Raw genomic sequence first — 72,089 nt, 5'->3', positions numbered from 1 at the left:
CTGGGAATTCAAAGAATATATTGGGGTTACGTGCACCCACAATTTTTACTACTGGTATACAGTGCCATTGTCTGACTGGGAATTCAAAGAATATATTGGGGTTATAAATACCCTCATTTCTTGCTACTGCCATATAGTGCCAGTGTCTGACTGGGAATTCAAAGAATATATTGGGGTTACGTGCACCCACAATTTTTACTACTGGTATACAGTGCCATTGTCTGACTGGGAATTCAAAGAATATATTGGGAATACAAATACCCTCATTTCTTGCTACTGCCATATAGTGCCAGTGTCTGACTGGGAATTCAAAGAATATATTGGGAATACAAATACCCTCATTTCTTGCTACTGCCATATAGTGCCAGTTTCTGACTGGTAATTCAAAGAATATATTGGGGTTACGTGCACCCACAATTTTTACTACTGGTATACAGTGCCATTGTCTGACTGGGAATTCAAAGAATATATTGGGGTTATAAATACCCTCATTTCTTGCTACTGCCATATAGTGCCAGTGTCTGACTGGGAATTCAAAGAATATATTGGGGTTACGTGCACCCACAATTTTTACTACTGGTATACAGTGCCATTGTCTGACTGGGAATTCAAAGAATATATTGGGAATACAAATACCCTCATTTCTTGCTACTGCCATATAGTGCCAGTGTCTGACTGGGAATTCAAAGAATATATTGGGGTTACGTGCACCCACAATTTTTACTACTGGTATACAGTGCCATTGTCTGACTGGGAATTCAAAGAATATATTGGGAATACAAATACCCTCATTTCTTGCTACTGCCATGTAGTGCCAGTGTCTGACTGGGAATTCAAAGAATATATTGGGGTTACGTGCACCCACAATTTTTACTACTGGTATACAGTGCCATTGTCTGACTGGGAATTCAAAGAATATATTGGGGTTATAAATACCCTCATTTCTTGCTACTGCCATATAGTGCCAGTTTCTGACTGGTAATTCAAAGAATATATTGGGGTTACGTGCACCCACAATTTTTACTACTGGTATACAGTGCCATTGTCTGACTGGGAATTCAAAGAATACATTGGGAATACAAATACCCTCATTTCTTGCTACTGCCATATAGTGCCAGTGTCTGACTGGGAATTCAAAGAATATATTGGGAATACAAATACCCTCATTTCTTGCTACTGCCATATAGTGCCAGTTTCTGACTGGTAATTCAAAGAATATATTGGGGTTACGTGCACCCACAATTTTTACTACTGGTATACAATGCCATTGTCTGACTGGGAATTCAAAGAATATATTGGGGTTATAAATACCCTCATTTCTTGCTACTGCCATATAGTGCCAGTGTCTGACTGGGAATTCAAAGAATATATTGGGGTTATAAATACCCTCATTTCTTGCTACTGCCATATAGTGCCAGTGTCTGACTGGGAATTCAAAGAATATATTGGGGTTACGTGCACCCACAATTTTTACTACTGGTATACAGTGCCATTGTCTGACTGGGAATTCAAAGAATATATTGGGAATACAAATACCCTCATTTCTTGCTACTGCCATATAGTGCCAGTGTCTGACTGGGAATTCAAAGAATATATTGGGGTTACGTGCACCCACAATTTTTACTACTGGTATACAGTGCCATTGTCTGACTGGGAATTCAAAGAATATATTGGGGTTATAAATACCCTCATTTCTTGCTACTGCCATATAGTGCCAGTGTCTGACTGGGAATTCAAAGAATATATTGGGGTTACGTGCACCCACAATTTTTACTACTGGTATACAGTGCCATTGTCTGACTGGGAATTCAAAGAATATATTGGGAATACAAATACCCTCATTTCTTGCTACTGCCATATAGTGCCAGTGTCTGACTGGGAATTCAAAGAATATATTGGGAATACAAATACCCTCATTTCTTGCTACTGCCATATAGTGCCAGTTTCTGACTGGTAATTCAAAGAATATATTGGGGTTACGTGCACCCACAATTTTTACTACTGGTATACAGTGCCATTGTCTGACTGGGAATTCAAAGAATATATTGGGAATACAAATACCCTCATTTCTTGCTACTGCCATATAGTGCCAGTGTCTGACTGGGAATTCAAAGAATATATTGGGAATACAAATACCCTCATTTCTTGCTACTGCCATATAGTGCCAGTTTCTGACTGGTAATTCAAAGAATATATTGGGGTTACGTGCACCCACAATTTTTACTACTGGTATACAGTGCCATTGTCTGACTGGGAATTCAAAGAATATATTGGGGTTATAAATACCCTCATTTCTTGCTACTGCCATATAGTGCCAGTGTCTGACTGGGAATTCAAAGAATATATTGGGGTTACGTGCACCCACAATTTTTACTACTGGTATACAGTGCCATTGTCTGACTGGGAATTCAAAGAATATATTGGGAATACAAATACCCTCATTTCTTGCTACTGCCATATAGTGCCAGTGTCTGACTGGGAATTCAAAGAATATATTGGGGTTATAAATACCCTCATTTCTTGCTACTGCCATATAGTGCCAGTTTCTGACTGGTAATTCAAAGAATATATTGGGGTTACGTGCACCCACAATTTTTACTACTGGTATACAGTGCCATTGTCTGACTGGGAATTCAAAGAATATATTGGGAATACAAATACCCTCATTTCTTGCTACTGCCATATAGTGCCAGTGTCTGACTGGGAATTCAAAGAATATATTGGGAATACAAATACCCTCATTTCTTGCTACTGCCATATAGTGCCAGTTTCTGACTGGTAATTCAAAGAATATATTGGGGTTACGTGCACCCACAATTTTTACTACTGGTATACAGTGCCATTGTCTGACTGGGAATTCAAAGAATATATTGGGGTTATAAATACCCTCATTTCTTGCTACTGCCATATAGTGCCAGTTTCTGACTGGTAATTCAAAGAATATATTGTGGTTACGTGCACCCACAATTTTTACTACTGGTATACAGTGCCATTGTCTGACTGGGAATTCAAAGAATATATTGGGAATACAAATACCCTCATTTCTTGCTACTGCCATATAGTGCCATTGTCTGACTGGGAATTCAAAGAATATATTGGGGTTACGTGCACCCACAATTTTTACTACTGGTATACAGTGCCATTGTCTGACTGGGAATTCAAAGAATATATTGGGAATACAAATACCCTCATTTCTTGCTACTGCCATATAGTGCCAGTGTCTGACTGGGAATTCAAAGAATATATTGGGGTTACGTGCACCCACAATTTTTACTACTGGTATACAGTGCCATTGTCTGACTGGGAATTCAAAGAATATATTGGGAATACAAATACCCTCATTTCTTGCTACTGCCATATAGTGCCAGTGTCTGACTGGGAATTCAAAGAATATATTGGGGTTACGTGCACCCACAATTTTTACTACTGGTATACAGTGCCATTGTCTGACTGGGAATTCAAAGAATATATTGGGAATACAAATACCCTCATTTCTTGCTACTGCCATATAGTGCCAGTGTCTGACTGGGAATTCAAAGAATATATTGGGGTTACGTGCACCCACAATTTTTACTACTGGTATACAGTGCCATTGTCTGACTGGGAATTCAAAGAATATATTGGGAATACAAATACCCTCATTTCTTGCTACTGCCATATAGTGCCAGTGTCTGACTGGGAATTCAAAGAATATATTGGGGTTACGTGCACCCACAATTTTTACTACTGGTATACAGTGCCATTGTCTGACTGGGAATTCAAAGAATATATTGGGAATACAAATACCCTCATTTCTTGCTACTGCCATATAGTGCCAGTGTCTGACTGGGAATTCAAAGAATATATTGGGGTTACGTGCACCCACAATTTTTACTACTGGTATACAGTGCCATTGTCTGACTGGGAATTCAAAGAATATATTGGGAATACAAATACCCTCATTTCTTGCTACTGCCATATAGTGCCAGTTTCTGACTGGTAATTCAAAGAATATATTGGGGTTACGTGCACCCACAATTTTTACTACTGGTATACAGTGCCATTGTCTGACTGGGAATTCAAAGAATATATTGGGGTTATAAATACCCTCATTTCTTGCTACTGCCATATAGTGCCAGTGTCTGACTGGGAATTCAAAGAATATATTGGGGTTACGTGCACCCACAATTTTTACTACTGGTATACAGTGCCAAATTCTAACTAGGAATTCAAAATGCGCAAGGCTCCCGGAAAGGGACGTGGACGAGGCCGTGGGCGAGGTCGGGGGAATGGTTCTGGGGAGCAAGGTAGCAGTGAAGCCACAGGGCGTCCCGTGCCTACTTCTGTGGGGCAGCAAGCATTGCGCCACTCCACAGTGCCAGGGTTGCTTGCCACATTAACTAAACTGCAGGGTACAAACCTTAGTAGGCCCGAGAACCAGGAACAGGTCTTGCAATGGCTGTCAGAGAACGCTTACAGCACATTGTCCAGCAGCCAGTCAGACTCTGCCTCCTCTCCTCCTATTACCCAACAGTCTTGTCTTCCTTCCTCCCAAAATTCCGAAGCTTTACAGAACAATAACCCAAACTGTCCCTGCTCCCCAGAGCTGTTCTCCGCTCCTTTCATTGTCCCTCAACCTGCCTCTCCACGTCACGATTCCACGAACCTAACAGAGGAGCATCTGTGTCCAGATGCTCAAACACTAGAGTCTCCTCCATCTCCGTTCGATTTGGTGGTGGATGACCAGCAACCCACCCTCATCGACGATGATGTGACGCAGTTGCCGTCAGGGCATCCAGTTGACCGGCGCATTGTGCGGGAGGAGGAGATGAGACAGGAGTTGGAAGAGGAAGTGGTGGATGATGAGGACACTGACCCGACCTGGACAGGGGGGATGTCAAGCGGGGAAAGTAGTGTGGATGTTGAGGCAGGTGCAGCACCAAAAAGGGTAGCTAGAGGCAGAGGCAGAGGTCAGCAGCTTAGGCGAAGCCAGGCCACACCCGGAATCTCCCAAGATGTTTCAGTTCGTACCCAGCCCCGAAAAACTCCCACCTCGAGGGCACGTTTCTCGAAGGTGTGGAGTTTTTTCAAGGAATGCGCCGAGGACAGATATAGTGTTGTCTGCACAATTTGCCTCTCGAAATTGATTAGGGGCTCTGAGAAGAGCAACCTGTCCACCACTTCAATGCGCCGTCATTTGGAATCCAAGCACTGGAATCAGTGGCAGGCAGCAACGGCAGGACAAAGGCCGCCTGCCGTTCACGCCACTGCCACTGCCTCTGCCACTGCCTCTGCCTCTGCCACTGCCACTGCTGACTGTGCTGGCGATGCACTCCAGAGGACGAGCCAGGACACCACTTCATCTGCCTCCGCCACTTTGTTGACTTCTACCTCATCCTCCCCTGGTCCTGTCTTATCTCCTTCTCCTGCACCATCAAAGGCACCATCAGGCGTTTCTTTACAACAACCCACCATCTCTCAGACATTGGAGCGGCGGCAGAAATACACTGCTAACCACCCACACGCGCAAGCCTTGAACGCCAACATCGCTAAACTGCTGGCCCAGGAGATGTTGGCGTTCCGGCTTGTTGAAACTCCCGCCTTCCTGGACCTGATGGCAACTGCGGCACCTCGCTATGCCGTCCCTAGCCGTCACTACTTCTCCCGGTGTGCCGTCCCCGCCTTGCACCAGCACGTGTCACTCAACATCAGGCGGGCCCTTAGTTCCGCGCTTTGCACAAAGGTCCACTTGACCACCGACGCGTGGACAAGTGCATGCGGACAGGGACGCTACATTTCACTGACGGCACACTGGGTGAATGTAGTTGAGGCTGGGACTGCTTCCCAAACTGGCCCGGTGTACCTCGTCTCCCCGCCTAACATTCCTGGCAGGGACACGAGAAGAACACCCCCCTCCTCCTCCTCCTCTACCGCCTCCTCCTCCGCCACCGCCTCCTCCTCCGCCACCGCCTCCTCCTCCGCTGTTAGATTGACCCCAGCTACGAGTTGGAAACGTTGCAGCACTGGCGTTGGTAGACGTCAGCAGGCTGTGCTGAAGCTGATCAGCTTGGGGGACAGACAGCACACTGCCTCCGAGGTGAGGGATGCCCTCCTCGATGAGACGGCAATATGGTTTGAGCCGCTGCACCTGGGCCCAGGCATGGTCGTTTGTGATAACGGCCGGAACCTGGTAGCAGCTCTGGAGCTTGCCGGACTCCAACATGTTCCATGCCTGGCCCACGTCTTCAACCTAGTGGTGCAACGTTTCCTAAAGAGCTACCCCAATGTTCCAGAGCTACTGGTGAAAGTGCGGCGCATGTGCGCCCACTTTCGCAAGTCGACAGTAGCCGCTGCTAGCTTAAAATCTCTCCAGCAACGCCTGCATGTGCCACAACACCGGCTTTTGTGCGACGTCCCCACACGCTGGAACTCAACGTTTCAGATGTTGAATAGAGTGGTTGAGCAGCAGAGACCTTTGATGGAATACCAGCTACAAAACCCTAGGGTGCCACAAAGTCAGCTGCCTCAGTTTCACATCCATGAGTGGCCATGGATGAGAGACCTTTGTGACATCCTACGGGTCTTTGAGGAGTCCACAAGGAGGGTGAGCTCTGAGGATGCGATGGTGAGCCTTACAATCCCGCTCTTGTGTGTTCTGAGAGAATCCCTGATTGACATCAGGGATAACTCAGATCACACAGAGGAGTTAGGGATAGCATCCGATCCGTCACAGCTGGAGAGTAGGTCCACACATCTGTCCGCTTCACTGCGTTTAATGGAGGAGGAGGAGGAGGAGGAAGAAGAGTTGTCCGATGATGTGATGGTGATACAGGAGGCTTCCGGGCAACTTCGAATCGTCCCATTGTTGCAGCGCGGATGGGTAGACATGGAGGATGAGGAGGAAATGGAGATTGAACTTTCCGGTGGGGCCAGAGGAGTCATGCCAACTAACACTGTGGCAGACATGGCTGAGTTCATATTGGGGTGCTTTACAACCGACAAGCGTATTGTCAAAATCATGGAGGACAACCAGTACTGGATCTTTGCTATCCTTGACCCCCGGTATAAAAACAACATCTCGTCTTTTATTCCGGTAGAGGGGAGGGCCAATCGCATCAATGCTTGCCACAGGCAATTGGTGCAGAATATGATGGAGATGTTTCCAGCATGTGACGTTGGCGGCAGGGAGGGCAGTTCCTCCAGTAGGCAACCAAGTTCTCACCGGTCCACACAAACGAGGGGCACACTGTCTAAGGTCTGGGACACCTTGATGGCACCCCCTCGCCAAAGTGCCGCCACGGAGGGTCCTAGTGTCACCAGGCGTGAGAAGTATAGGCGCATGTTGCGGGAATACCTTTCCGACCACAGCCCTGTCCTCTCCGACCCCTCTGCGCCCTACACGTATTGGGTGTCGAAGTTGGACCTGTGGCTTGAACTTGCCCTATATGCCTTGGAGGTGCTGTCCTGTCCTGCCGCCAGCGTCCTATCTGAGAGGGTGTTCAGTGCAGCCGGTGGCATCATCACTGACAAGCGCACCCGTCTGTCAGCTGAGAGTGCCGACCGGCTCACTTTGATAAAAATGAACCACCACTGGATAGAGCCTTCATTTTTGGGCCCACCTGTGTAAAGCACCCCAACATGAAACTCCATGTCTGTACTCAACCTCTCCAATTCCTCCGCATCCTCATACTCATCCACCATAAGCGTTGCACAATTCTGCTAATACTAGGCTCCCTCCAACATGATTTCCCCCAACTCTGCTGGTTAGAGGCTCCCTCCACCCTGATTTCCACCAACTCTGCTGGTTAGAGGCTCCCTCCACCCTGCTTTCCCACAACTCTGCTGGTTAGAGGCTCCCTCCACCATGAATTTGCCCAAACTGGGCTGTTTAGAGGCTCCCTCCACCATGAATTGGTCCAAACTGGGTTTTTTAGAGGCTCCCTCCACCATGAATTGGTCCAAACTGGGCTGGTTAGAGGCTCCCTCCACCATGAATTTCCCAAAACTTGGCTGTTTAGAGGCTCCCTCCACCATTAATTGGTCCAAACTGGGCTGGTTAGAGGCTCCCTCCACCATGAATTTGCCCAAACTGGGCTGTTTAGAGGCTCCCTCCACCATGAATTGGTCCAAACTTGGCTGTTTAGAGGCTCCCTCCACCATTAATTGGTCCAAACTGGGCTGGTTAGAGGCTCCCTCCACCATGAATTGGTCCAAACTGGGTTTTTTAGAGGCTCCCTCCACCATGAATTGGTCCAAACTGGGGTTTTTAGAGGCTCCCTCCACCATGAATTGGTCCAAACTGGGCTGTTTAGCGGCTCCCTCCACCATTAATTGGTCCAAACTGGGCTGGTTAGAGGCTCCCTCCACCATGAATTTGCCCAAACTGGGCTGTTTAGAGGCTCCCTCCACCATGAATTTGCCCAAACTGGGCTGGTTAGAGGCTCCCTCCACCATGAATTGGTCCAAACTGGGGTTTTTAGAGGCTCCCTCCACCATGAATTGGTCCAAACTTGGCTGTTTAGAGGCTCTCTCCACCATTAATTGGTCCAAACTGGGCTGGTTAGAGGCTCCCTCCACCATGAATTGGTCAAAAATGGGTTTTTTAGAGGCTCCCTCCACCATGAATTTGCCCAAACTGGGCTGTTTAGAGGCTCCCTCCACCATGAATTGGTCCAAACTGGGCTGGTTAGAGGCTCCCTCCACCATGAATTTCCCAAAACTTGGCTGTTTAGAGGCTCCCTCCACCATTAATTGGTCCAAACTGGGCTGGTTAGAGGCTCCCTCCACCATGAATTTGCCCAAACTGGGCTGTTTAGAGGCTCCCTCCACCATGAATTTGCCCAAACTGGGCTGTTTAGAGGCTCCCTCCACCATGAATTGGTCCAAACTGGGTTTTTTAGAGGCTCCCTCCACCATGAATTGGTCCAAACTGGGCTGTTTAGAGGCTCCCTCCACCATGAATTTGCCCAAACTGGGCTGTTTAGCGGCTCCCTCCACCATTAATTGGTCCAAACTGGGCTGGTTAGAGGCTCCCTCCACCATGAATTTGCCCAAACTGGGCTGTTTAGAGGCTCCCTCCACCATGAATTTGCCCAAACTGGGCTGGTTAGAGGCTCCCTCCACCATGAATTGGTCCAAACTGGGGTTTTTAGAGGCTCCCTCCACCATGAATTGGTCCAAACTTGGCTGTTTAGAGGCTCCCTCCACCATGAATTGGTCCAAACTGGGGTGGTTAGAGGCTCCCTCCACCATTAATTGGTCCAAACTGGGCTGGTTAGAGGCTCCCTCCACCATTAATTGGTCCAAACTGGGCTGGTTAGAGGCTCCCTCCACCATGAATTTGCCCAAACTGGGCTGTTTAGAGGCTCCCTCCACCATGAATTTGCCCAAACTGGGCTGGTTAGAGGCTCCCTCCACCATGAATTGGTCCAAACTGGGGTTTTTAGAGGCTCCCTCCACCATGAATTGGTCCAAACTTGGCTGTTTAGAGGCTCCCTCCACCATTAATTGGTCCAAACTGGGCTGGTTAGAGGCTCCCTCCACCATGAATTGGTCCAAACTGGGTTTTTTAGAGGCTCCCTCCACCATGAATTTGCCCAAACTGGGCTGTTTAGAGGCTCCCTCCACCATGAATTGGTCCAAACTGGGCTGTTTAGAGGCTCCCTCCACCATTAATTGGTCCAAACTGGGCTGGTTAGAGGCTCCCTCCACCATGAATTGGTCCAAACTGGGTTTTTTAGAGGCTCCCTCCACCATGAATTGGTCCAAACTGGGGTTTTTAGAGGCTCCCTCCACCATGAATTGGTCCAAACTGGGCTGTTTAGCGGCTCCCTCCACCATTAATTGGTCCAAACTGGGCTGGTTAGAGGCTCCCTCCACCATGAATTGGTCCAAACTTGGCTGTTTAGAGGCTCCCTCCACCATTAATTGGTCCAAACTGGGCTGGTTAGAGGCTCCCTCCACCATGAATTGGTCCAAACTGGGTTTTTTAGAGGCTCCCTCCACCATGAATTGGTCCAAACTGGGGTTTTTAGAGGCTCCCTCCACCATGAATTGGTCCAAACTGGGCTGGTTAGAGGCTCCCTCCACCATGAATTGGTCCAAACTGGGGTTTTTAGAGGCTCCCTCCACCATGAATTGGTCCAAACTTGGCTGTTTAGAGGCTCCCTCCACCATGAATTGGTCCAAACTGGGGTGGTTAGAGGCTCCCTCCACCATTAATTGGTCCAAACTGGGCTGGTTAGAGGCTCCCTCCACCATTAATTGGTCCAAACTGGGCTGGTTAGAGGCTCCCTCCACCATTAATTGGTCCAAACTGGGATGGTTAGAGGCTCCCTCCACCATTAATTGGTCCAAACTGGGCTGGTTAGAGGCTCCCTCCACCATGAATTTGCCCAAACTGGGCTGTTTAGAGGCTCCCTCCACCATGAATTGGTCCAAACTGGGTTTTTTAGAGGCTCCCTCCACCATTAATTGGTCCAAACTGGGCTGGTTAGAGGCTCCCTCCACCATGAATTTGCCCAAACTGGGCTGTTTAGAGGCTCCCTCCACCATGAATTTGCCCAAACTGGGCTGGTTAGAGGCTCCCTCCACCATGAATTGGTCCAAACTGGGGTTTTTAGAGGCTCCCTCCACCATGAATTGGTCCAAACTTGGCTGTTTAGAGGCTCCCTCCACCATGAATTGGTCCAAACTGGGGTGGTTAGAGGCTCCCTCCACCATTAATTGGTCCAAACTGGGCTGGTTAGAGGCTCCCTCCACCATTAATTGGTCCAAACTGGGCTGGTTAGAGGCTCCCTCCACCATGAATTGGTCCAAACTGGGGTTTTTAGAGGCTCCCTCCACCATGAATTGGTCCAAACTTGGCTGTTTAGAGGCTCCCTCCACCATTAATTGGTCCAAACTGGGCTGGTTAGAGGCTCCCTCCACCATTAATTGGTCCAAACTGGGCTGGTTAGAGGCTCCCTCCACCATTAATTGGTCCAAACTGGGCTGGTTAGAGGCTCCCTCCACCATTAATTGGTCCAAACTGGGCTGGTTAGAGGCTCCCTCCACCATGAATTTGCCCAAACTGGGCTGGTTAGAGGCTCCCTCCACCATGAATTGGTCCAAACTGGGGTTTTTAGAGGCTCCCTCCACCATGAATTTGCCCAAACTGGGGTGTTTAGAGGCTCCCTCCACCATGAATTTGCCCAAACTCTGCTGGTTAGAGGCTCAATCCACCCTGATTTTCAAAACAAATGTTGGTGCCAACCTCAACTTACTACAAGGGCCAAATTCACTGCTGGTGACAAGCTCTCCTCACTGCAAGTGCCAAATACACATGTTTCAAGGTGTTTTCCTACTGTCAGAGAGGTGGTATTGAGTGTGTAAAGTGTGTAGTTGTTAGGCTGTGATGTTGGGGTAATAGAGGGTCTTTGGTGTGTTAGATGCCCCCAGACATGCTTCCCCTGCTGTCCCAGTGTCATTCCAGAGGTGTTGGCATCATTTCCTGGGGTGTCATAGTGGACTTGGTGACCCTCCAGACACGGATTTGGGTTTCCCCCTTAACGAGTATCTGTTCCCCATAGACTATAATGGGGTTCGAAACCCGTTCAAACACACGAACATTGAGCGGCTGTTCGAATCGAATTTCGAACCTCGAACATTTTAGTGTTCGCTCATCTCTAATCATCACAGATATAATATTGATGGCCTATCCTAAGGACAGCCCATCAATATTAGAAACATAGATATATCCTTTAAAGTGGTTGTCCAGGAATTGGAGCAACTCATGTGCCAGGCAGGAGGTGTAAAATAAAAAAACAAATAAAAAAGCATACTCACCTGTCTCTGTTGTCCGCCGCCAGTGTCCGTTCAGTCTCGTGCTGGCGCCTCCTTGCTGGGAGTCCTGTGATCGCTGATACTAATTAGGTACAGGATTTCCAGAAATGAGTTGCCGCCATGAGACTGAACAAATACAGGTGGGGGACAACGGGATGCTGGGGACAGGTCAGTATACTTTTTGTTTTTTTACACCTCTCTGGTGGCCGCTACAGTGATAACTCCAGTTTATAGACAACCTCTTTTAAGGCGTTGTCTGGGCCAAATCTTGTATGGCTTCTTCACTGCTCCCCATCATACAGTGGCCTCTTAACTGGTCCCCCATAACGTATGGGGAACAGTGATGGGGCCATTATACTGTGTGGGAGCAGTGATGGGGTAACATCCTGTGCAGAAAGGGGATGTTAAACTGTGTGGGACATATTAAAGGGAATGTCCAGGGTTAAACTTTTTTATGGCCTATGCTCAGTATAGGCCATAAATACCTGAAACCTCACATTGCAGAAACTCAACGTCTTTGGCTACTACAGAAAAAAAAACAATGTGTTTTACAGAATCAACAAAGTGAATGAAATTTACCTCATCCACACGTTGCAGGAAAAAAATAAGATGTGGAACAGCCTAAACCTCTACATTGTGATTCACCGCTATTATTTTCCACAGGGTTTTTAGCTGAGTCTCGCTGTTGGGGCTCATCCTGTTCATCTCAATATACTGTGTACTACACAGTAAGGCCTAACAATATACTGTTTACTACACTGTAAGGCCTAACAATATACTGTTTACTACACTGTAAGGCCTAACAATATACTGTTTACTACACTGTAAGGCCTAACAATATACTGTGTACTACACTGTAAGTCCTAACAATATACTGTGTACTACACTGTAACGCCTGACAATATACTGTGTACTACACTGTAAGGCCTAACAATATACTGTGTACTACACTGTAAGGCCTAACAATATACTGTTTACTACACTGTAAAGCCTAACAATATACTGTTTACTACACTGTAAGGCCTAACAATATACTGTGTACTACACTGTAAGGCCTAACAATATACTGTGTACTACACAGTAAGGCCTAACAATATACTGTTTACTACACTGTAAGGCCTAACAATATACTGTTTACTACACTGTAAGGTCTAACAATATACTGTTTACTACACTGTAAGGCCTAACAATATACTGTGTACTACACTGTAAGGCCTAACAATATACTGTGTACTACACAGTAAGGCCTAACAATATACTGTTTACTACACTGTAAGGCCTAACAATATACTGTTTACTACACTGTAAGGTCTAACAATATACTGTGTACTACACAGTAAGGCCTAACAATATACTGTTTACTACACTGTAAAGCCTAACAATATACTGTTTACTACACTGTAAGGCCTAACAATATACTGTGTACTACACTGTAAGGCCTGACAATATACTGTGTACTACACTGTAAGGCCTAACAATATACTGTGTACTACACTGTAAGGCCTAACAATATACTGTGTACTACACAGTAAGGCCTAACAATATACTGTTTACTACACTGTAAGGCCTAACAATATACTGTTTACTACACTGTAAGGTCTAACAATATACTGTGTACTACACAGTAAGGCCTAACAATATACTGTTTACTACACTGTAAAGCCTAACAATATACTGTTTACTACACTGTAAGGCCTAACAATATACTGTGTACTACACTGTAAGGCCTAACAATATACTGTGTACTACACTGTAAGGCCTAACAATATACTGTGTACTACACAGTAAGGCCTAACAATATACTGTTTACTACACTGTAAGGCCTAACAATATACTGTTTACTACACTGTAAGGTCTAACAATATACTGTGTACTACACAGTAAGGCCTAACAATATACTGTTTACTACACTGTAAAGCCTAACAATATACTGTTTACTACACTGTAAGGCCTAACAATATACTGTGTACTACACTGTAAGGCCTAACAATATACTGTGTACTACACAGTAAGGCCTAACAATATACTGTTTACTACACTGTAAAGCCTAACAATATACTGTTTACTACACTGTAAGGTCTAACAATATACTGTGTACTACACAGTAAGGCCTAACAATATACTGTTTACTACACTGTAAAGCCTAACAATATACTGTTTACTACACTGTAAGGCCTAACAATATACTGTGTACTACACTGTAAGGCCTAACAATATACTGTGTACTACACTGTAAGGCCTAACAATATACCGTGTACTACACTATAAGGCCTAACAATATACTGTGTACTACACTGTAAGGGTGCATTCACACAGAGGAAAATGGTGAGGAATTTTGGTGTGGAATTTCAGCGCTGAAAAAAAGCCTCCCATTGACTTCAATAGGTTCCTTTTTCTGCTAGCAGAAAAAGGCATTGAAGTTAATTAAAGGCTTTTTTTCAGCGCTGAAATTCAGCATCAAATTCACTGCCATTTTCCTCCATGTGAATGGACACTAAGGCAAAGGCCCCATGTAGGAAAAACCCCGGCAGCAATGCATGAGTTTTCCCACATACTCTGAGGACTTTCTGCTTCTTTTATACCCATAGGGACACTGCCGGTGTGTCTGTAGGTATGAGTCACATGCTGCGATTTCCAAAACCACAACAGTTTTAGAAATTGCAGTGTGTCCGCTGCGTGTATTTTACTGCAATGTGTGGATGGGACTGCACACACTACCTACACACTACCTTATACCTACACACTCAGGCCTGGTTCACATCTGCGTTCGGTAATCCATTCGGGGAGTTCGCATGGCCCCCCCCCCCTCAAACAGACTACCGAACGCATTAGCAAACGGTGTGCAGTGAAAGCACATGAAAGCACATAGACTATAATGGGAACCGTGTGCTTTCCGTGCGGTGTCTGCAGAGAACATGCGGACAGAAAAGTACTTCATGATCTACTTTCCTGTCCGCATGATTAGTGCGGACACCACACGGACCCCATTATAGTCTATGGGGTCGGTGTGCTATCACTGCACACCACTTACTAATGCTTTTGGTAATCCGTTCAGGGGGGTCCCCATGCGGACTCCCCGAAACGGATTACCAAACGCAGATGTGAACCAGGCCTTATACATATACTATATATACTTTCACATACACATTACAGCATATATGCTCACACATATACATTTGTATACATTCATATATCATATATACTTCTATGAATGTATGAATACTATATATACTCACATATATACATACACTCACCCATACACATTATTATAGCATACTGTATATACTCACACATACCTGTATACAAACACACAATACTCACACAGTATACAAGACACATATGTACTTTAAACAAATGTACACACATATATACATATTAAATATACATATTTTACCAAAAGAATATACTCACCTTTGTCAGAAGCGAAGTATCGGAGCAGACTGTCCCTGCCTTCCCCACACGCTCCAATGTGAGAGATGAGGCAATAGTTTATGAGGGGGGAGGGGAGAAGTTCAGGCAGCACGGACAGGGAAGAAAGGAGCGGACAGGGAAGAAAGGAGCGATAGCTACTGCAGATAAGTAAGAGGATTACAACCGGCCATTAGCTAATGCTGAAGCTTTATCTGGTGTCCTATATACAGTATATACTGTCCCTATATATCGGGACGGCACCATGTACAGCTTCTGAATCAGCTAATGGGGGCCCCTGTGTGTTGAGGCAAATGCATTGCTCAGGATCCCGTTCAGGCCCATGAACAATTCATCTGCCATAGGTAAATGAGGAATTAACAGTCGGGGCCCACCGGGGGATTCACCGGTTCCCCGATAGACCAGTCCGACCCTGATGTGTGGTGATGAGTTTTGCCAGAATAAGCAGCAGGGTTTTTCTGGTTGGGGACACTAGAGCATCAGGGACAAGTGAGTATATGCTTTTGGGGCTGTTTTTTTCTTTTTTTTTTTTTTGGGGGGGGGGGGGGAAGCAGTTAGCATAGAATTGGCATCCCATTGAGAACAGTTCTGATGCTAGGTCCACACTAGCATTTGGCCACTCCATAAAAGAGAAGTTCTCCAGGCAAATCCTTTGTGTATGGATACCCTGGACTTGGGTCTAGGGAGATTTGCTATTCCTCTGCAGTTGAGCCATCTCTATTTGCAACTCTATCTCTCTGATGTTCTGCTGCCTCTCCCTCTGCTGGCTTCCACAGATGTGACATCAGTTGTAAGGTGTAAGGGCCCCTTCACACAGCATAAGTGCGCCGCTCAGTTAGACACGTGTACACGTGTCCAAGTGCGGCGCTTCAAAACAGAGCCTATTGATTTCAATGGGAAGCGCGCGTATATGCCGATATACAGATATAAATAGTCTCATAAGGCTTGTTTTTAGCCACACATCCCTGCCAGGGTGTCCCCCTCCTCTTGACGTGTGGACGTGTTTCGGATTAACAATCCTTACTTGTCATGTGCAGGAAAGGGTGTGCTATGTTTAATAGAAACATAACTATGTTGTGATATGTAATGATATAATTTTATATATTGTACAATGTACTGGGAAGCTTGAACAATTCAGAATGAGGTGAAATTGAAGAAAAACTTTATATAGTTTTTTTTATGTTGTAGCTCCTTTAAAAAAAATTCCAGTCACCATACAATATACTGAAAGCAGTCTCTTCCAAACCATGGTAAGGTTCTGTCTGTTCCATACCTGGCATATTTACCAGTGCTCATATGCCACTGGTGATAACCACAATACTGGATAATGAAAACGGAGAGGTCAGTAGATGTGATAAATTTGTTAGATCTGCTTAATAGAAAGACATACTAAATAATAAGGGGATATCCCATAGGCAAGTGTATATGCACATAATATTGACCTCTAAACTGAAAGCCCAGCAAATTACAACTGGAATGGTGACTTGGCAATGGCCTAAAGACTTAACATCACCTTTTGCCATTAAAGCTCCTTTACCAAAACCTTTCACAATTTGAACTGCTTAGTCAAAAGGATCGTATTTAACTGAACCACATTCTTTTACAAAGCTATCATTTAAAGGTCAACCTCCTGGAAAGGAAAGATGATGCATCATTCTAAAAGAATTTGGTTCCTTTTTTGCCACTATTCTCAGTGGAGACGAACAAAAGTTTTCATAAGGTGGGGCTGAAAAGTGCCAATAATCCCTGCCTGTCTCTACTTCTGATACTACTGATAATAAACCCATTTATATGTCACACCAAAAAAGGGGGAATAAAGAAACCTTCTTCAAAACCTGTAGTTAATAATTCTGTCATCTTGTAGTTTGGGTAACAATTTAACCAGTCGCATTTTCTTCAATTTTACTGGTGTTAATGCCACCATAATATGAAGATATTACTGCATACTGACAACAAAGGAGTTTTATTTGGAGTAAACTGCTTGACCTCAAAATGCCCAATAGTAGTTAAACTACTGTGGCATATACACTGCTCAAAAAAATAAAGGGAACACTCAAATAACACATCCTAGATATCAAAGAATGAAATATTCTCATTGGGCCCCTAGAAACAATTCCACTGGTGGGCCCTAGACACCCCAGTCCGACCCTGCCTCACATGATTAAGGAAAGGAACCAGGACATATCTCACATATGTCACCTGGGATGTCCCGTGTCCTTTTCTTCACAGGACTTCTGTTAGATCAAGACCCTAGAACAACATGACTGGACCTGGTTGTCCCTGAGCTTGAGGACTGAGTTTTTTTCCCCCCACTTGGAATTCAGCCTGGCTGAATATAGGGTATCTGCAGTGCTCCTATTAACCCCTTCGCAACGGAACAGGAGCACTGCAGATCCTCTATATTCAGTAGACCGGGCACTTTCAGACACAGGGATCCCTAATGTGTATGTGTTTCAGTCATTTTCTACTTTTATATGTATTCTAGGGAAAGGAGGGATTTAGAACTTTTGTTCACTTTACTTTTTTATTATATGTTTTTAAAGCTTATTTTTTTTCACTATTTTATGGGAGATTCTATACATTACTATTGCGGCTGGTCATAGATCCCCCTCCCTCCCTCCCCTTTTTTTATTTTTTTTTTATTTTTTATGCTTGAACCGAGTATAAGCCGAGGGGGGCTTTTTCAGCACAAAAACTGTGCTGAAAAATTCGGCTTATACTCAAGTATATACGGTAACTTATTTCTCTAAAGCTAACACTGGCGGATGGTAGTACGAAGGAAAAAACATAGCATACCCAGAATAAGATTATATAGTACTGGAGAAAAAAAATAAACTTGAAAGAGTTCACTGAATTGTATTCTCACAAAGCATCACTAGAGGACAGCACAGGACTAATATCTATACTAAATAACACAATGGGAACAAGAACTTAGAAAAGATGCAGTGAGCTGAAGTTGATTTTACTCTAGGCAATATGATTTTAGGTAGAAGTACGGTTGACAATGATCAAAATCATATAAAAAGACAGGAGTCAAAGTTAAGCATTTGAATTATTTTATTTCATGGATAGAAAAAGAGTAAAGACACAAAGATAGAAAAATAGAAAAACAGCACTGTGGTCTCTGACCTAACAAGTAGGAGGCAAATTCCACCTGATACTGAACAGGTGATACAGATTAACCAGTGATAAAAAGCTTGGTTATGCAATGTACTGGCATGGGAAGGGTCAGCAGTGTATCCTGCCATTATTGTACAGTGCAGGTGGTATATGCTCAAAATATTAAATTTTGCCCTGCAAAACCAAGGACAATCCCTACATCTTTTTCTTTACCTGTGTGTTAATACATGGCTGGCATCAGAGCAGTGTGCCAACCTCATACCTTATTCATTTTGGTGTTACTATATTAACTTTTGAAGCAGTCTTTTTGCCATTCTGTGAAAGAAGACTATGTGGCCCAAATATATTCTGATATAATTCTGAAAATCATATGAGGTACAAAATAGTTTCCACCTTTAGAACCATTCAGCCCGTGTCACCATGCCACCCTATATAGAGGGAAAGACTTCATTTGCTGCCTAAAGAACACATTTGATGTGCTCCTAAGAAGTAGGATGCATCCACCAAAACATAGTGACAACAGATTCACCAAGTCATACTACATGACATAACATTTCCTACATGATATCTTAAATATACCAGAGTTTAATGTTTAAACCTTGGTATGTATACTCTTGGGTAAAGGAGCCTGGCTGATACATATAAATAACACGTCCAGTTAATAAATATGCCTCACTGTATGTACAATATACACATGGAATGCCCGTGTGCTTGTTCTGACATTTCTATGACATCATGATGATCTCACACAAAGTTCTTCACTGCATCGTCGAGATCCATAGAAAATTTGAAGTGCACTGTAAACAAAGAGAAGGTTTTATTAATAATGCATATGTTAATATATTTATAATATGTATTATGCGTATGTCTAAGGATGGATTCACATCTACATTGGAGTCCACTTAAAATCGGAGGAGAGAAAAGCCCCGCAAGGAGGAAACTGGGAGGATCCCATTGTACTCTATGGGGTCTGTGGGTTTCTGCAGGCAACTGCTTATTAAGCAGATAAGGTCTCCGTCTTTCATTTCCTCATGTGGACCTGAACGATGGAGACCCGAATGCTGGTGTGAACCTAGCATAAAGCCTTATTCACATGTGTACATTTTGCGGATATGTGAATTTTGTAACAATCGTAGCGCATTGATCCGTTTTCCATTTTGGTCCATTTTGCAGAACACAGAATTCCATTTCATGGCATCCATGTGTTGTCTGTTTTTCACAGACCCAAAAACATTGTAAAGTGTAGGTAATGTATTTAAAATAGTGGATCTGTTATTCACAGAATTGAATGACGGATGAACTGTAGACAGCACAACACCTGCAAATAAGAAGGGTTGGAGTGCTGCAGTGATTATCACAGACCTCACACTTCTTCAGAATGGCCTAAGACACATAAAAAACAATAATGGCTACAAAATAAAACATGAGCATTTGCAAATATGACAAAATGTCTTCAGAGTAGTCAATGGTAAAAGAATGAAATAAATATGTGGTGAGCAGCCTGTGGCTTTAATATAGCACTGAATATCATAGTATAAAGTTTTGTAGAGAAATAATTTGTCCAAAGATCTGAAAGAACTTGCTACAGTTCTGCAAACTTTAGCCCTAATATTATGTAGGGGCGGGTTTCAAATAATGTGCCATAATGCGCTTGTTCTAATTTTCTTTATTAAATAATAACCAGTGTGTTTTGCATCATTGCCCTATTGTGCATGATAAAAGTTAATCTTCTGGTAGTTCTCAGTATTGAGTATTCTATTAATTTTGTCCTAGTCACTATTTGTGGGAAAAATAACTTTAAGAGAGCGTTCACACGGAGTATACGCTCCGCTCATTCTGAATGTAAAAGTCGTTCAGAATGAGCGCGTAAAAATCAGCTCCCATTGACTTGAATGGGTGCCGGCATATGAGCGTTACCCATTGAAATCAATGGGAGGCTTTTTTCCCTATTGCTTTCAATGTGATACGCGCGTATCACATTGAAAGAAATAGGGAAAAAAAGCCTCCCATTGATTCCAATGGGTAGCGCACGTATGCCGAAACCCATAGAAATAAATGGGATGTGGTTTTTACGCGCTCATTCTGAACGAATTTTATGTTCAGAATGAGCGGAGCATATACTCCGTGTGCAGGCTCCCTAAGGCTAATGCTAGCTTCACACTAGAGTTGCATCTCTGTTGTTCTTGTACATGTTCTGTATCAATTCCTCATGGTGTTCTAGATCTCTGCTTGCTGTCATTCATTCTGTTACTTCTAGTGGATAAAAGTCTGACCATGGTCATGTGATTTACGGTCCATGGTCATGTGATGAGTACACAGGTGCACAGCTCGCTATAGTCACAGCACACTAATCAGACATCTGCCTGGTAATCAGCAGTGCACTTGTGTGATCATCACATGACCATGGACCATATATCACATGACCATGGTCCTTGATGGACCATTGTACATGTCCCTCACAAAAAAATATACACTATCTTTGTCCATTTTCACGGATACAAAAATAGACGTGAATACACCCATAGACTTTCATGGGTTTTAAAACAGCTATGTCACAGCTGTTTAAAAAAGGACATCCCACAACCATTTTCACTGTAAGGTGCATAAAGCCAAAAAAATGGACAAACACATCCATTTTTCACAGACTTTAGGTATGTAAAAAATAGAAATGTTTTGTGCATAAGGCCAAAGACTACTGCACAGTAGTGTACATAATATATATTAAACATCCGACTATGCCATTAGAAATAATGGTGATGATCCTGAAACAATAAAAAAAAGAGACAAAGAATGAAACGAAAAGTACTTTATGAGTTAAAGCTGTTGTGAATTATGAACAATAAAGTAATTAATGTGAAATCTAGGGAATACCGATGAATACTGAGCTATGGTCTTTAGAATAGAAAACTAGAAATGGGTATAAATCAATGTTCTATTCAAAAGGTACCTGGGGGCAAAATTGCCAAGGCTCTGCCTAACCTGTATTTTTTCAGCTGGCCAGCTGCTTGCAACAATATTCACCCATGATTTGCGCATAAGACACAAAAAGAATAAAAATAATGAATGCAGAAAAATAATTTATTTTGTAGAAAAAAATAACACTTAAGGAAAACATTATATATGAATGACAACGCTATGAAATTAAAGGGGAGTTCACACTACTGTGAATAATGTCCGTTGCTGTCTTCCATCATATGAGGACAGTAGCGGATATTAGTTGTCACAGACTGATTCTACGTCCATTCCCATTGACAATAATGTAAACAACATGCCGGAAGCTATCTGCTGTCATGTTTATTTAATTTTGTAATGGAAGGTAAAGTTTTACATGCACAAATTTTGCTGCTATCATCTTATAACGGAAGACAGCTATAGACATTAGTAATGGTAGTATTAACTCCCCATAACATTTGCTTTTACAGATTGCTACAGACTATTGCCCTAAATTATCAAAATTTTCTGTCAAGAACATAAATACACAGACAGTTACCTTTATTATTAGTTAGCATGTGGTGTAGCAGAGTAAAGAATAATAAAATAATAAAATGCTTTAGATACCTGCACAGCTGCCTCCATGACGAACTCCTATTGATCGTCCCAAAAAGCAAGTGGCTCTTCTGAGATGACAAGCTGAGGGATAAGTGACATTGTTGTTTCCACACAGCATGTAGTCGGAGGCAAGAGGCATTGGACATGGAGAGGTGCGACACATAACACAGTGGGCACTTCCAGTCTGGTCCACAACACAAGAATGAGTTCCTGGGCAAACTACATTCGAACATGACTCTGGAGGTATAGAATATTGATAAATAGACAATATTTTACAAGGCATACTTGGCATTATTAATACATGCATAACATAGTAAAGTATGACATAAAACTCCCTGTTTTATACAAAGTTTTATACAGTATCCACACGGGTCCTCATATATTAGGAAGGTCAATGGAATGTATCACAACATCCCTTGCTACTATATTAAAACCATATTCCGGGGAACTGGTGTAACTTGCTACAACACTCGCAAATAAAACAGGTATAGATAATATTCTTTTCGTATCCAATAATATCAATCATGAGACCAAACAAAAAACATTATGAATTATGCCTACCCAATTTGAAACAATTTGGAGAGTTATATATATGTTGTATGCCAAATTGGGAAGCATTATTAATGAAGTCATTGATCTTTGTTTGTATATTATTGGAAGCGCAAGGAATATTTTCTGCATAAACCCGTAGAACTGTTGCCTCCTTTGTGGTGTAAGGGGCAATATCTCTGACAGAATAAGAAAACTAGTAGAGATGAGCGACACTATTTGAAACAGCCATTTCGAATAGCACGCTCCCATAGAAATGAATGGAAGCGGCCGGCACGCAGACTTTGCCGGTGGCCGGTCACTTAACCCCCCTGCGTGCTGGCTACGTCCATTCATTTCTATGGGAGCGTGCTATTCAAAACGGCTGTTTCGAATAGTGTTTACTCATCTCTAAAAACTAGTGGGTTAGTGGTACCAACCTTCTTGTGGTTTTGGTAGTGAAAAGTTAATGCTAATACTGCTAGTGTTCAACAGTAGTGAATGAATTAATGCCAACACTTCTGGTAGACTAGAATATATGGAGATTAAATGGAGTCTGTCAGCAGCAAAAACGTTATTAAACCAGGCCTAGTCCCTTATCGTGCTCGTAACAATGATCGAACGCCGATCATTTGTTTGTAGAATTGGGGCTTGATTTTGACAAAAAAAACTGCTTTTTACTCCAATGCAAATGAGCTAAGAATGCATCAGGACAGTGGTTTGGGGAAAGCTTCGAAGTAAAACATCAGAGTGAGGGGTATGGAGCATAAGTAAGATTCACTCTTAGCTCATTTGCATAGAGATAAAAGTAGGTTTTTGTCAAAATCTAGCAGCCATTCTACAAACAAATTATAGCACTGTGCTCACAGCCCTGAGCACTACAAGGAACTGAGGCTGGTTTAGTAATGATTTTGGCACTACTAGACTTCTTTTACTGTTGGCAACCCTGGTGGTCCGTGATGCTGAAGATAAAGGTAAATGTGAAGCCAATCTATAGACAGGATTTGTCTTTATTGGAGTGAAAACTTCATGATGTATGGCAATGAGCATACAGAATATAAGCCTTCACTTTTTTTTTGGCTATACTTAAATCCTACTCAAGGATAGACTACTTCCTTGTCAATTTTTAACTTATAGAAAAAGTTGTTAACAATATAATAAGTATGGTGGGGTAACTGGTAGCTATAAAAAGACAGGTGAGGGGTGCAGGGAAAAAAAGGTTCTCTTAGAGTGCTTCTTTAAAAGGCCTGTTGGGATGAGAGGATGGCTGACTGAGACTTCACAATAAGTTGATGCTACTGTACTTGTAGATGGTGCCGCATGACTGGCAGCCTGATACAGAGGCTGCAAGCTGAGAGAGACCTTATCTTTCCTTTTTCACTCTTTTTGTCTGTATCTTCAAGAATCCTCTACTCAAATAACCTTGCACTATGAATAGCTAACTATTTGGAATGGAAAAACCTGTGGACTATTTTTCTAAAGTTTCCTTTGTGTCTATTGTTTATGCTTGGAGGATGCCTGCAGTAGGCTGAATGGAATTTCCTGTGTACATGTGGAGGCTTTCTTATAGACTTGTTACCATCCCCCACGAGCTAAGGGAAGCATGATGGGACTATTAAAGGATTATCTTATTGATAGGGGCAGATTGGCCATGTATATCACAGGGAAAATTCCTGGTGGGCCAACTGGGATATGGGCCAGCTTCCTGGCCAGAGGCCCCTTACCCTGACTATCGTCACAGTGCAGCTCAGTGTTTGACACTGCAGCCCGTTTGGTCGTGCACCATGTCTCATTCCACATGCACCCCACGTGACTGCCGAAGCGCATTAGGCAGTTGCTAGAAAGGGACCAGTGATGTCACTCACGTATGTCATCAGTCCATCCCCAGTGAGCGCTAAGGTTGTTGATTGGCCTTAGCGATCACATGGGATACTTGGGTTCCGAGGACTGAAGCATGGTGAGCGACCGAATGGGCTGCGACAGTGGACACCATAGTGTCAGATAATATATTTTTCTTTTTTCATGTTACACCTGCCCTGGGCCCCTCTGGAGTTTGTCCAGGGCCTCTAGATTGAGGAATTAGTGGACTGTGAGTGAGATTGCAGCTGCTGCACCTTCAGTTTAGTGGCCACCTTGACCCCACTAGAACTTTACTTACATAGGACTGCTGCCTTTACATTTTGAGCAAGCAGTAGACGTATAAGAACTTCCTATGTAATTCCCATTTCTTTATAGTCATTCTAGCCTTCCACTGCAGATTTTTTATTGCAGGTACTGTAAGATGCAGTATTTTTTTGGGCAAAACGCTGCATTTTTGCAATGTGGAGCTCAGGCCTTATGTGGTACTGCTTTACACAAAGAAGCTATCCGTGCTAGCCCTACCTACTAGTATTGGCTTGGCCACTCTGAGGTCCCCATGCGTTCTGTCTATTGAGATAACTGCAAATTAAGCAGTAGAGCTAGCACTATTTTGTCAGGAATAGTTACAAAGGATCAACTCTCTAAAGGAATATTCTCTATTTTCGATAAAAGTATTCTAGACCAAAGAAAATAGTTGAACAATAGGTCACTTTCCTGGTTGTCCTCGGCAACACAATACACATGGGTTATAGTTCCCTAGGTATAACCACATAGAGACAGTGAAATTAAACAGTAGTCAAACAATTAAACAATTAACCAATCAGAGCCCAGGCATAAATAGGACACAGAGAGTAGGACACAGTGCATTTTTCTTTTCTCTCATAGGTAATAGACATGGAAACAGGATCTATCCCCCAGGATAATGGTGTATCCACTACCATCGAGGCAGATGGGATGGCTTTTCTGCACTGTATACAGGGTTGATCTCTGTCCCTCAGTGGCGAAAGTGTACCATGATGGCGGCGCCCAAACAACAATCTTGGTACACGAGCAGGATCTCATATGTTGGGATTCTATATCCCCCTTTATGTCGGCAGGACATATTCCGGCAAGTGGCTGACAGTAGTGTTACTCAAACTCTTGTCTGTTATGGCGCCAGTCTGTGTTTGCTTTGCACATAGTACTTGTGGTTCTCCAGGAAGTGATGTTTTCCCTTCAGCGGAGGCTGAGTAAGGACAGAAGTGACATCACCATGTGGGACAATGCTCCCCGCATCTCATAATGCTTCCTTGGCTATGGCACACTCAGCCGACTACTCTGCCCTCTGCTTGCTACTGTAAGTATGGCACATGCCAGTTTCGTGCAGGTAACGGGAGAAACGCAGGGGCGGAGCGCAGATGTGAACGAGCTCTTAACTAACACATTTTAAACGGACAGCGTTTGTTATCAGCATAAAAAGGTGTCAGTATACAATCAGTATGTGCATCAGTCCATTTTAGTCTCAAACTGAATTCAAACAGACTGATCACATTAGCATGTGTGAACCAAGCATAAGATGTCATCTTATCAAGAAAGCTCCAGGAAAAGGTCCCATAAAGCAAGACACAGAGTTTGTAATAAGCATGACCAGCCATTGCCTGATGACTTACTCTCTGACACATGTGAGGCCTGTGTATCTCCTGCAGCTCCATTAACCATCGAGGATCCAGGTGGTTTCAGTGCAGAGGTTAAATCTGCATGAGAAACTACATCAAGATTTCAGCTGCCACAATCTTGGACCTAACGTTGTGGATTATACATCAGTCTCTTCATCAGGGGTGACTCCTGGCTCCCCAGCCCCATAAAGTCCTCACTTTGGATGCATCCTCCAGGTGTTGGGGTGCACATTAGATAACAATTAGGTTCAGAGAGAGCTGTAGTCCAGCAAAAATCAGAGCTGGTCCTCCAATCTAAAGGAGTTGAAAGTTATCAGGTCGGACTTGATTTATTTTCACTCCCACCTACTCGGTTGCAAAGTTTTGGCCCAGTCAGTCACCCTTGCAACAGTCTTCTTTCTGAACAAACAGCAGATTTGTTGAGCTGCAACAGTCTTCATCCAGCAGAATGGGAACTCAACTCCTAAATATTCCACAGGATAACAATATCATCAGGGTTCTGTCAATAGATGTAATGGCAACTTGCCAGAATGCCAAGCTGCCTCTATTCTACTCTCTGAATTGTTGTGGCCAAGCCTTGGATAACTTATTAATTCCTTGGTCAGGGAAACTGATCTATGTCTTTACTCTGAACCCCTGATCCCCAGAGTTCTGGAGAAGATCCGCATCTAGAAGGTGGAAATTCTTCGATTCAGGCCCTGGAGGGCTTGATTCGCTCTCACATTGAGTCTTTTATAGGCAGGCTTCCAATGATGAAGAATCTTCTTTCCCAGAATGGAGTGTGACATGGAGACTGACTGGGAGACCTGACCAACCTCGGTCTTTAATCGGAGGTTGTCAACACTGCGTGCCAGAAAGCCATACACGGTGAACGTTTATAACAGGATATGGTCAATTTTTAACTACTGGTGCTCCAAACATGACGCACAAGTGGTTTCAGTAAAGTGGTTCATCAGTTTACTTAAAGAAGGTTTCAATAAGGGTCTCAAGATAAATACCCTGAAAGTGCAGTTCACAGCACTGAATGCTCAATTACAGAACAAATTCTCTGACCAGCATTTAATAAATTCCTTCTTCAAGGCTCTGAGGAACCTGAATCCAGATCCACAGAAGCCATCTCCCTCTTTGGAGCTCTCCATGGTCTTCTCTGCTTTGATGCTGCCATCATTTGAGCTTCTACTGGATATACCAATCTCTCTCTAAGGGTGCATTCACACTGAGTAAACGCTAGCTTATTCTGAACGTAAAACACGTTCAGAATAAGCGGCGTCTAAAGTAGCTCCATTCATTTCTATGGGAGCCGGGATACGAGCGCTCCCCATAGAAATGAATCGGCTGCTTCTTTCACTCCGTGCAGTCCCATTGAAGTGAATGGGGAGTGCCGGCGTGTACGCTCCGGCATGAGCAGAGCTTGCCGTATACGCCGGCACTCCCCATTCACTTCAATGGGACTGCACGGAGTGATAGAAGCAGCCCATTCATTTCTATGGGGAGCGATCGTATGCCGGCTCCCATAGAAATGAATGGAGCTGCTTTAGACGCCGCTTATTTTGAACGTGTTTTACGTTCAGAATAAGCTAGCGTTTACTCAGTGTGAATGCACCCTAACAGTGTTCTTCTTAGTGGCAATAACTTCTGTAAAGCGTGTGAGTGGGCTGCAAGCCCTGTCCTGTAAAGATCCTCACTTTAGGGACTTAGGGGATTGCCTGCTGTTATGAACCATGCCCAGTTTTCTGCCTAGAATATTAATCAGGCTTTTTCTTTTCCTGTATTTTTCCCCATCCACAAGGGAAGGGAAAGAAAAAAGTAATGGCATACTCTAGATGTCAAAAGAATTGTACTTCTTTATATCCAGAGAACATCATTGTTCGGGTTGGCAGAGAATCTGTTTTCTTCGGTCCCAACAAGGGCAAAAATGCCAACAGAGCCACATTGGCTAGAAGAATTATATCAACCATTCAAAAATGTTATCAACTATCAGTCCGACAATCCACTCTTCAGATCAGGGCTCACTCAACCCATGCCATGTCTGCTTCTTGGGCTGAATGAAGACACATTTCTATTGACCAAATTTGTAGTGCAGCCACGTGGTCTTCCATCTCAACTTTCATCCAGCATTATAAGATTGATGCATTGGCAGCAGAGGAGGCATCATTTGGCAAACGAATGCTGGAAATGGCACCTTCTAACCCTCCCATTTAAAAAGTACTGCTACACAGGTCCCATGTGTATTGTGCTGCCAAGGACAACCAGGAAAATGAAATTTTACCTCACCGCAATTTTATTTCCTGTAGTCCGAGGCAGCACAAGTATTCCTCCCTTTAATAATTTTTTCATACTATTGCTTGCATCAGAATACACTGTGTACTACGCTCTGTGTCCTATTTATGCCTGGGTCTGATTGGATAATTGTTTAATTGCTTGACTACTGCTTAATTAACCTGTCTCTATGTGGTTGCACCTAGGGAACTATAGCCCATGTGTATTGTGCTGCCTTGGACTACAGGAAATAAAAATTTTGTTGAGTTAAATTTTCATTATTCATGAAAGAGTATATAAATATTAGGCAAGATAACATACAGATAGCAAAATGGATAATTTTTTCCAGAAGTTCAGCTGGGGATACATAGTAGATCTGCTGCTATAAAGGAAACCATGGATACAATTAAAACTCTTAACCCCTTCCCGCTGCAGGCATTTTTGATTTTTTTTTTGACTCCCCACCTTCCAAAAGCCATAACATTTTTATTACTCTATTCTCTATATGGTACTTAATTTTGGGGGACAAATTGTACTTCGTAATGGTACCATTTAATATTTCATACAATGTACTAAAGTTGGAAAAAAATTCAGAATGGGGTGGAGAAAAAAATACGTTTGTGCAACTTTGTTTTTTATGGCTTTTGTTCTTACAGCATTCAGTCAGGGGTGAACCTCCCCCGCAAGAAGGGGGAGGGCCGAGCGGAGTGAGCGGCGTTCGCAGTCAGAGAGCAGGCAGCGAGAGGACCTGCTCTCTGCCTGAATGTGAGGGGCGGCCGCTGGAGCAGCGCTGCGTCCAGCAGGGCCGCCCCAATACACCGCTCGCTTCCCGTGTCGGGCTGCAGACACCGTGACTCTAAGCCAGTCCAGGACAGCTTGTCCTGGACTGGCTTAGGTCAACAAAAATGCCACCCTCCCGAGGCCCTGGCATAGCGCCGCCTGAAGCGGTCGCTTCAGGTCGCCTCATGGGAGGTGCCGCGCTGCATTCAGTGTTCAGCCAAAATTATGTCTTCTGAATGCTATGGGTTTGTACGGTGATACCAAAATTATGTAGTTATTTTTACATTATAAACCCGTAAGGGTCCATTCACATAGAGGAATTTGGCGCAGAATCGCCAATGGGTTCCGTTTTCTGCGTGGAAACCCTTTTAAATCAATGGGAGCCTTTTTTTTCCCATTGATTTCAGTGGGTTCCACGCAGAAGTCAATGGGAGGCTGAGGCTTTTTTTTCCACACTGATTCTGAGGCGGATTCCACGCCAGAATCAGCACCAAATTCCTCCATGTTAATGGAACTTTAAAAAAAATCCCAAACTTATTCTGACAACTTTTTATGTTTCCATGTGCAGGCATGCATCAGGGGTTCCAATTTTCAGGGCAAGATGTAGTTTTTATTTTTACCAATTTGGGTAATGGCTATTGCTTTGGTTGCTTTTTATCCAAATTTTTTTATGGGAGGCAAAACAAGGAAAAAATGTTGGATTGGCTCTTTTGATTTTACTACGTTGCTCACCGTTTGGGTAAAATATTTTTAGAAGTTTGTAGAGCAGGCGTTTTCAGATACAGGAATACCTAATGTGTATGTGAAAACTTTTTTATATACTTATGTTCAGAAACATTTCCCAGTATATAATTACTGGTATGCATTTGAGTGTCCTGGCTAGGACTTTAAGGATTGGGTCAGTTGTAAGTTATGGGTCACAAGAAGTCCACCACCCCAGTCCTGAATCGGGTGGATTATAGTTTATCAGTTTTCAAGGTGGTGACCAGTAAGTTGGGATTTGGTTATGGGGTTCTGTCTGGGCAACTTGCTGATGGTAGAAGTTCTGGATCTTTAAGAAGTGAAGAAGTGGGGGTGGATAAATTCGTATTTGGCACAGGCTTGGAAGAATGATAGAGTTTTGTGCAACGATCGATCCACCAGATCCCGACCCTCAAGATGCCCCACAATGCCTATCTCTGGAAAATCGAGTGCATGTTCCCTCCTCGAAATTGGGATTGTGGCAAAACAGGATATTGAGTGAAGTACAGTTCTGTTGAAACGTTCAATTTTCCTTTTTGGATAGTGGACAAGACTTTCTGTATAAGATATTTCTCTCTCACATGAAAGATTAAACTTAGCAAGGTCCATTATATGAGATTAGATCCGCAGACATACCTTCTCTGCTGAAGACTGTAAAAACAAATGTAATTACAACAGCAGATGTGTCAAGTGCAGCAAAGATGATCTCTGGTCATTTACTGTACTAATCAATGTTATTGGCATAACAGCAATCAGGAAGAGAATTCTCCAATGGTCCCATTATATCAATATGCCAGCTTTTCCCACTCAGTTACTTAGTGCATCTTGTTAATTGACAAAAGCCTTCCTGATTGGCTGTCTGAAGACTCTCTTTAAAGCAGGTCATCCATGACCGTGTGCTAACCGGCGGCCGTGAATGAACGGCACGAGCGACACACGGATGGCCCTATCTTTCAATGAATAGGATCTGCAGAAGTTTGGCTGCAAAATCAGACAGGAATAGGACCTGGTCCATATTTTGCAGCCCAGACAGTGTCATTCACGGTGATGTGTAACATTCCTGGCTACTAGTACAGGTCATGTCAATTACTTGGTGTGTGTCATGTGCCAGTTGTATATGGCCATATACAGTATCAACCACAAAATACTACAAAGGAAGTATGTATACTTTATAAATAAAAAATTACTATACATTGCTAGTTTTTTCTTTGAAGGTTTATTTGCTTAAAACCTAGCTCATCTTTTGAGCATGCAGGCATAACACTAAAATTGAAGCTCATTACACAAGCACATACTGCAGCCATATTAAATAACTGCAGTAGTTTCCCTATGCAGCGAATGAATGCTGTCAGTGTGTTTCTTTAAGCCGGAGGAGTTAGGAAGATGCAAGACATGTGTTTGAACGGACGGACTGTTCCTTCTCCTGCTGCCAAGTGTTTACACTGATTTCTACTGCTTTTCTTAAGAATACAAAATGTGTTTCTTTCTTTTCTCTTTCCAAGAAATGCAAAAAAGACGGGAAGAAAACTAAAAAAAATAAATATAATAACAAAGCCATTCCTCCTGATAGACTACAGCTACAGAAACATTCTTGCAATTATGAATTCTATCAAGTTAACATATTTGAGAATTTTGCTTGAATACAAGAACATGTTTTTCCTTTTACAATACAAGACAGCTGGTTAATCTCTTGAAAATATTGTAAATTATTAAATTTTTTGTGTGTTTCCTGAAATATATTTCCCAACATTCAGCACTGCAACTAAAGGCTGAAGTCTCCATAAAACTTGTTGGCTATTTGCAATAATTCTGTACGAGCCCCCAGATAATTTGGCTGCTAACAAATGAATAAAAGAAATCACAATAGCTCCAGTGCTTTCCTATTGTTGCTCCTCAATTTATATCCTTTCTTAAATCTTTTGCCTTTGTAAATAGCAAGTCTGGAAACAACTAGTGATAAAAGTGATTGTTTTTCCTTTTCCTACCTATCATATCATTTAAGGCTCTTTCAAACTACTTTTTGTGTCATTGCGTTATTCATGAAAAAACAATGACAGCACACGGACAGAACACTGACCCATTATAGTCTATGAAATTATTCACATGCCTGTTGTTTTTCACAGACTTAGAGATACTCAGAAAAAAATTGTGGCACACACTATTTTTTTTCTCATTTCTCTGCAGGTCTCAGCCGTTCAAGTCTATGGATCTGTGAAAATACATACAGCACATGGACTTCACACATCTGTATTTTTCACACACACTTCAGTGGCTTACTTTGAATGTGACCGGGAATAAAGCTGATTACACACAACTGTGTACTAAGCTGCTACTGTCAATGAAAGGCACAGCACTTGCATGGGGGACACACGGATGTCATCTGTGTGCTGCCTGTGCATGGGCCATGCTTTCGCAGCGCCTTTCATTCAATGAATAGGAGCTGTGGAAGCAAGTCTGCAGGAATAGGACCTATTTTGTATTTTGCAGCCCGGACTGTTGGCTTGAACACGTGACATTGTAATTCACGGTCATGTGTACGAGCCCATAGAAATGAATGGGCAATGTGCTAACCACATATCCTGAACCAGAAGAAACTAGAAGGCTGGACGTGAGTATATTGTTTCTTTTATTATTTCTTTTATTTGTTTTAATTTTTGCTCTTTCTTGGAGTGTTCATATACAGTTCCAGACTGGTGTCATTCATGCTATGACTAAGAGATCGCAATGTAGGTTTCGAAACGCATAGGCTTTTCTTGTCTTCTTATCCTGGATCCATGTTGTAAGATGCTTTAACTTGCTATGAAGTAAAAGTTATATTTTATTATTTAAGAATTTTGGGCATGCTGGATGTTTTTGCTCAACTATAGTAATGGCTGGACATATAGTGGTAGATGTAGACTACTACTACTGGTACTATTAGGATGAGAAGGGCCAAAAAACATGGTCATTCCACTCTGGTAATGCCAGGCTACTGCTTGTTATATCTGACCTTTTTGTTCATATATGGTGTTTTCTTAAAATTTTTTACGCATATTTACAATTGTTAGAAATGACTAGAAAATATGTCCTTGCAATTGTTCCTTCTTTGAAGATATTCTTTTGTAGCCAAAGCTGGGGCTGTATAATATATATTTTTTTTTATATTTTATGTTTCTTTCCTCTTTTGCATTCACTCCTGTATACAACATTAAAAAGCACACTAAAAAAATAAATCAAAAAGTGCATGTGTGAATCCAGCAATAGAATTTCAATCTGCCATTTAAAACAATATTATTTATCTCAGGATGAAAAATGTACAGACAAAAATATATCCCATTCAAGCTAAAATTGGGGGGAGGAAATCAGCCTAGTAATGTGGTATAAAGTCAAAAAACTATTTGTAAACCGTGTGGTATACTGCTCTGCAGTAATCTCTAGCCCTGTGAAAAACCAATGTGTGATGAAAGTTTTTTTTAATGTCACCCATCTATTTTTATATCAATGGAAGTCAATGGGTATAGACTAGAGATGAGCGAGTAGTACTCGATCGAGTAGGTGTTCGATCAAATACTACGGTATTCAAAATACTCGTACTCGATCGAGTACTACTAGCTGTTCGAAGTTAAGATTTGATGCAGAACCAGCGTTGATTGGCAGAATGCTATACATTGCCAATCAACGCTGGTTCTTCTCTTACCTTTAGAAGTCTTCTCCCTGCGCAGTGCTCCCGCGTCCTCTTCCGGCTCTGCATTCACTCTGCCAGGCATCGGGCCTGGGCAGAGCCGACTGCGCATGTCCGCTTGTAGTTCGGGCATGCGCAGTCGGCGCTGCCCAGGCCCGATGCCTAGCAGAGTGAATGCAAGGCCGGAAGAGGACGCGGGGACGCTGCGCAGGGAGAAGAATCCAGCCCGACCCTCACTCATGGACTTGGTAAGTAGAATTTGATCAAATGTTGCCTACCCCTGAAACGAGCATTTCCCCCCATAGACTATAAGTCGTACAGTGTGCGGCTGTTCAAATCAGATTTCGAACCCCAAACATTTTAGTGTTCGCTCATCTCTAGTATAGACACATTATTTTTTTTATTCTTGACAGACAGTGAATAACATCCATTAAAAAATAGGACATGTCCAGGCCTAATTTTTCCAACGCAAGTCTATGGGTCATTTTTTGGCTAATGAAATTACTTTCTGAAAAACAAATCAGTGGTTGGATTAAAAAAAACAAAAAAAACAATGAAGTTCATCATTTTTTTAATTTATTTTTAATGGCCAATTAATAACGCGTGTATCACATTGAAAGCAATAGGGAAAAAAGCCTCCCATTGATTTTAATGGGTAGCGCTCGTATGCCGGCACCCATTCAAGTCAATGGGAGCTGGTTTTTACGTGCTCATTCTGAACGACTTTTACGTTCAGAATGAGCGGAGCGTATACTCTTTGTTTTAAATGTCTGTGTTTTCCATGTTAGCCTCAAATGAGAGAGTGTAATATTAATATATGATTTTGGAGGAACTTGATAGTACCGGTAGGTATGTTTACATAATTTATTTTTTTTGTGGTTTTAGAAAAATGCATTTTTCCTCCAATTCTAAAAATCTCTGTTGAAACTTATAACAGAAATGTCTCCAACACACGTCTTTATTAAAAGCTCAGGCCCGGTTCACATCTTTGTGCGGGAAGACTACTTGGGGACCCCCCAAACGGAAACCTATATGCATTAAAAAGCAGTTACCTAAGGAAACCCACAGACCCTATAGACCAGTGATTTTCAACCTTTTTTGAGCCGCGGCACACTTTTTACACTTAAAAAATCCCGGGGCACACCACCAACCAAAATGGCACAAAATGACACTAAAACAGTACATATTATACATATAGTTAATAATATAGATTCTAAATGGTTGATTCTTTGGTTGAAATAAACTGCCACAAAATCTGCAACAAAAACGCTGCGTTTATGCAACGTGGGGCCTCAGCCTTACGCCTTCTGCATACAAGTGGCACGCATGTGGTTTTCACTGATATAAACATTAAAAATTAATTTACAGGGCCACAAATGCAGACAGATATAGGGTATGTATAGGACAGATATAGGGTAGGTATAGGACAGATATAGGGTATATATAGGACAGATATAGGGTAGGTATAGGACAGATATAGGACCTGCTCTATAATTTTCAGCTCTTCAATTTGGCCCAGATACACAGCCACAAAAAGAATGGCTGTATATATGGGTCCTTAGAAATGTATAGGTCTGTACTCTTATCCACAGTTGTGTATAAAAAGTCTGGTCATGTATATTACAGGTTACAACTCAATGTGCCTCATATTAATAGCAGTGAACCCCATCCTGTCCCTCACATTAACCCCCTGTGTGCTTTACATAAGGGATACTGATATATGTGAGACATATGGAGGTGATAATTAAGTAAATATCTTCATTATATAGTACCCCCATATGTCACACATGTTATTAACTCTTATGTGAGCCACACAGGAGTTAATATGAGGGACATGATGGGGTTAATTGCTATTAATGTGAGGCACATGGAGTTACTAAAACTAAAGTAATAACCCCAAATGCCTGACATTAATGAGAATAGTTACTAACCTGGTGTTTTCTTTTACTTTCACTTTGTTCAGCTTCCTCTCCTCCTCTCCTATTCAGGGCTGCAGACGGCAGGAGCTCCTCCTCACATGTAGCAGCAGGTCCAAGGAGCCCTTATCCTGTGCAGTGAGAGACTCACCTCTGATTGGTGGGCAGGGAGAGAAGGGGGCGTGTCCTACACCTCAGCTCTAGCTAGCAGAGCAGTGAAGGGACGCTCCGTCTACATTTACACGGGGACTGGCTGCTGTGCCAGCAAAATAGGTCTCCCGTGCCAATCTTGGCATGCGTCTGGGGAACTTTCCCCGCGGCACACCCGACCATGTGTCACGGCACACTAGTGTGCCGCGGCACACTGGTTGAAAATCACTGCTATAGACTATAATGAGGCCGGTGGGTTCCCAGGTAACCACTTTTTAATGCGTATAGGTTTCCATTCGGAGGGGTTCCCAAGCGGACTCCCTGAACGTAAACCTGAATAGGGCCTTAGACATTCAGCTTCATGTCCAGTGGTGTACAAAGAGCTTGTATAACAGTCCACTGAAGCCATGAGCTTCCCATGTATTTTACAATACAATGTACCATTGGGTGTTGAATACAGAGCTATATTCCCACCCAAAAAATACATCACATCGCCCCCATGCCACGTGCTAGGTTAGTACGTATGTGAAACAAATGTAAAAGGCAGACTAAGGGTCTGATCAAGATCAGATCTTAGGCTGCTATAAAAATGCAAAAGCAGCATTTATTATATCCCCCCACCCCCTACAATTTTGACTATAATATCATTTTGGGGTTGGATGTTTTCGGGTAAAAGTAACATTGTAATAACCGAAATGAAATAACTAATATGTACAAAATTCAGGACTGATGGTTGGTTTTGGTTAAATTTCGTATAGTTGCCCAGTCAAATATTAACCCCTTCCTGTTGCACCCATTTTTTGTTTTTTTGCCCCCTGCCTTCAGAAAGACAATGTTTGTGGGACAAATTTTACTCTATAGTGAAACCATTTAATATTCTGTACAATGTACTGGGAAGAGAAAAACAAATCACCATTTTCTTATTGGACAATGACATGATACCTATATTCTAAAAGTTGTCACAATTACAATTACAAATGTATATCTTGTTTTAACATCTTAACAAAAATCCAAAACTTGGGTATTCCCCATATTCTGATGCCTGTAACTTTTTTTTTTTTTTTTTTTTTTAAATATACGGGACTATATTAGGCATCTTATTTGGCAGTGCCAGTTGTACTTTTAATTTATAACATGTTGGGAATTGTCTGATGTTTTGATCACTTTTTATTACATTTTTAGGGAGGCAGAATAGCAATAAAACGGCAGTTTGGCCAATTTGATTTTTTTCTTGCTGTGGCGTTCACCATATCAGAAAAATATTATTTGTTTGAAGCCTGAGCATTTTCAAAAACAAATTTGTTTGGGTATGTATATGTTTGTTTATTTTTATTTGGGGTCTACTTTAAACTTTTATTATTTAAACATATGACATTGTTATGCTAGGTTCACACTAATGTTACACACGGACCCCATAGACTACAATAGGATCTGCCAAATTTCCGCCTGAGATTGGCAATGAGAAAGTCTTGCTGCCTATTTTAAGCAGAATGGGGGCCAGTGTCTCTGAACACTAGTGTGAACCGACTAACAGAAGAACTCCGTGATGTCCTGCAGCATAGCAGTGGCAACACATCACATTGCGTTTTTTCCCGCAGTGTGTTTGACAGAAAGTACGCAGAGTTTTCCTCTAAGGACTTTCTACTTCAATTATACCTATAGGGAAACCGCTGGTGTTTTTGTAGGTATAATTGGCATGCTGCCATTTCCAAAAACTCAACAGTGGGGCCCCAGTCTCGACAAGTAAACCTATCAGATGTATGGGGAATGATACACCTTGGGAATATGTCAGCCACAAAGAAACTTATAGCTCCTGTACAGTATATGCCTGCTTACTTTTTATCCTATCATATATATTGAAATGTTAGGCCAAAATGTTGTGAATAGTGCCTAGCACCATCTATATTGTCATTATATTATACAATGTTTAGAAGTAACATATAAACCACTGACAGATGAAATAAATAACACTGACCCTTTCATGTCAAGGGATGATCTATACTAGGCCACAAGTGTATAGTTAGATCTGTAAGTGGAGGTGTTTTGGAAGCAGGAGACATGCAAGTATAAGGATCTGAGCCTAGTGAGCCTAGTTTCATCCCACTATATAAAAAGGTTATATATAACAGTTTTTTAATATAATTCATTTTCTATAGACAAAAGGGATTTTTAGGGCTTTATAACTTTTTATTATTTTTTTTCATGCACTTTTTTTCACTTTTTTTAAAAACTTTTTCATATGTCCCTTTAGGACACTTAAATCAGTCGATGCTTTGATGAAAGCATCAATTGATTCTGTAATGTACTTCATCGCCGGCAGGATCAACCAGGTACTGGGGGCACCGGGCAGCCTGGGGTCACTGGCCAGACCCCAGTATGCATACTACTGATACCGGCACCCCCCTCCCCCCGATCTCTCCTCGGGGCTGCTGAGGGGCACATATACTTGGCGGAATCGCATGGATCCCATCAATATCCCACCATGTTTGACGGCAGCATCCAATCGGTTAAAACGTCCAGTTGGAGCTGAGCTCCGACCGGACATTAGCGAGGAGAGTGCTAGCCGTTAGTAATAGCTAACACCCGTTCCCGATCCCCGTCAAGACCGGTGTTCAGAGACCAGGACCGGCAGCTGTAATTTTACGGCTGGCAGTCCTTAATCGGTTAATATGCCCTGCCACACTGCCAAAGGAATAGCTTGAGGAACATAGGAATACTAAATTTGGTGTGGAACCAATAGAAAAAGGAACCCATTGAAGTCAATTGGAGGCTTTTTTTTTCATTGCTGAATCTAATGAGGATTTCACACCAAATTCAGCACCATTTTCCTGCATGTGAATGCACCCGTAAAGTGTTGAATTGTCCTCTAGATCTCAATCCAATTAAGTATTTGTAGAATGCTGGAAAAAATAGTCTGATCCATAGATGTAAACAACATCAGTTGCTTTTTTACTGTTGAACTTTAGTTTTTCATTATTGTGCATGCATATTGCTCCTCCACCTTTCAGTTCTGTACCCTTAAATAAAAATTAATTATAATTAATTAAATTAAAAACTAATATAAAGTATAGTTTAACCACTTCCGGACCGCCCATAGACTATAAACGTCCGGGAAGTGGTTGCCTAGTTCTGACACGACGTACTGGTATGTCCAGTCAGAACACAGTAGTTGCACGGAAATCGTGCAGCTACTGAAGCTGGGAGCCGGGTGTAACTTCAGCTGGAGCTCCCACAGAGACGGCAGGGAAGATTTATTACCTCCCCTGCCTTCTCGATCACTGTGTATACAGCACTCAATGAGCGCTGTATACACAGCTATGGGCGCCGCAATGATGCGGCCGCCTTCTGACCCGGCGGTCACGTGATCCGCCAAGAGCAGCGTCTTGCAAGAGCTGCTGGGTCCGACAGGACCCAGATCAGCTCTGCATACTGTGTACAGTGAGCAGGAGGCTGTATTCCTCCTGCAACTTGGGCTAAATGTACCAGCCTCAGTTGCAAGGGAAATCAGCCTCTGTAACAAAAAAAAAAAGAAAGTGATCAGATGTCCCCAAAGGTCTCTTATCACCTTTTGGGGACATAATCTAAAAATATATATATATATATATATATATATATATATATATATATATAATAAAAAGGTTTTAAAAAAATGTATATAAAATAATAATAATAAAAAATAATAATACGCTAATAAAACGCTGTTATTAAAGGTTATAGCCCCACCCCCGACAACACCATACAAAATAAAAATTACCGTAATGGAGAGGAAAACCTATATTATAAAGTTTTTCAGTGAAACTTTATGTTATTAAATAGAGATGAGAGAACACTAAAGTGTCCGAGGTTTGAAATCCGATTCGAACAGCCGCACACTGTTCGGCTGTTCGAACGGATTTCAAACCCCATTATAGTCTATGGGGGGAAATGCTTGTTTCAGGGGTAGGCAACATTCGATAAAATCATACTTACCAAGTCCACGAGTGACGGTCGGGCTGGATTCTGCTTGAAGTCTTCTCCCGGCGCAGGGTCCCTGCGTCCTCTACCGGGTGGAATTCACTCTGCCTAGGCATCCGGCCTAGGCAGAGCCGACTGCGCATGCGCGTGCGGCTCTGCCCAGGCCCGACGCCTGAGCAGAGCCGACTGCGCATGCGCGTGTATGCGCGTGCATGCCTGCGCATGCGCAGTTGGCTCTGCCTAGGCCGGATGCCTAGGCACAGTGAATTCCACCCGGAAGAGAACGTGGGGACCCTGCGCCGGGAGAAGACTTCAAGCAGAATCCAGCCCGACCGTCACTCGTGGACTTGGTAAGTATGATTTTATCGAATGTTGCGCGTGCGGCTCTGCCCAGGCCCGACGCCTGAGCAGAGCCGACTGCGCATGCGCGTGTATGCGCGTGCATGCCCGCGCATATGCGCAGTCGGCTCTGCCTAGGCCGGATACCTAGGCAGAGTGAATTCCACCCGGAAGAAGACGCGGGGATGCAGCGCGGAGAAGACTTCGGAAAGGTAAGAGAAGAACCAGCGTTGATTGGCAGAATGTATAGCATTCTGCCAATCAACGCTGGTTCTGCATCGAACATTAAACTTCGAATAGCTAGTAGTGTTCGATCGAGTACGAGTATTTCGAATACCGTAGTATTCGATCGAACACCTACTCGATCGAACACTACTCGCTCATCTCTATTATTAAATAAATAAATAAATTGAAAACCAGACACAATTTCCCTCCTATTTTGTTTATATTTTCCCGGATATAAAAAAAATTAAAACACATTTGAAAACAAAAACAACATAAAAATAAAGCCCTATGTGTCCCCGAAAAAAGATGCAAAAATTAGTTGACTGAGACATACGAGAAAAATGTTACAGACCTCAAAACCGCATATACAAAATAAACCTAAAATGAGTCTAGTCCTGGACCACAAATTGGCCCGGTACTGAAGTGGTTAAAAATGAGTAAGAAATATCAGTGATACAAGAAACAAATGCTCTGTCTGTATTTTCACTTTAGCTGGACATCCCCACTGCTAGCAGACGTCTGGCAGGCACCTATGTACAGCTGAGTAACACTGTTGCAGCCAGCTGCTCCACGCAAGAAAAATCATTGCTGCTTTAGGTCAACACTAACATCAAGTACTATAAATCCAGTGAAGAAGCTTTACATAGAGTGATTGTATGGTCAGTATTGCCTTAGGAACATCACCACTGTAGGTATCTGTTTCATAGGTGGTGTAAATTAGCTTTGTCTGATAATCTTCCAGATTATCTAAAACACTAACTGTGTCTCTAATTGTGACATTATTAGATAAATTCTCTCATATTTAGAATAAAATTAAAATGAATTTACCAATTGCTGAGAGGTTTATCAACCATGTTTTAGCAATGTTACTTTTTATAAATGTGTTCATTAAAATATAGTATGTAACTTACTTCTTCTATAACAGAATCGCTCGCCTCCTGGCTGCTAGTGTGACATCAGGATGAAAGTGACCACAACCATTAATCTTTATAAATAACATGCTAAAATTCCCAGACACACCCACAATTCTCAAGAGACCACACCCTTTCTTAGCAAGACCCTCCCCTTCTCAGTGAAGGAAACTGGGCAGCCCCTATATCTGATTCCTTCATCTATTTAACAGGGAATACTCTGGTGCAATGATCTAATATTGCTAACATTCAACAATATGATATTTAACATTTAACTGACATCAGTTTGGTAGCCAACCTCAGCTTTCCATGTAAAGAACATTTGTCTTAAACAATTTCAGTAGTGAAGATAGTCAGTCAGCAGACCTGATAGAATAAGCATTGCTTTTTTACACACATTTAACCCCCTCCAATTTACTGACAGAACTAGCACTAGACATGTGATATAAGCAATATCACCTACTACATATGCATACACAACACTGCTGCGAATATGCAGCTCTATTGTACTCAGCACATGTAATTTTATACTAATTTAATTAATGAAGATACATCCATGCACACAAAGCAGGTCTTAGACCAGTGCAAAAACTGTATTGCTGACAGTTAGTTCTGACTCCTCCCATAAATGTGATTAGTCACTTTCTTATAACATAATGACATTTCCTAGACTAAGACCTTTTATTAATTTTTGCCTTTGCCAAATCAGTTTTTTTGAGGATGCAGATGCATCATGTTTTGATTAAAACAGTCTGAGGCTCCTTTCTCACGAAGTAATGCGCCGCTCATTCTGACACGTAAACACGTGTCAGAGTGAGCACTGTAAAACAGAATCCCAGTGACTTCAATGGGCACTTACGTGCGCTACACATTGAAATCAATGGATTAAAAAGCCTCCCATTGATTTCAATGTGTAGCGCGTAAGACAGCACCCATTGAAGTCAATGGGATTCTGTTTTACAGCGCTGACTCTGACACGTGTTTACGTGTCAGAATGAGCGGCGCGTTAGTCCGTGGGAACTGAGCCTAAGGCCGGGGCCTCATGAGATAAAAATGCCGCAATTTAACCGAGGGAAAAATTGCAACGTTTTACAGTAAGGGCAAAATGGATGGGATTTGACCGAATTACATTGTGGTAAAAACCGTGGTGTGGACACACCGCGATTTCCAAAACTAAAGCGGTTTTGGAAATCTCAGCATGTCAATTATATTGATGTTTTGCATAATTTTACATTTATACTGTAACACTATGTCATCATGCATGATGTTTTTGTAGGATTTTTCTATTGTTTGTGCTGGGGTTTGGATTAGACCTCTGCTATGATTTGTGTTTTTAATTTTTATTTTTACTTCTTAAGTGTTTATGCAATAAAATGTTTATATTTTCTATTAGTTTTTGCGTATGATTTGTTTTTTTGCTGTATCCATGTAAGCTAGTTATACGTTTGTGGGATATACCAATTTTTTTCTTGTTGGAGATATACTGTATGTTCTTGGTGGAATTTTGTAGGTTAACATACCTCAAAGTCCACCAAGGCTTGGCATCGGTAGAAGCCCTGTAAAATCTTGGAGTGGCCATCACAGTTGTCTGACTTGAACTCCATATAAGGAAACCCAAGAATATTAGTGAACTGGAAGCCATTGCACATATGGAACGGACTAAAATTCCTCTGGAACACTGCCAAAAGGTAGTCTCTGGCTAAGCAATGTTTGTAGCAGGTCATGGCAGCAAATGTTTGTTCTTCCATGTAGTAAAGACATTTGTCATGAAGGAGTTGAATAATTCTGACACCATACTAGTCATTAAAAGCAGTATATTGATTAAATATGGAGAAACCACTTGAATTAGTTGCATTCAGCTATTTAAATTGTTCTTGTTTGATTCTCTTTTTTTTGCATTTTTTGTTAATAAACCTAATTTGCAATGGAAGTTAATTCATTTTGATTGCAAATATATGCTATAATGCAAACAAGGTTACCCTGATCACCAAAAGTCAATTAGCTTCATACTTAAAAGAGGACATTTTACCACCTCCACCAACTCTAGTTCTTCTCATCTGTCAATAGGCGCCGTTCCGTTGATTCTTTTCTGTAGCTCCAGTCATTCCCAAGCAATCAATGTAGTTGGTTTTGATGCCTGGTATGCTGCTTAAAGGGGTTGTCCAGGTTAAACTACGAATTAACCCCTAAACTAAACCCCCTCCTCCTGCCTAACTTCTAATTTACTTCTATTAAAAAAATGTATAGTTACCTAAATCCCCAAGGACACTTTCTGATAATTCGAAACAGAACGTCACCTGTACTCTATCCCCCCCCCCCCCCAGCATCATCAATACTTATGTGTCTTCCTGATCCCGGAAATGGCTCCTCCTCTCTTGATGAACCTGCATAGTCTGGAGGTGAAAGCAAGACATGCGCTATAGAGATGGCACTCCATCTCTACTGCGCAGGCCTCACAGGTACTGTGTGCAGCATCTCCATCCTGTGCACAGTGAACAGGAAAGGAGGAGCCATCTCCCAGATCAGAAGCTAGGTAAGTATGATGCGACGGGGCAGGGGGGGGGAAGGGGGTTTGACTTAGTTACTTGAGAAGGGATAACCATGGGCAGGATAGCTTAGCGTAGCTTAGCTAGGGCGACAGGGAGGGAGGGGAGAGGCCTAGTAGTGGGCGGGCTAATTTATTGTAGCTTAGCTAGGGAGACAGTTAGGCAGTGTGGAAGGTACACAAGAAGTTACATAGTAGGCAGATAACACCATGTAAGCAAATGTAGAAGATACCAGGATCTCACACAGACACCTAGAAATCATTAAAAAATACTGCTAGAAGTATATAGGTGTACTTTTAACCCATCACTAGAACTAACATAACTTAACATAAAGAAAAAAAAAGATGTTTGCCCAGAAAATCCCTTTAAGCTTTGTACCGCCAGGAAGGCATGTCAGGCAGGAGCAGGAAAGGGGGCATGATTAAAAGTTCCAATCAGCGATAGACAGTGTCAGATCTCTTCCCTATTTTAATTTCCCCTGCACAACTTTAGCTCAGTTCTCCCCTCCCTTCTACATCTTTGCTAACCATGTCTCTCTAAATTTTCTTCCCTTCCCTGTCTAAGTCCCTTGTGTGTGGTTTTGCCATCACAGGACTGTCTCTGGTAAGAAAAACTGTTTGCATAGTAATGCATGCTATGCTGAACAAAGAACAGCATGCTTAGCAGAGACTTGTTTACAAACTGTCATGGGGAAGGTCCCATCTGGCTGATGTATTCTCTGATAGTTTTTGCTGAGAACAGGATAGGTCAGCTTTCAGAATATAGAAACACATGGCAGACACAGAGCATGAACTGTAAGGACATTTTAATGCAAAACAATCCAGGAACTGATCTTTATTAAAACATATATGCAATGGGAAAAAAGAAAATAAAGTTGACAAAGGTGTTCATAGACTTTAAAGATGGAGAGAGGAATTTGAGTCAAGTGTATTGTCTGTTTCATTTAAAAAAGACACTTGGGAGGTGGAATATTCCAATTAGATATGAAAAAATCTAATTAAAGAGGACCTTTCACCTCCTGGACACGTGGTTTTATACACCACTAGAAAGCTGACCGGGCGCTGAATTCAGTGCATTATCGTCTTTCACGTTCTGTGCCCCCGGTGAAGAGCTGTCTGTGCTGGTACCGTAGCTCTTCACTGTCAGAAGGGCATTTCTGACAGTCATTCAGGAACGCTGTTCCTCACAGCAGCGTCTATTGCGCTGTACTGTGAGAGCGGTGAGGAACTGGGCGGTAAGCAATGCCTCCTCTCACAGTACATCGCTATAGACGCTGCTGTGAGGAGGGCGTTCCATACTGACTGTCAGCTCTTCACCAGGGGCACAGAACAGGAAAGCCGATAGTACGCTGAATTCAGCGCACTGTCGGCTTTCTAGCAGTGTATAAAACCGCATGTGCCCCAGAGGGTGAAAGGTCCTTTTTAAGTAATTATTTATTACTTTAATTATGAGTAAAGGATAAGTAATTCTGCAAATATATTACATATATTAAACATTAGCTTCTACCTTTACAGGACCCTTAAATCAGGTAATTTCCCAGCTAGTTTTCTTTCCCAATACAGCATTGAAGGAGGAGCATAACCTTCACTCTTTACACTTTTCTAGATATCTACAGATATACCTAGTTAGGTCTAGAGACTTTAGAGGTAAGTCTGAGATTCTCAGAAGGCTGAGTCTTTACATCCAGTTTTTTTGTCAGAAGCAAAGGCCTTAAAGCCTTAAAGAGGACCTTTCACCATATCTGGGCACAGGCAGTGTTATATACTGCCAGAAAGCTGACAGTGCGCTGAATTCAGCGCACTGTCGGCTTTCCCGATCCGTGCCCGGTGTAAAGCGCTATCGGTCCCGGTACCGTAGCGCTTTACAGTCAGAAGGGCGTTTCTGACCATTAGCCAGGAACGTCCTTCTGCCTCGCGGCGCCAATCGCGCTGTGCTGTGGAGCCGGGAGGAACGCCCCCTCCCTCTCCTCATAATGCTCGTCTACGGACAAGCTGTGTGAGCAGAGGGAGGGGGCGTTCCTCCCGGCTCCACAGCACAGCGCGATAGGCGCCGCGAGGCAGAAGGACGTTCCTGGCTAATGGTCAGAAACGCCCTTCTGACCATAGAAGAGCTACGGTACCGGGCCGTAAGCTCTTCACACCGGGCACAGATCGGGAAAGCCGACAGTGCGCTGAATTCAGCGCACTGTCAGCTTTCTGGCAGTATATAAAACTGCCTGTGTCCAAAAGTGGTGAAAGGTCCTCTTTAAATGACCACTAAACCCAGAATCCAAACAAATAAAAAAAAATAATTTCCTACATGACACATCACATAATCTTTTGATTTATCTAGCTTTCTTTCTCTTATATCATAATTACAAAGTATGAAAAACAAATTAGAAAAGCAATGTATTTTTCTCTATGGCAGCAGCAATGTTTTTTCCTCTCCCTCTCCCCATGTGAGTTTAGGAGGCGATGGGAGGTTTTATGCTGCACAATTTTTGTCTATGCAGTGAGTGTGGCCATTTTGTTGGAAGGAATTCCCCATGTAACTTATGAACAGTAGTATCATTAGTACCAGCAGTAACCGTGACAACAATACAACTTTGTATAATAAAAATCGTTCAACTTTCCAAATCGGCTGAATGACAAATATGTGTAGTTGTGCTTTGAAAATTCCCATTTTTCTTGTATCTTTGCAATGTTGTGCTTTACCTCTCAGGAGCTTTGGAAACCTGAGTAACAATCAATGGATAGGTATTCTGAATATTTATTCGGAATTATTGCCCTGATACTATATGTATTAAATAGTATGGCATACCAAGTCAGATTAGCTTTTCTGGGTCCAAGGAAAGCGGGATAGCATACCAGGTAATGCAGTAATAGGGACTGCTGAATACAAAATATATCTAAATAAATCCCCCTTATTTAAATAAATGCCATCCCTTACCACATTATGGGAATAACGTCCATCCTTAGGAAGAGACCACCTTTTCAGGTGTGTGGAGACTTATACAGCCATAGTTGCTCCACTGCAAGGGAACATGGGCAGAATATGCAAATCTGTCTCCCAAGATGTAAGCTGAGAAATTGATTTGGTTATAACCCCGCATTATGCAGTAAAGACTTCTGGGAAAGTCGGGCATGATGTTCAGGGTGCTCCCCATAGAGGGCAGCATAACAGAGGCACTGTCACCCTGTTTACATCCCTTACCACATAATTCTTTCATATTATGTCAGATGTGCTTTTCAAAGTCTTGGTAGCATACCATGTAATGCTGTGTTAGTAGGGACTGCTAAAATACATACACATATATCAGTGGCGTAACTAGGAACTGAAGGTCGCCGAAGACCCCGACCGACCCCCCCCCCCCCGCTTTCCTGCACTCTCTATTATGCCCCATAGTGGCCCCTGTACATAGTATTATACCCCATAGTAGCCCCTGCACACAGTATTATGTTACATAGTGGCTCCTGCACACAGTATTATGCCCCATAGTGACTCCTACACACAGTATTATGCCCCATAGTGGCCCCTAAGTACAGTATTATGTCCCATAGTGGCTCCTACACCCAGTATTATGCCCCATAGTGATCCCTACACACAGTATTATGCCCCATAGTGACCCCTACACACAGTATTATGCCCCATAGTGACCCCTACACACAGTATTATGCCCCATAGTGGCCCCTAAGTACAGTATTATGTCCCATAGTGATCCCTACACCCAGTATTATGCCCCATAGTGATCCCTACACACAGTATTATGCCCCATAGTGACCCCTACACCCAGTATTATGCCCCACTGTGGACACCCATGAACAATTATTATACTCTGGGGTCTCTTCAGACCCCAGAGTATAATAATCAGAGACCGAAGGGGGGTACCAACATAAAAAACACTGTTACTTACCTATCCCCGGCTCACCTGCAGCCCTCGGTGGTGTCGGACATCTTTAATGACGTTCAGGATGTCGCATGACCTAGGACGCAGACCCGGGTCATTTGACGTCAGGGAGAGTCACAGAAGTAGGCCCGAATACTGCCCGGAGAGGTAAGTAACACGGTTTTTTATGTTACCTTACCTCCCCTGGACCTCCAATCGTTATACTCGAGGGTCTGAAAAGACCCCCGAGTATAATAATAATGTTTGTGGGACCCGTGGCGTCAATTACCGATCCTGGCCACTGCCAGGATCAGTAAGTAAATAGGGCCCGTTACTGGCTGGAGTAATTCCAGCTGGTAATGGCCTATTAAGAAAGGGAAAAAAACGCAGCGGTAGCGGCTGTTGCCGGGCCCCTAATGTCCCAGGATCTGTGGCAGCCCTGCTACCCCAGTAGCTACGCCACTGACATATAGGAATATAATAAATAGACATAAGTAAACCCTCTTCCTCCTAATTGTTATTTAACATGACAGATGTATCTTTCAAGGTCTCAAGAAAACTGGGTAACATTCCAGTCAAAGAGGAGGTACCGGCCGGTACATGTCACAAAGAATTTGTGCTGGCAACTCCATAGAGTCATGTAACGCCGTATAATATGGATTGCAAATGCACATTATAGATCATTATACCCTGCAGGGGCCACTATGGAGCATCGTACCACACGGCAAACACTGTGATGCATCATACTGTGTGGGGGCCACTGTGGAGCATATTATACCGTGCGTGTACTACTGTCGAACATTATACTGTGCAGGGGCCACTGTGGAGCATTACCTTTTGCAGGGGCCACCGTAGAGCATTTTCCTGTGCAGGATCCACTGTGGAACATTATACTTTATATGCATTATGGTTTTTATGTATATATGTGTGCATGTTATATATTTATTTACCAAATAACAAAAAAGCAGGAAGAATTCATTGTTGTCTTGAACTTTTTCTGTGTGACTATAGTGATATATGGAGGTGTTTACAATTTCACAGCAAAAGGAGAAGGTTAGTGAGAACTAGGAGTCTAAAGATGGTTGTTGAAGGTGTAGTGGGTGGGCTAGCTAGGGAAACAGGAAGGGGGGGGTGAGAGAGGGAGGAAGGGGAATCGGAGAGGGAGGTAGTTTGAGTCCACTCTGAGTAAACCACAATGCTTCATGGAAGTTGTAAGATAAAAGAACAGGAAGATGGTCTTGTAAACAAATGCAGAAGATGCCAGGAGCTCACAGAGAACCCCAGAAATCACTCAAAACACTGCTAAAGGTATTTGAATGCACTTATTAACCTATGATTAGTACTACCAGACCATTTTTGAAAATGATTTTTATTTTTTTTTGCCTGGAAAACCCCTTGGACTGGACTGGTTTACCCCTTCAGAGGAGTACACCAGTTCTACACAAACTACCTCATTGCTTATTTTAAGACATATTTGCAAACAGTTTCCCTTCCCTGTTCTTCTTTCCTATCTTTTAGTCCAGCAGTTGACCCTGACCCACAGGTAACTTCTTCTGGGGGACAAGATCCACTAGCCATCTAGGGGGAATGAATTTTTCTTTGCAAACGGCCTTACAGCAGCTAGCTTTAGCATGCACCTACAGCTGATCCTCCAGTAGTAACAAGCCGAGAAAGAGGCTGCAGAAAATCAGACTGAGAGAGAGGCTACAGAATGCAAGGTGGAAAGAGAGAGGGTGCAGAACACCAAGCTGAGAGATAGTTCCAGTTAGAGATAGCCCGACTGTAAAGGAGTAGCAATTCTCCTCATGACCAAGTCCAGGATATCCATTCACAGAGGCCCCCTCTGGAGAACTTTCCTATTATGGATGCAGGGGTTTGAGAAAACCTGCAGCAATACCATCTGTCCCATGAGCAGTGGGTGCAGTATTTCACTCCAGAGTCAGAACAAAGCCTTTAAGGAGACCCTAATTAAAAAGTACAACCTAACCTTTGAGAATCTTGAGGATATTATATTCAAAGACCAGTTCCTCCATGTTTGTCCTCTTGATCTATGGCAGTTTGTGTGTGACCAGGAGTGTAAACAGTGGATGAAGCTGTGCACATTGCAGATTCTGATGCTGCCAAAGGACACCAGAAGACAAGGGTCGAACATCACTACAGAGTTGCCCAAGCAAGCCATGAAGTCACCACAGCCTCCTGTCTTCAAACTGGCTGAAAACATTCCTGGGGCGGAAATCTCAGCTCAGGGGGATTTGTGCAAATGTTTTTGGTGTAACTAGGTAGGCCTTTTGAGATCTGCTGGCCCAGAGAGAGGGGTAGTGGTCTCATCTACCCAACTATTAATGGAAAGACTTTGCCTGTGACAGGGCTGGCTCCAACTAGGAGTACCTGTCGCCAAGGTTCCTCTGGACTGGGGTGCTGTTAGTGGGAGTGTCAAATGTATTACCTGTTGAAGTATTGTTGGGGAATGATTTGAGGAAAATTAATTCTATGTATGTGCTCAATGTATTATCTTCACCCACACAGTTACAGGAAAGAATAGGCATAGGTCTGAGTAGACAATGTGTTTGAGAAGGAGAACAGGGTGACAGGAGCAGAGGTGTCCGGAGATGAGGAAGCTAAAGGAGAGGTGAGCAATCCCCTGGAAAACTTCAAGCTAGTGTTTGGTGCTGAAGAGAACATGAGAGACTGCCAGGACAGATTATCTGGTGCTATACCTAAAAGTCTCAGGGTTCTGAGTGTGTATCTGGGAGATGCCAGTACTTAGGAAGAGAACCCAGGACAGGGTGGAGGTAAACCAGTGTGCAGGGCTCATAGTGTGAACCTTAGGAGTCTCTCCATTCAGACTAAGGTGGGAGAAGATATCAGTGAGCCTGGAGTGGTTCAGATACCAGAACTAGTGCTGGGGGAGAAGTCCAGAGCCTATATCATAGTAGAGTTTCCAGAGAAGCGCATATCCAATTCTGCCTTGGAAAAGATTCAAACACCTTACCATGAAAATGGCCTAGTAAGGGTGCATGCACACTACGTAACGCCGGGCGTGTATGAGAGCCGTACACGCCGGCGTTACAGCAGGGCTGCCGAACACTTCCCATTCACTTCAATGGGAGCGTTCGTAAACGCCGCTGTTACGAGCGCTCCCATTGAAGTGAATGGGAAGTGTTCGGCAGTCTGCTGTAATGCCGGCGTGTACGGCTCTCATACACGCCCGGCGTTACTCAGTGTGCATGCACCCTAAGACTGAATTCACACTGAGTTTTTAGATCAGGAATCCGCCTCAAAATCAGCCTCCAAAAAAGCGCTAGCAGAAGAAAAAGCTAGAGGCACCCATTGAAGTCAAAGGGAGGCTTTTATTTTCAGCGTTAAAAATTCAACGTCAAATAAGGCGCCATTTTCCTCCATGTGAATGGACCATAAGAGCTTCTCTGTTCCTTCTGCAGCCACTACTAGGTTTGGTAAGAAAAAAAAAAAAAAAAAACCCCCAGCAAAATCTGAAACAAAAAACAGCATTTCCACAATTAAGGTCCCACATTATGGAGGCATGGCTTTTTTTGTTGCAAATTTTGTTGTGTTTTTTTGAGCCAAAACCAGGAGTGGATTGAGCAAGAGGTAGAAGTATAAGCACCTCCTATATATTTCCATTCTTTTTGTAGCCATTCTTGGCGTTGGCTCAAAAAAACGCAACAAAATCTGCAAAAAAAAAAAGCTGCGTTTCCGCCATGAGGGGCCTTAGCCTTAGAGGTGAAGCTAACAACACACCGAAAAATAGCCAAGATACTATAAACGTTACATCCCAAACTCAATGACATAGTTATTTTGGGTTGTGAAAGGTTTCTTTCCTTGAAACTGAACTTTTAGTTTTCTTACTCTATAAAGCACTGCTCTGTGGTCTCAATTACTGCTTCCATCTGGCTTACCAGAAATGTGTAAGAGTGTAAATTTTACTGTTTCCTTATTTCCTAAGAAGTTTCTACCGAAATAAACACAAGATCTGAAATGACGTCATGTGAGTTTAGCTGGCTGCAGTCAACGAGGAGTTGCATACCAAACCACCTACTTTATAAATACCAGCATACCAGACATTCGCTGTGGCCTAGACAATAGTAAAAAATACGTAATATGGGAAAACACCTTCAGAATTTGTTGAATAACATATTCAGTTGTACAGCTGTGCACAAAACTTCGTTTGTTTCACCAGAAAAATCACTAACATGGTACTACTTCTACCAGACAAGTCTGCATAAAATTTGCAGTCTCAGGACTGACCTTTTATTTTAATTTGAGTCATATGCCTCATAAAGGGAACGTGTCATCAGAAAATGACCATTTGTTTAAATCAAGATTTTAGGGTAAACCTGTTAATCCTATTAGGAATTTTGAAACTGTTTATTTTTATTTTTGATGCCATCTATATTGTAAAAGGGAATTTGTCACCAGAAAATGACCTATATGAATCTAACTTTAACTATTTTTGGATTATTCTTTATTTTAAATTTCCATGTCGCTATCTATATTTTTAAAATATCCTGCTGTTCCCCCTGGCCATTAATCCGAAAAATAGACAGACACTTGCCAACTCAGTAGAGTGGGTTTTTTTTGCAGCAGTTACCTCATTTACATCATAGACAAGACAGCATTACAAAATATGATAACAATGTCAATAGATAACTACTGACAATAGATGATGTCACAGCTTAGATACTTTCCGTCCTGCATAGAGCATGTAGAAAACTCTTCTAGACCTCAATGAATCAGCTCCAGTATACTGCTGCATATGAGCACGGGACTGTAATTCATATTACTAAATGCTGTTAGCGGAAAAGAGCATAAGCTCAGGCAGGATGACAGCCCCATAAACATGTACAGAAAATAAAAAATATATCTAATAAAAACAGACTAGAAGAAAGTGATATATATTTAACTATCTGGTTTTAATAAGTAAAAATAATGGTGAAATATTTCCTTTAAAAAAGAACCTTACGCTAGGGTCACACCTGCGTTGGGGTTTCCTTACATCTTTATACTGTTGTATGGTAATGTAAAAGTATATTGCCCAATGCCCACTGACTTTATACGTCTGGGAAGTCAACAATTAACCCACGCATTGACACAACCAAGTTTCAACCATGCAGCTCAGTGCATCTGTTGGCCAGATTAACCGGCTTGAACAGTATGCTGAGAGAGGGGGGACTCTGAGTACTATAGTTATTTATGCTGCTAGGAGTCCCTTATTCCATACAACATACAGTCCCGTACTGTAATTGGTACAGAACAGCATGTTGAATGGAGGCAGGGATGCGTAGTAGCACAGATAACTGTATTGCTAGCAGTCCCTCTCTCCGCATACTGTTCAGGCCAGTAAACCCAGCCAACATACACCGAGTTTCATGGCTGAAACTTGGTTGTCCTTGAAAAATTAGCAGTTGCACAACATTGTGCATCTGCAGGGAGTCAGCTGTTATTAACATATAGACATTCCAAAAAGAAGGTAAGGACAGTTTATTTCTGTCCCTGCATCCCTGATCACTGTATACACAGATCTGCCTGGTGCTGGGAACTGCAGCAGCTGCTGGGTCCTAGAAGACCCAGATATGCAATGTTAGAATCCCCCTTCCCCTGCAAAATGTCCATTATGACCTTATGGAGGACACAATGCATAAAAAATTACAAACAATGCCACTGCCTTGCCCACATCACAGGTTCTGAACCCTCCCTTAGCAACAGAAGACTATGTGTCACCAAAAATCTTAATAATGGAGTGCTTTGTGCTAAAAAGAAAAAAAAATTAAAAGGTGAAAAACAGACATATTTTTCTCCCCTCTTTTTTATACATTTATATGGATATGAAAAAAATATCAAAAATAAAATGAGATAAAAATAAAGTCCTGTTTATCACAGAAAAAAAATTGCCTCTTCAAAAAAAATTGTATACCCTTCATTGTAACCATGAAGTGGTTAAAATGAGGTACAGCAATCACCATAATATGATTACATACATTTTGAGGACTGCAGTGTCAAAGCTACACACTATTTCCTTGGCTGAACAATTGGCTGAACACTGTGGTCAGTGTGCATTTAATTCATGGCAGGCCGGTTGTAGCACAGTCATCTGAAAGCGGCCTTAGGGTCCATTCACACGGAGTAAACGGACACTCAATTTGGCAGAATACACATGTAAAGAATACACATGTAAAAATAAGACTTCCATTGACTTCAATGACATTTTTTACATATGTAAAAAACGCCAGAAAACGTGACGCGTTTTTTGACGCCTTTTTTTTTTACACGTGTAAAAAATGTCATTGAAGTCAATGGAAGTCTTATTTTTACATGTGTATTCTTTACATGTGTATTCTGCCAAAATGAGCGTCCGTTTACTCCGTGTGAATGGACCCTTACTCCTCTGATAACTACAGCTATCATAGTTCACAGGAAGTCCTACAAACAGGAGAGACTGACATCCAGTCCACACCAGAGAGCGAGTGATGATGGATACGTTATGATCAAGTAGGTCTGTCTGTTGGAACCATAAAGATCTTTTATTTTAATTTACCATTGATTTCTAATGGATCAATCAGTTTTTAATACAACATACTTTGTATGTGTTAACAGAATCAAACTGTAACACAATAATCAAGATAATATTTAAAAAGGATTTGGGGGAGTTCAAATCAATGTTATACATACAACATATATTCATGAGATTCTATTGAGGTTATGAAGCCTGCTCCTTTTAGCATCACGTTTTCAGAAAAGTTTACTTGCTGTGAGACCACATAAGTCTACAGGGATTGTGCTGTCTGTAAATAAAACCTAAAGGCTGGAGATTCAGTGGTGGCTTTAACCAGTGTCTAGTAATGCGGCATCATCAATGAGGCTACACACAGCAGCATTTGGAATGCTAAAGGCTCAGTAGAATAGAGCACAGGAATAAATATTATCTTCCTGGGTTTCGTTTGCTTGCTTACATTTATAGACACTTCCATGTGCTATGACATAGTGAAACCATTACTACAGTTGAATAAAAACATATGTACAACATGGTCAACCAAGGAATGGGACATCAAAAGTGACAACTTACTTTTGCATTTTCCGTAGTACATGACTTCCAGGTCCGGTTGTCCACGACATTTATTTGTTATTAGCTCACATTCATCCTGGTATGTGTTTCCATCCGAGCCACATACAGGGATATCACTATTAAGACCCGAACAGTCAGGTGCACATTCACACTGGGGGCGGCCATCTTTCAAAAGACATGTCTTACCAGGTGGGCAATGCACACCCTCACAGCTGTCTGTGGCAAAAAAATAAAAAATATTAGGCAAAAAACAAAGATAATATACTTTGCTAAGAAGCTAAAAAATGATTACTGAACACCAGTATTAAAGATGTGCAAACGAGCAGCAAAGAACAGAATACAAGGGACTAATTTATAGCAAATCTATAATAATATTGAGATTATTCCTTAGGGCACACTTTTTGCTTTGAATGACAAAATTATTGCCATTCATTTGGTTTGGATGGCATTTATTTTAGTTACTACTGATTTTGAATGTGATGAGAGTTTGTTGTGTACAGATTTTTGTATTTGGGTTCAGTTCTGTCTGCTGTGTGTTACTTCTATACTTCTGTATCATGATGGAGTGTACTCTATATTTGCAGTCCTACTGAATGTTTAAGAGACAGTGTGCTATATTTTTTTTGCAGAGCATAGAAAAATGATCTATTTGTAATACCAGTTGTTTTATGTGTCCCATGATAATATAGATTTGTTTGGTGACATTGACAATAAACATGTATACATGTTGGTTGTCAATAATTAAACATAAATATACCAGGGACAATATATCTTGATAGGCAATGAAAGGCTCTTTATTGTTATTACTGTTGAGTAAGCATGGATCTCTTTCCCATGAAAATTCTGTCTTATTCTCAACATTTCAAAATGTTCTTTTGTACTCCCCTTTTAATGGAAAATCAACTTTCAAATATTCTGCTAAAACGGCATGTTACTATTCAGCACAACTTCCCTTTCAAGCTGTAAACTATTAGTTTCATTGACCCCCTGTAGCTATGCAGATCTACCTTGATGACCAAAGGCTAATTAAAGGTGATGGCATAATAATACAACTGCTTAGGCTGAATTCACACAGGTTTTTTGGTCCGGATTTTGACGTAGGAAGCCGCCTCAGGATCCGGTCAAAAAACGCCTCCTGCGGCTAGCCGTGAATGCCACGGTATTCCGACAGTTGCAGCATTCCGCTCCGGATTAGGCCTAAATGAATGGGCCTAGTCAGGAGGAATCCACGGCAAGAAAGGGCAGGTCGCTTCTTTTTTTCGGTTTCTTCCCACTTGCAGAAAACGGAAGTGAAGTCAATGGGAGGCATTTTTTTGGACCAGGTTCTGAGGCGGTTTTTGAAATTGCAGTAGTTCCGCTGTGGATATTTTTCTGCAATATGTGGATGACATTAGTCAGAATCCCATCCACTCTGAAGGTACTGTAAAATGCTGCGTCCAAATTGCAGCGTTATCATAATGTGGGGCCCTGGCCAAAAGGTGTGTGGCTTTGTAGGAAATGGCCAAGGTCTAAGTTGCAATGCCGTGCACCAAAAATATGCTGACGTTTTGGCACATTTTTCTGGAGTAAACTAAGCCAACTAAATCGGTGTAAAGTCAGACTACACAGTCTAAGAAAATGACAGATATATCAAACAGCATGACACAATTTGATAAATGTGGCACAGTTTAACACTGTTTAGTCTAAGTTTGTACTATCTAACCTCTATTACTATCTGCCCAAGTGTCAGAGAAATAACCCTTTTTGTGCCACTTACCTCTGCAAGGTTGACATGAGACCAGTCCTAGAAAGCCCAATAGGCTAATTTTGTTCATTGGATCAGTATAGTTAGACCAGGCTGTGTCATGGTGACCATCACCACAGCACTCATCCCACGTCACTGCAGTAAACAACATTAAGCTACATGTAGAACTAGAACCCTGAAGAAGCCAGCAAGTACCACCTGTGAGATGGAAGCAAAATAGTATATTTTATAACAAGAGGTCAATAAATACTGCAATTCAACCTAATAACAGTAATGATAAAGACAGTGGAATTATGACAGAATCTATTAAGAGTAAATCATCTTATCAAAACAATTGTTTTCTGTAAAACCATCTTTGCGGTTCGGGGATATCATTCAATTCACATTTAGTCAAAACTCCAGGTTTGCAAAAATGATGCAGTGAAATGCAAAACCATAATTTAAGAAGACTTTACTGTAATAACACAGCTAAAAAAAAACCCTGTAGAAAAAAAGCAGCGAAACGCATTAGGTTTTTTTCTGCAGCATTTTTCGCATTTGTAATTGACATGCTGCGATTTCCTTAACTGCAACTGTTTTGGAAATCACATTGTGTTGCTAGAATACCATCCACTTTGCAGGGACTGTAAGGGGGCATTCACACGATGTAACGCGGCACTGATTCTTGCACGATAACTCGCGTAAGAATCAGCGCTGCAAAACAGAATCCTATTGACTTCAATGGGTTCCGTTTAACACGCGTAATACATTGAAATCAATGGGTTAAAAAGTCTCCCATTGATTTCAATGTGTTACGCGTGTTAAACGGAACCCGTTGAAGTCAATGGGATTCTGATTTGCAGCGCTGATTATTACACGAGATATCGTGCAAGAATCAGTGCCGCGTACATTGTGCGAATGCCTCATAAAATGTTGTGGCTTATTTAGATAACAAAACCAACATTTGTTTTGGACAGCATTGTGTCTAAATACTCAAAACTGGCCAACAAAAATCTGGCTACTTGTATTAACCAAATACAGACCAACATTCACTTTTCAACTTCTAGGGCTAGTTCACACAGAGTTTTTTGCCAGCGGATTTTGACAGAATCCACTTCCAAATCCGCCTGCAAAAATGCCTCCCATTCATTTCAATGGGAGCTGCTAGTTTTTTTTCTGCTAGCATTTTTTTCAGCTAGCGGGAAAAAAAAAAAAGCAACATGATCTATCTTCAGCGGATTCCGCCTAGAAAAACCCACTGAAGTCAGGAAAGACCGCAATGCGTTTTTTTGGCGCAGTTTTTGCAACAACCGCTAGCATTTTTCAAAGCGGTCCATACACTGTGCTGGAGCAAAGAAAACAAATAATAAAAACGCCACAAATAAACGCTCCAAAATACGCCGCATGTAAAAAAAAACGCATCAAAAAAACATTTCCTAATTCCTGAAGCTCCAAAGAACTATTTGTGAACATACTCTTAGACCAGGGTCCCACGGGCCGGAAGCGCTACGATTTGCAGCATGTCAATTATATCTATGGCTTCCCCGTAGATATAATGGTAACAGAAAGTCCGAGGAGGAAAACTGTGAACTTTCTGGTCAAAGCACTGCGGGAAGACCCACGATGCGTTTCCGCCTTGCCGCCGCCACGTCCCATGAGGCCTTAGGGAATTGGGGAATAAATAAAAATGTTTTCAGGCCCGGGCTCCACGTTTCTCAATATTGGTCTGAAAGTGGCCAACCCCTTTAAGGACAAGGGCGTAACTACCGGGGTAGCTGCCAGAGGGCTTGGGACATTAGGGGGCCTGGCGGGCCCCTGATGAGTTTTTTGTTTTACATTTTTCAAATAGGCTGTATTTTTTAAAGGGATTCTACCAACAAAATCACATTTTTTCTCGTTCACAAGTGGGAATAGCCTTAAGAAAGGCTATTCTTCTCCTACCTTTAGATGTCTTCTCCGTACCGCCGTTCGGTAGAAATCCCGGTTTTCGTCATTATGCAAATTAGTTCTCTCGCAGCACTGGGGGCGGGCCCCAGCGCTCAAACATCACTGGGGGTGTCCCCAATGCTGCAAGAGAAATCTCCAGCGCCGTCTCCATCTTCTTCAGGAACGGCCTCTCTGCGCGTCTTCTTCCGGAGGTGGGTTCAAACTTCTAGGCTTTGAGACGACTGTGCATGCCCACAGGCCACAAGAATATGGCCGCATACTTACTTACCGAGGCCTAGAAGTTTGAACCCAGCTTCGGAAGAAGACGCGCAGAGAGGCTGTTCCTGAAGAAGATGAGGCAGCGCTGAAGATTTCTCTTGCAACATTGGGGACGCCCCCAGTGCTGTTTGAGCGCTGTGGCCCGCGACCAGTGCTGCGAGAGAACTAATTTGCATACAAACGAAAACCAGGATTTCTACCGAACGGCGGCGCGGAGAAGACATCTAAAGGTAGGAGAAGAATAGTTTTTCTTAAGGCTATTCCTACGTGTGAACAAGAAAAAGTGTGATTTTAATGGTAGAATCCCTTTAACAGGTCATATTTACTTACCAATTCAGGCTCCTGCTCACAGCCACCTGTACTTCCCCTTCTGCGGATGCAGCTGTGAGCAGGACCGGAGATCGGTAAGTGAGGCCGTGGGCCCACAAACCCCACAAACACTGCTATCATTATATTTGGGGGATCTTTTCAGACCCTCGAGTATAATAATCAGAGGGCCAGGGGAGGTGAAGGAACATAAAAAACCTTGTTACTTACTTCTCCTGCGTTCTGGCAGGCTTCTGGCCTGTTTTGTTATGTCACGTGACTCAGGCCAGCATCATTATGCATCGCGATGCTGGCCTGAGTCAGGTGACATCTGGACCAACGATGAAGAGATCTAAAGGGAGTGTGCCGGAGTCCGGGAGAAGTAAGTAACAGTGTTTTTTATGTTTGTATCCTCCCTGGGGTCTCCAATCATTATACTCTGGGGTCTGAAAGGACCCCACAGTATAATAATTGTTCATGGGTGTTCACAATGGGGCATAATACTGTGTGCAGGAGCCACTATGGGGCATAATAATGTGTGCAGGGCCACTATAGGGCACAATACTGTGTGTAGGAGCCACTATGGGACATAATACTGTGTGCAGGGGCCACTGTTGCGAATAATCGTATGTGTGTAGGGGCCACTATGGGGCATATTAGTGTGTGCAAGAATGCAATTTGTGAGGGGGAAAAGGGGGTCAGGGGGCCCCCATGTCAAATGTTTGCATTGGGGACCCCTGACATTAGGGACCCGCCATTCCTAGTTACACTACTGATTAAGGAGATATTCTAACACAGAAACATTCTTCCATTAGAACCCCAAACAACTGGAAGAATGTGTTTACATGATGCTTGTTTGTTGAAGAACTGCATGCAGTGTATAATGACAGTAATAAATAGCACATATTACTACACATCTCACTTGTATGGTAGAGCACTAAACCAAAGGTTTTCAATGTAATAGCCAGTAGTGTACAGGTGAGAAACATAGTAACATTAGTCATTACTGCAATTAAAACAAACTCATGTAGTTCTTTTATGTAAAACCAGTCATATAGAGCCATTACACATCTGTATTTTTATTTGTATTAACACATACATTTCTTGAAACCACACAGTTGTGCTGCATTTTTGATCTGCATTACTTATTTTCATTGATGAAGAAAAAGCTGCAAGTGCTATTACATATCTGAGACTTTACTTGCATTAAAAGGATTGTCCCACAAACTAAGCTCAGCAGGACGTTTGTCTCGCTCCACATTCAATCTGCGTGCTGCCAGGCTGAATGTGGGCGGAACTGGTCAGTGCATTGATCCATTTCAATGGGAGTGCTGGTGGTAGCCGAGTGCTGTACTTTGTCTGCAGCACTCCTACTGAAGTGAATATGAGCGCCGACCATCACCAGTCCTGCCCACATTCAGCTTGGATTAGCTCAGGTTGAATGTGGTGCTGAGTTTACTTTGTGGGACAAACCCTTTAATGCATGTGTTTTTGAAAACCTCACTTTCTCATTTTTTTTTTTTTTTTATCAGTGTTGGTCATTTTCATTGAAGTTAAAAAAAAAGCACATCTATTAGCACCCGTAGAAAAAGCGGCCCCAATTCCCACCAACCATCATGCATTATTTATGATCCTGATTTAGTCATATTAGTAACAGACACCTTATAAGTCCCCTAAAGGCTCCTGGGCCTTCTTGTGCATTCCACGTCCCTCGAGTTACACCAATGACTCCTAGGGTGAATTGAATTACCTAATTGTAAAAATTCAGGCTGGGTTTATATGCACTGTTTTGATGAAGAACTACCTATAGTTCTTGAGCAACAAAGCATTATGTAAACCCAGCATATTGATACTTCGGATGAAAAACTCTCCACAGCAGAAATTTTAGGCTAAGGGTTGGTTCACATCTGCGTTTGTATTCCGTCCAGGAGACCCCCCCCCACCCCGAACGGAATACCAAACGCAATTGCAGGTGCTGTGCAGTAAAAGTACACGAATCCCCATAGACTATAGTAGGGTCCGTATGCTTGCTGCCAGATCTCCGCAGGGAGATCATAATCTACTTTCGTATCTGCATGATTCATGCGGGCCGCGCGCAGCAAGCACACGGGCCCCATTATAGTCTATGGGGTCCATGTGCTTTTACTGCACAACGCTTGCAATTGCGTTTGGTATTCTGTTTGGGGGGTTCCCATGCAGACTCCCCTAGACGGAATACCAATGCGGATGAGAACGAGGGGTTAGGCCCCATTTTATTGCAGATTTTGCTGCATTTTTTTTTTTTTTTTAGCCAAAGCCTAGATTGGGTACAAAAGGCATGGGAAATATATAGGAAATCCTTATACTTCTACCATCTACTCAATCCAAAAGTGCTAAAGTGGGCAGAGCAAGACGAAGAGTAAGGTGGGCTATAGCTAAGACACCTAAGTCTGACAAATTTACTACAACTCAGGCTCATGCACATGAGACTGTATGCAATATGAGGTCCTCAAAATACTGCTCAGGGCTTGTTCACATCTGCGCCCGTACTCCGTTCTGCAGGTTTCCGTTTCCTGCACAAAACAGGGGCAGGAGACGGAAACCTGCCGGCATGTTTCAATCCCATTCATTTGAATGGGCTTGAAAAGTCTCCAGCCGTGAGCGCCGGTGAGTGTTTTATGCGCTCCATGGCAAAACCTATTTTTAAAACCGGACACAGGGTCGGACATGCAGTACTCTGTGTCCGGTTTTAAAAAAACGGTTTCACCACGGAGCGCATAAAACGCTCACCGGTGCTCACGGCCGGACTCGGCATGACAGGTTTCTGTCTTCTGCATGCAGAAGATGGAAACCTGAAAACGGAGTTCAGGCGCTGGTGTGAACCCAGCGTCAGTATTACATTTTTGTGGTCCATTTCTAATCAGTGTGTCTGCAGCATCAGTGCCACGTGTCCACAAAAGTGTTCAGTATTGCATCAGTGTGTCATCTGTAATTGTAGAGCCACAAAAGGAAAACAAAACACAGCAAATGATGTCATTAGCTTGTTCCTACCCCTAGAAAAGCTCATGATTGCTCTAATGAATGGCCTGCAGACACTATGATCTGCCTAGGACAATACCCTGCTCATGAAATCGGAGGTGCTCTTTTGCTGCCCTGTGCAGTGTTCAAAAAGTGTTCAGCCCCCTACTGCTAGGCAACAGTCCTGCAAAACTGGACAACTCACAGATGATATCTGTGTGACATCCATTGTTTTCTGTGTCCCATTTTCACAGAAACATGGAAAAAATGGTAGTGTGCACAGGCCCATAGAAATGAAAAGGTCAGTGTGCTATCCAGGAAAAATTCAAATAGCACACTGAACTAGCACACTAGTTTGAGTGCATTGGGACTCATGTTGGAAAAATTGGCATAAACTTAAATTCTGAGAGTGCATTTGAATTATTAAGAGACCAGTTCCATACATAGAGCCATGTTCAGTCTTCGTTATGTTTCTCAGATGTGAATATAGCATAAAGCTGACCCTCAATTTTCTGCAGTAGTTATATACTTTGCACTGCCATGATAGACATGAGGTTGGGGCAAATGTATAATTTTCTTTGCAGAATTGGCCTAAAAAAGTAGCAAGGTACCGTACTTAATTTCTAAATTGACATAAAAAATCCACAAAAACATTTTCTGTGACATGTGGATGGGACTGCAACAACCCCATCCACTTTCAGTGGATGCGAAATAACTATAAGATTACTATAAGATTTGGTGAAGATTCTTTGTGAAATTTGACATCTCAACAGATCCCAAGCAGGCCCTATGTTTCATACTAATTATTATAAGGTTTTTTAAGTTATAACAGTTATTTTGCCAGTTTTATTAGGCTAGGTTCACATCTGCATTTGGGTTTCCGCTCTGAGGGGGGTCCGCATGGGGACCCCCCAAATGGAAACCTAATCCGCATAAAAAAAGTGGTTACATTAGGAAACCCGTGGACCCCATAGCCTATAATGGGATCCATGTGGTTTCCGCTCGGGTTCATGTGGTTTCCTCTAGCAGCACTTTTCTCTCCGCATTTTTTTGTGGAGAGGGGAATGGAATCCCCAAACGCAGATGTGAATGGTGCCTTAGTAGATATTTGCAAAAATACAACACAACAATGATAATTCACAATTTTGTATCTTTTAATGTTCAGCGATATTGTGACATTTTGTAAATAGGTGGAAATCTAGTATATCAGTCTGAGAAATTATTACCCATTTGTGTTTTCACTCATGTTAATGCATGCGTTTCTTGATACCACAAGCATGCTTTGCATTTTTTGATCCATGTTAGTAATTTTCACTGGTGTATTAAATACAGCACATGCATAAACACAAGTAAAAACAGCATGTGTAATATCACCCTAAGATTTTATGGCAACAATTACTTAATTTAACTACAATAAAATACAAATTGTGGATAGCATAATAAATAAATTGTGCTATTATTTTTTAATGTTAAATTTTAATTGTTATGTTTATGTAATAGTTTTGTGTACGGTCACCTTATCTGGACATCTCAGATGCTTAATAAAACTGTGGTAAATGTTCCTGAAAGCATGTAATCCATTATTGTAAATCAATATTTTAACAAATATAGTTACTCTCTCTTACCGCCAAAGCTAACATTTTACCACCTTGTAGCCAGTTTAACATGTAAATGTGATAAAGATTACATTACATTTCCGTACATAGGTAATAAATATAGGTAAGTCAAAGGAAAAACTACAGCACAAAAAGAAACAGTTGTGAAAACAGCCATATTCGTAAATATTTATTTACTTGTGGTGTTATGGGATCTATGTGCGGTGTCAACGAGGTGTCTCATTCTGCGGCGTATTGGTGTCTGAAATGTTAAATCAGGTCTGTGTAATAAGATATATATAGCTAGAGAGAGTCAGAGGTAGGTAAATGGAAAGAGAGATATTAGATACATAGAAAAATGAATGGATTCCAGATAGATTGATAGATTTCTAAAAAGATAGACAAACAGATAGATAGAACAAAAACAGACAGCTTTTAGACAGATAGATAATAGATATTAGAAAGATAGACATTTGATACATATAATAGGTAGATATTAGAAAGATAGATGGTGCTATAGATAAATACATATAATAGGTATTATAAAGATAGCTACAGAATAGACAAACATTTGAGATATATATATATATATATATATATATATATATTAATAAATAAACATTACCAAATGACATACATGAATAATATATATGTCTGAATATAGCATGGAGAGCACATGTACAAGAGTGGAGTTGTATCTATACATACACACGTATATACATAGAATTGAGTGCACTAAAATTGCGGCTTGCCATGTGAAGTGTGCTGCTGTGTGAGGACTAAGAAGGGGTTACAGAGTGTATGTTACAAAATAGGGTTTGAGGGGCTGAATGTGGAGAATGTGAGTTGGGGGTGTCTAGTGTGACTCACCCGGCTGCATTGTGTTCCCTCCCGGGATAGGGTGGCATCGGGTAACAGTCAGGAGCAGGAGAGGGAGCAGCAGCAATTGTAGCATGGTGCAGGAACTTGCCAGCTTGACTGTGTCCTAGGACCTGTGTCTGGCAGCTGTCTACCTGTCTGTGGCTGCCGTCTGTCTCCTCAGATGTGCTCTGTGTGTCTGACAAGGTCTCTCTATCTGGATCTCATGAGATTTGTGTGTTCTGAAATGTTTCCGTGACCCTCCCCTGTTTGTTTGCCACTTCTCCCTGTGTCTGTATCCCTGTGTGTGCCTCTCTGCTTCTGTCTAGCCTGTCAGTATCTCCCCCTTATTTGTGCCCCTATGTCTGTCCTGTGTCTAAGTGCTGTCTGTGTCTAAGAATTGTGTGTACAATCTGTGTCTGCCCCCTCCTCTGCACTTCTTTATTTCCCCTTGTCTGCCCCCTCCTCTCCCCTTTTTTTCCTCTAAGTCCCCCCACGCTGGGTGTCTGTTTCCTCCTCTGTATGTCTCTTCACTTTTGTTGTACTATTGCTTCACCTGTCTGTGTGTGTGTATGTGCCTGTCTGCCCTGTGTCTGGCCGCGTCTGGGAATGCGCCTATACTCTAATATACGTCTGTCTGCCTGGTCTTCCCTGTGACATGTGAGAACATTTCTGTAACTTTATCCACTTGCCCGTTGTGTGTATGTGTGTGGGTGTGTCAGAGTGTGTGTGTGCCAGGGTGTGTGTCTGCCCGGTGGTCCTGTCTGGCTCATGCCTCATAAACTCCAGGACTTGCACTGTGCGCAATGTCTCCTGTCTCCCTGAGCCCTCGTCAGAGGAAACTGCTTTCCCGCTCAGGTATGTGTGGTGCCGAGAAACACATGCAGGCGTAGTGTGACACTAATGTATAGGGGAAGCAGCCCCTCAGGACTGAGCTATGGAGCAGCCCTCAGCTGCCCTTTTGTCTGAGGTATGTCTGTAATTCCTGTCACTGTTTTATTTGTCTGCACCAACTATCTCACAATTTGTTTGGGTTGTGTGGCATGTCTGTCTGGCTTTAGCAGTCTGGTGGCATTTTCAGTATATGTATCTCTCACAGATCCCTGCAGACCACCCTGGCGTTTTCACAGGCAGCTCCTTATCAGATATTCGGCTCTGTGGAGAAGGGTTTTTTTTCAGGCACCCCAAAGACTACACAGGCCATACTTAGACATTAGGATTTTCCGCAATTGCCAAGTTAATGCCCAACCTAAGGGTCACTTGAGCAAACAGATTGGATCCAATGTTATTATTGCTTGCAAATTTACAGGCAACTGTTTATCTCATATCATTGCTGGGATAGAATGAACTGAGCAAACCCAAACTGGTGGTGATGAACAATGCCAGGTACTACATTATTTATCGGCATATTCCTACTGCACCTTTTGGACTATATGTGCCTTTTGCCAAAACTAGGCTTGCTTTCACCCAGGGCAAACATTCATTGTGCTCCCCCTTTATCTCTTGGTAGTACATGTTTGATTAGTTGATGTCCCAGCACTGTGATTCCCACTGACCACCAGAATAGGGGGACCTTGCCCCCTCCCTGCATAAATGGAGTGGCAATAAAGAATGAGCTCTGATGCTCTTTATCTATGCTGGACTTCCAAAGATAACCAAGTGCTGTACTTAGTGAGCATGCGTGACTGCGCTATTCATACAGGGAACCATTCTTCGAACCAGTGGGCTTCCGAGCTGTAGAAACCAGAAACATCTGGCAATTATCACTAGAGATGGGTGAACCTCACAATATTAATTTTGAGTCAAACAAGTTTGGTATGAATCACACCTTACAATGTCTTAAAACATAGTGTATAACACTGTCACGGCTCCTAGGAGCTTATTTATCCATTTTCTAGCTCTCTAAGGTTAAGCCACCACATTGTGAGCCACAGTCAAAAAATGCAGCTGAAACACATTGTGTTTTTTCCGGCAGCGCTTCTTACAGAAAGTCCACAGAGTTTTCTTCTGCATACTTTCTGCTTCCATTGTACCTATACAGAAACTGCAAGTGTTTCCGTAGGTATGATTGACGGGCTGCAATTTGCAACAATGCAAGTGTGTTTAAATCGCAGTATGTCTGCTGCATATTATTTCCTGCAATGTGTGGAAGGGATTATCCAGAATCTCATTCACTTTGCAGGGACTGCGAAATGCTACAGTTTTTTCCATGGCGTTTTCACCGTGGCAAAATCACAGTGTTTTACGCTACGTGGATCCCCGCCTCAGGTAAAGACATCCGTCTATGGAAAAAAGGTTAGCAGAGAATATAACTCTGAATTTAACCATACAATGTGATGACACACATTTTTAGGACCCTCACATGGCATAAAGATCGTGGTTTGGTCGCGGTGGAAATGATGTGGCAAAAATCTCAGCATTATACAGTCTCTGCAAAGTGAGCGAATCCCATTCACACTGTCCAGAAAAATGCACGTAGCGGAAATGCATGTCAGTTATAGCCATGGAAACGTTGGCGGTTTCTCTTTAGGTATAATTTAATCAGAAAGTCTGCAGAGGAAAACTCTGTGGACTTTTTATGAAAACTGCAATACATTTTCACCACAGTTTTTCCTGCACTGCTTTTTCACTGCGGTCTGCTTATGTAAGGCCTAAGGCCTGGTTCATATCTGCTTTCGGTATTCCATTCGGAGACTCCGTTTGGCAACCCCCCGAATAGAATACCAAACGCATTAAAAAGCAGTTAGCTAAGAAACCTCAGGGACCCCATAGTCTATAATGGGATATGTTTGTTTTCCACACGGTGTCCGCACAAATCATGTGGAGAGAAAAGTACTGCAAAAGTTCGGGGGGGGGGGGGGGGATGTCCCAAGCATTTATTCCCCAAACGGAATACCTAATGCAGATGTGAACCAGGCCTGAGCCTTATGATGTATTGACCTTTGGCTTTGTTCCTGAATCTGCATCTACAAATTCAGTATGATGTTATAGGTAACCTGAGAAAACATCAAGACCAGAATATGCAGCTTATCAATATGATTACAAGTTGCATGGATAGCATGTTAAAAACCCTGCCAGAAACTCTATAAACTCAGTTTGGAACAAATAATATGATCATTTGGACAGCATGGCAAAATTTCTGCCAGAAACTCCGCAGGTTGCAACACCTACTGAAACCTGGCGGAAATGCCCGCAATTAAAGTTTCTGGTAGGCATTAACATGTTTTATGCCTCCAATAACCCTGCGTGTTACTGGTACCAACCCCCACCCCTCCACTACCTTTGTTGTTTCAAGACGACTCTCATAGGAGTTGTCCTGTTATAGGTCTATAACAGGACAGGCTTACTTGTTACAGCCCTCTATAGTTAATAATAATAATACATTTTATTTATATAGCGCCAACATATTCCGCAGCACTGTACAATTTATAGGGTTCAGATACAGACATACGTAACAAAGAACGTCATTTCACACAATGGGACTGAGGGCCCTGCTCAAAAGAGCTTACAATCTATGAGGTAGAGGGGGTGACAGTTATGAATTAATTTTTCTCATAAACAGTTGTATTGCAGTCTAGAGGACAAAGTAATGATCGCAAGTCCAAGACCCATTGGGAACTAAAAAAACAGCAGTTTTTAAAACATAATTAAAAAAAATAAATAAAAAGAACATAAAAATTCAAATCACCTTTTTTCTCTAGATCTCAAATAAAAATAATCAAAACCAAACATAGTAAATTGGGTATCCCAGCGTCCTAAAATGCCCAAACTTTAAGACTGTAAAAATATTTATCTCATATGGAGAACACTGTAGTGGTAGCAAAAATCAAAATAGCTGAATTACCAAGTAAGATTGAATAAAGAAAGCAAAACTTACAATACTACATCTTCTGCCGCAAAAAAAATCACCTTACACAGCGTGCCTGTTGCCAGGCTGTGTTTGGCAGGTTTGCCACCCATGCGCCGCTCTTGACTCCATGATCCCATTCATTGAGGTCATAGGACCTGTCCTGAGTTTTGTTAATGGCCCCATGCACGAGACTGTCATCGTGTGTGGGGGCCATAGAAATAAATGAGTCAGTGTGGTAGCCGTGAAATATGGTCATATGGGGCCTTGCTTTTAAACCCAGTTCATAGCATCTCAGCCTTATATGCTGATATGAAGTGAAAGGTTACAGAGTAGTTTATAACTGCATTCTGTATGTATTATGAAAACATAAAAACGAGTATTGTTACTTTTGAATACATAGAACTCACAATGAAAAACAAAAAAACAAAGTATCATTTTTATCATAAATTTCCCCTATCAAAGTACAAGTAAACTGCTTAATTATATTGAGATAACATCTATCCTTAAGGAGAGACCACCTTTTCAGGTGTGTGGAGACTTATACAGCCATAGTTGCTCCACTGCAAAGGAATGTGGGAGGAATATGCAAATCTGTCTCCCACACACTTGAAAAGGTGGTCTCTCCCTAAGGATGGACGTTATCCCCATAATCTGGTCTCTCAGCCTCTCACTTCTACCAAATCAATTCTCTCTAGGCTGTGCTGATGAAGTCCAACCAAACAGAAACGGTGCCGTCCGTAGCTGAGAAATTGATTTGGTTATAACCCCGCATTATGCAGTAAAGACTTCTGGGAAAGTCAGGCATGATGTTCAGGGTGCTTCCCATAGAGGGCAGCATAACAGAGGCACTGTCTCCCTGTTTACATCTTGGGAGACAGATTTGCATATTCCTCCCATAATTATACTACGGCCTTTCCACCAGACTCAGTATCCATGGAGGTATTCATTTACAAAGGAAGTCTGTCACCAGGAAACTTTGTAGGGGTCATTATGTTGATCACCATCATACCTTTAGATGCATATGAGGTACAGTGGAGGTATGTCAGCACTGGCATGACTGTAGGGGTAGCAGAGGTTGCTGCTGCCATCTGGACCTAGGAGCCAAGGAGGTCCACAAGTTTCCCTCAACACACTAGGGCTGGATAAACTTCTCTGATTTCCTCTGATAGCTGTTTGTCTGTGCTTTGTAGACATTATGGTTTGGGAAGACTTATGATACAGTTTGACACTGACAGAAAAGAGAAAATTAACCCTTATATAACAAAAATATCAGTCAGTCAGTAGCATATAGTTAATATAAGATTCTGGGGGTGGGATCTGTGACACAAAAGTGGGCACAATTACTGAAATTGTGCCCAAACATTTTGAGATTGAAACAAATATTGTTTTTTTCCAATGTGACATGTTAAATATCAGCTTCTGGGCCAAATTCTGACTGATGGCATCCCATTCTTACCAAATCAGTTCTTGGAGTTTATCCATTATTTATACCTGGCAGTGTTTTTAGGTAAAATTGTCTGTGAGACCACTCCCTTAGATAAAAATTAACTCCATGCATGAATGGTCTGAGGATGCTTGGCTGTTGACTTGACACAGGACTCATAGTAGCACTTACCTTTTCTCCTCCAAACTTCTTCTGCCAGAAGTCATGCTTCCAAAATGTATTAAAGGGATTCTACCACTAAAACACTTTTTTTTCTAGTTACCACGTCGGAATAGCCTTTAAAAAGGCTATTCGTCTCTTACCTGTAGAAGTGCTCTCCGCCGCACCGTTCGTTCAAAATACCGGTTTGTACCGGTATGCTAATGAGTTCTCTCGCAGCGATGGGGGCGTCCCCATCGCAGGAGCAGCGATGGGGGCGTCCCCATTGCAGCTCGAAAACTGACCGCAGCGCCGCCTCTCCGGTCTTCGGTGTCCTCCCCTTGCCTCTTCAGCGTCTGTCAGACGCCTGCGCAGTATGCTCTCTGTTCGGCGAAGATTGCCGAACGTACTGCGCATGCGCGAAAGTTCGGTGCCCGCACTATGGCTGGGATCGCAATTTCGCGCATGCGCAGTACGTTCGGCAATCTTCGTCGAACAGAGCGTACTGCGCAGGCTTCCGACAGTACGCTGAAGAAGCAAAGGGAGGACACCGAAGACCAGAGAGGCGGCGCTGCGGTCAGTTTTCGAGCTGCAATGGGGATGCCCCCATCGCTGCTCCTGCGATGGGGACGCCGCCATCGCTGCGAGAGAACTCATTAGCATACCGGTACAAACCGGTATTTTGAACGAACGGCGCGGCAGAGAGCACTTCCACAGGTAAGAGACGAATAGCCTTTTTAAAGGCTATTCCGACGTGGTAACTAGAAAAAAAAGTGTTTTAGTGGTAGAATCCCTTTAAATGAATATGCAAAAGTTTTGAGACTGACACAAATTTTGTTTTTCACAGAGTTTGCTGCTCCAGTGTTTTTAAATGTTTTAGTCAGAGGATTCAATGGTATATTGATGAACAATTATAAGCATTTCAGACGTTTTAAATTTTCATTGACAAATACAATGGGGCACATTTAATTTTGCGCATGTTTTTGTGTGACCACCTGCTGTTTGAGTATTGACCACAGGTTCTCAATGAGATTAGATTTGGGGAGTTTCCTAGATATGTTTTGTTCACCAAGTATCATAGTTAACACATTTTCCTTTGGACAGAGTGCAGTTTCACGCTGGGAAAAAACATTGTTCATCACCAAATTGCTCCTGGATTGGGAGAAGTTGCTTTTTATTCATGGCAGTGTTCCTAGGCAAAATTGGATGAAAAGCAACCCTATACATGAATGGTCTCACAATGATTTACTGTTAACATGAAACTCATGGTTGTGCTCATTTTGAGTGATTAGATTCCCCCAGATATGATGCTTAGGCTTTAAGCCAATGTTTCATCAGACTAGAGAAGCTTGTTTCTCACAGTATGCAACTCCTTTAGATGCTTTTTTGTCAAACTCCAGTCTGGCTGTCTTGTCTTGCTTACTGAGGAGAGACTTCTTTCTCACCACTCAGCCATGAAGATCAGATGAGCTGCTGCACTGATTAGTGACCCTCTGGAAGTTTCTCCCATCTGCACTCAGGATCTTTGGAGCTCACCCAGAGTGACCATTCGGTTTTTGGTCACCTCTCTTTACCAAGACCCTTTGCCCCAATTGTTTAGTTTGGTCGGATGGATAGCTCTAGGAAGAGTCCTTCTACCATTTAACCATTTCCCTACCACCCGCATATTTATGTGTCCGGTCAGCGTGGTACTTTTGTAGCACAGGACATATGTAATATGTCCTTACTATTAATGCTAATTTCTCAGGATCGGTTAGAGCTATGAAGATGATCTTGGATTCATTTTAAAGAAGATAATCTCATCTTTATGATGGTCATGATACCAAGATCACCATGATAGACCTCACAAATCCAGAGTGATTCACTGGTGAAAACGCTATTCAGCATTGAGTTCCCAATGCAGATCTCAATTCCCGACAGCATTTTAACAGCAAATACAAACACAAACTCATCTTCATAGCCTTAACGGATCCTGAGATACGGGGCTGAAAAGTATCCTACACCTCCAGCCTCAGACAGCATCTTAGTGCTGTGTGAAGGAGGAAGAAGGGTAAAGGAGCAGAGCTACAGACTGCAGAGACAATTATATCTCATCACTATTTGTGCATAACCTGTATGGGGCTCAAGTGGGAAGTAGCATGGATGTCTGTCCTTGTTATCCCGTCTCCTATCAATCAGAGAGCATACTATACTTGTGCTCTCTAATTGTCACATTTGAAGGATAATGTAATACTCCTCTGAGCTTAATCACAGGAGTATTCTTCTGTAATAACCCTCTGAACATACCCATAAAGTTTATTGGCACTGTGACCCAGACGTTTACCACAACACCAAAAGAGTTGCACTAAATTTACACAACAGATACACAAAGTCATCAAGAAACGGGGGGATCAAATGGAGTTCAATACCAATAATAGGTACAACAGGTATGGGTAATGTATAACATGTGATCCTATTAATATTATAAATGTGAAAGTTTGTGTATTTGGATGTTTGTGTGTTTGGATGTTTGTTCCTCAATCACACAAAAACCACTGAACGGATTTGAATTAAATTTGGCACATAAATAGTTTGTAACCTCGATTTTATATAGGCTACTTTT

At 42.4% G+C, this 72,089-nt stretch overlaps 1 protein-coding gene across 1 annotated transcript; it reads right to left on the bottom strand.

The window, feature by feature from the left end:
• Positions 1-18,284: 18,284 nt before the first annotated feature.
• FSTL3 (follistatin like 3) lies at positions 18,285-64,475 on the bottom strand. Its single transcript, XM_075281751.1, has 5 exons — positions 64,068-64,475; positions 56,128-56,313; positions 54,372-54,587; positions 21,910-22,137; positions 18,285-19,148 (listed from the first exon to the last, which is right to left on the bottom strand). The coding sequence occupies exons 1-5, from the start codon at positions 64,150-64,152 to the stop codon at positions 19,096-19,098; spliced, it is 768 nt and encodes a 255-aa protein (XP_075137852.1). The 5' UTR covers positions 64,153-64,475; the 3' UTR covers positions 18,285-19,095.
• Between the last annotated feature and the right edge of the window lie 7,614 nt (positions 64,476-72,089).

This window comes from Leptodactylus fuscus, chromosome 1 (genome assembly GCF_031893055.1).
Source record: "Leptodactylus fuscus isolate aLepFus1 chromosome 1, aLepFus1.hap2, whole genome shotgun sequence".
In the NCBI taxonomy this organism is placed as follows: Eukaryota; Metazoa; Chordata; class Amphibia; order Anura; family Leptodactylidae; genus Leptodactylus; species Leptodactylus fuscus.
The sequence above is the reverse complement of the archived record's forward strand: the minus strand, read 5'-3'. Positions and strand labels throughout refer to the sequence as shown.

Bases quoted from the DNA above. Each gene is read 5' to 3' on its own strand.
- FSTL3 (XM_075281751.1), bottom strand. From the start codon at position 64,152: ATGCTACAATTGCTGCTGCTCCCTCTCCTGCTCCTGACTGTTACCCGA. The intron at 56,314-64,067 runs GTGAGTCACACT...TCCATCTCACAG, and splicing joins AGGGAACACAATGCAGCCGG to GTGGTACTTGCTGGCTTCTT. The intron at 19,149-21,909 runs GTATCTAAAGCA...CTTTGTTTACAG, and splicing joins TCATGGAGGCAGCTGTGCAG to TGCACTTCAAATTTTCTATG.